Source organism: Aplidium turbinatum, chromosome 10 (genome assembly GCF_918807975.1).
Source record: "Aplidium turbinatum chromosome 10, kaAplTurb1.1, whole genome shotgun sequence".
Lineage (NCBI taxonomy): Eukaryota > Metazoa > Chordata > Ascidiacea > Aplousobranchia > Polyclinidae > Aplidium > Aplidium turbinatum.
Genome location: NC_137481.1, coordinates 6,669,104 through 6,741,192, shown reverse-complemented (window position 1 = coordinate 6,741,192; position 72,089 = coordinate 6,669,104). Strand labels below are relative to the sequence as shown.

The 72,089-nt window shown below is 37.4% G+C and overlaps 3 protein-coding genes and 1 long non-coding RNA gene across 5 annotated transcripts; 3 read left to right on the top strand and 1 right to left on the bottom strand.

Annotated features, from left to right (window-relative positions):
- The first annotated feature begins 1,936 nt into the window (after positions 1–1,936).
- LOC145778800 (uncharacterized) lies at positions 1,937–23,235 on the top strand. The gene is made up of 6 exons (XM_082590383.1): positions 1,937–2,055; positions 3,148–3,176; positions 4,247–4,330; positions 14,496–14,576; positions 20,026–20,100; positions 20,462–23,235. The coding sequence occupies exons 1-6, from the start codon at positions 2,027–2,029 to the stop codon at positions 21,298–21,300; spliced, it is 1,137 nt and encodes a 378-aa protein (XP_082446509.1). The 5' UTR covers positions 1,937–2,026; the 3' UTR covers positions 21,301–23,235.
- Positions 23,236–33,752: 10,517 nt separating this feature from the next.
- On the top strand, positions 33,753–41,071 carry LOC145778539 (uncharacterized). Its single transcript, XM_082590042.1, has 8 exons — positions 33,753–33,957; positions 35,532–35,613; positions 37,334–37,504; positions 37,689–37,820; positions 38,556–38,627; positions 39,052–39,533; positions 39,790–39,863; positions 40,058–41,071. The coding sequence occupies exons 1-8, from the start codon at positions 33,858–33,860 to the stop codon at positions 40,283–40,285; spliced, it is 1,341 nt and encodes a 446-aa protein (XP_082446168.1). The 5' UTR covers positions 33,753–33,857; the 3' UTR covers positions 40,286–41,071.
- A 3,661-nt stretch (positions 41,072–44,732) lies between these two features.
- LOC145778173 (uncharacterized) lies at positions 44,733–56,510 on the top strand. 2 transcript variants are annotated; one of them, XM_082589607.1, is made up of 16 exons: positions 44,733–44,913; positions 45,661–45,818; positions 46,188–46,380; positions 47,139–47,366; positions 47,517–47,680; positions 47,947–48,100; positions 48,338–48,670; positions 49,257–49,355; positions 50,084–50,160; positions 50,513–50,625; positions 50,709–50,755; positions 50,860–50,903; positions 51,709–51,934; positions 52,421–52,523; positions 52,875–53,011; positions 55,243–56,510. In XM_082589607.1, the coding sequence occupies exons 1-16, from the start codon at positions 44,818–44,820 to the stop codon at positions 55,360–55,362; spliced, it is 2,292 nt and encodes a 763-aa protein (XP_082445733.1). In that variant the 5' UTR covers positions 44,733–44,817; the 3' UTR covers positions 55,363–56,510. The 2 variants fall into 2 exon arrangements, with proteins under 2 accessions (XP_082445733.1, XP_082445732.1); XM_082589606.1 differs by having other exon boundaries at positions 51,700–51,934.
- Positions 56,511–56,836: 326 nt separating this feature from the next.
- On the bottom strand, positions 56,837–58,812 carry LOC145778897 (uncharacterized). The gene is made up of 3 exons (XR_014290490.1): positions 58,623–58,812; positions 57,874–57,993; positions 56,837–57,594 (listed from the first exon to the last, which is right to left on the bottom strand). It is a non-coding gene; the product is annotated as an uncharacterized LOC145778897 (long non-coding RNA).
- Between the last annotated feature and the right edge of the window lie 13,277 nt (positions 58,813–72,089).

Sequence of the window (72,089 nt, the reverse complement as noted above, 5' to 3'; positions counted from 1 at the left end):
TTAATAACTGTTAATAACCGGTACTGTTAATAAACTGAGTAGTTGTTTTAGACTTTATTTTACACTACATACCTAGTGTAAATATAGCCAAATAATAGCGTACCAGATAAGGAATTCTGTCCTATTTTGAGAAAAGTTTAAAACTGTTGAAAACAAAAACTTTCATTTTGGAATTTTTTTTTAGTTCTGGGTATAGATCAAACCCTAACCTTATTCCTAAGTCTAACCCTGGTCTAACCATTACCTTAACCCTTCCTAACTTTAATCCTAACTCTGGCAACACCTGATTGTAACCATGGCAACAAGTGGGTAAAAATAGCCACTTTGTTAATGTAAAAGTAAGTCGAAATACGGTTAAAATCGAGAAGAAAATCAAAGTAAAAAATGTGGTAATCTGAGGACAAATGTGGTAATACAAGTGGTAATCTAGCTTTGTGAAAGTGGAAGCACTGCAAACTTGGCCTATTGAGGAGGTAGCACCGGCGGTCATTCAAGCACTACTTAGCGGCCATGGCCGCAGGCTGCTTTAAGGCTTGACAGTAGGTTACATCATTATAACATAGCATGATGCCCTTCTTTGCATACCGAACGCTTGCAGGCTATCATTACTCAATAAATATTGAGCTGATAGATTAGCATTATCGCTATATCTTATCTTAAAACTTGAAAAAAAAATTGGCCTTTTAGTAAACAAAAGTGCCCTTTTTTCGTAATCTTGCCCCCCCAGTCAAAAATCGTTCCGGCGCCCCTGGTTACAAAATAAGATTATACGAGTAGGCCATATTACAGCAAGATGCAGCAAAATTTGTTAAGTTTTGGTATTACAGTAAGAAAGAAAACGCTCAAGGAAAATTCACTTTCGCTCACATGACACGCAAAAATAAACCTAAAGAAAAAAGCCTAATGAAACTTTGCACAGCAGAAAATAGTAGCGTTAGTGTACAAGTTTTCCGACTCGTGCCCAGAGCATAGTGACGTAAGAAGCCACACGACCTCGTTCGCTGAAAGTTAATCAGTTATGCGGCGTAAGCAGCTACACGGCGCTTTGACTCTTGAAGCGCATGTCGTTGGTCTGATGAAAGCCTTTCAGAGTGACTTCGATGAAATTTTAAAAAGCCTTCTAAGCCGTAGCTATAGTTCTCAAATGGCGAAGAATTATCAAGACAAAGTGATTAAGCATGGCAATCGACGCTAAAACTGGTGTGTCCACCGTGAGACTTAATTTGTCCGCCGAGATAGCTGCTCAGACCGGACACGTTTGTCCGCCGTCAACAAAAACGAATTTCGAGGCCTGTTATAGAGACAGTTAAGCTGAAAGCTAATAGCTGAAATTGTTATATCGTATTGCAGAATGTGCAGTAGCTTACATGACCTTAAAAGAGCACCATTGCCCCCCTGCCCCCGCATCCACAGAAAATTTGAGGGCAGGGGGGGGCATCCGCATCCGGCATCATCAAATGTTGCTAGCTCAGTTGTCACTTGCTCAACTGTCATTTGCTTAGTTTACAATTGCTGACTTGTAAGAGACTCTTTTTTCAATGCTTATAAAGATTTAGCTTAAAAGTTAGAAATTACGAAACGTATTAAGTTATTGGTATTATTAGCTTCTAAATAGGCTAATCTCAAAATTAACTCGACTAGGCTACACAAGCACACAAATGTGACATTATCCAGCCCAGGGGTCACCAACTGGCGGCAATAATGATAGCTTAAAATCATGGTCGCCAACTCTTATTTTGAAATGTCGCTAGATACACTTAGTTACAAAAATACGTTATGTTTGGTAATGCTACGGCTAGATCAGGGGCCACAGCTCTTCTTAGTGCCAAAGTGGCCCGCATGCAAAAAAGGTTGGTGACCCCTGATCTAGCCGTAGCATAATAAGCTAGCTATCATTATTTTACTATACTGTTATTTCATTGCACGTTTTCTGGTTATACTTTAAAATAAACAGGTGCAACTGGTTGATTGAGAGCTTTTGAAATAAATACAAAGACTTCGACAAAAGCATCATCGCGACTTTGAGATGGCGTCAAGGTTCAACCTAACTCCAAGGTATTTCAATGCAAACGTTTGGAAATTAATCATGGAAAATTGAAAGTACCGTATTGCTCAATCTTTGTTCAAAAGAGTCCCGGAAAAGAGCATTGTAGTTTAAATGACATAATTTTATATTGCTTTGGGAGAGAAGCGATTTTACAATATCATAAACAGATGACTGAGAATAACTTAAGGATTGAAAAGCGTTATTCAAAACAAATGCAATACACTAACAAACTAGCCTACTGTAGTAGTCCGCCCTGATAGCTCAGAAGAAGCTTCAAGATCGAGCAGCCCTGGTTCGAGTCTCAGGGTGTGCGCTTGGGCAACGCATTTCAGGACTGCTCTCCATTCAGCGGCTTCTAGTGAATGGAATAATTCCCCGGCACTAACACTTCAACAATCGGAAACTTTACTCTGTCAATGTCGGTAATTAACCGGCCTTGCGAGAAAAGCCTCTACAAGTATACGAAACTACCAGGAATAAGCTATCAATGCTTGGTCAGTTTGAGGATAAAGATTCAAAACCAACTAACAAACTACCGTATTTGTCCGCCCCGATACCTCAGAAGAGACTTCAAGATCGAGCAGCGCTGGTTTGAGTGTCAGGATGTGCGCTTGAGCAACGCATTTCAGGACTGTTCTCCATTCAGCGACACCTAATGGATGGAATCATTTTCCGGCAATAATACTTCAACAATCGAAAACTTCACTCTGCCAATCTCGGTAACCGGTCCTGCGCCAAAAGCCTCTACAAGTATGCGAAACTACCAGGAATAACCTATCAAGGCTTTGTCAGTCCTAGGATAAAGATTCAAAACCAAACTAACAATATACTGCCGAAAACGTTTGAATTTATTATATTATGTTGTATGTATATTATGTATTATATTATTTATTATGTTGTTAGTATGTTAATGTATTGTATTGTTTTGAATAATGCTACTCAATCATTTGATATCGTTTGAATGTCAATGTTCTCATTCAGTTGGTCCCAAAGAAATAGAGTGAAAGTCTGCAGGCAACTAAACAGTAATAATAATCAAAGCAAGTCTATTCAACCGATTTGTTACCAATCATTTTACAATTTTTATGTTTTTCTTTCAGTGCCATGGAAGCTCTTGCTCGTCATTATCGTAAGTGAAACTGATGTTGCTTACTTTAATTGGGTTGATGATTGTTGCAATTAAAATATGAGTTTGCATTAAGTTGTACATTGACAAGTGGCCTATAAGTGAAAACCCTTGCAACATGATAGTTTTGTTGAACAGTGTACTGTAATCCAGGCATTACCAATTTGCGTGTCTGATAGTAACCTGCAAGGTTTGTCCGTTTGGCCCACCACAGCATTGTGCAACAGTGAGTTAAAAATAAGCCTTGTTTTCAAAGCCGAAATGTGCAAATATGTTGAAAGCCTAAAATAAACGGAAAAAGTTAATTTTTCTGAATCAAAACAGTAATGAAAAACTGGCCTGTATAAAGAACTACAGAAATCAAGTGCCATTTTTTTTTCTAACACAAACGCTATCCCGGCTATTTTAAAGCTTTGATGCAAAAATAAGGTAAAGTGAAGTCATTGTTATTGGAACGACTAGGCGCTTCGGGTCAAGCATTTCAGGTGTTCAATTCCGAGAGCATCCCTTCGACGGAAGTGATTAATTTTCGCTGAAAATTTTTAAATACCAGTTTACCAGTTGTATTTTGGAATGTTAATTGTTTATAAAAGAATATTTTACGTTTTCTGGTGACTGCAAACTAGGCTACCACAAGGTATTGAGAATGACAAACAGCTACATTTCCAACGTTTCGTCGGTCAGAACGATTGATTTTATCAAGGGGCTAAAACAGGTAAAAACTACCTGTTCAACAACAAAATGGCACAACACAGAAACATCCTTAATAAAGTCAGTCGTTTTGACTGACGAAACGTCGGAAATAAAGCTGATAACAATTCTCAACGTCTTGTGAGCCTGTTTGCAATCACTAGAAGAACACAAGATATTATTTTATCATGAAATACCTGGTGAAGCCTTATACTGTTTTTATGTTAATTGTTTGTTTCCTTTAATTAAATATAATATTATTTTTCTCTCTACTTAAAATGTGTTGATTTGTGCTCAAAGGCAAAGGTATCAGACGTTGTACTTCTGTCCACCAGTTTAGTCATACAATTAGTAATTAATGAAATCTAATTATTGTGTTTCAGACGAAGTGACCAACGAGACCAGCAGTGCTAATAATAATAACCGACAATCTCCTTCACCTGTCATGCCTTTTGTGGGAACGAGGTGTAAGTTAGCAATTAAACTGCTTTTCATAATCTTCAACGTAAACATACTGATGAGTGATGAGTCCACGCAAACATGCTGATGAGTTCACGTAAACATGCTGATGAGTCCAGCCTCAGTCGTAAAAAATTAGGGTGTAAACTTTAGGGGGGACGGTCGCTCCCCTGCTACAAAATAAATATATTGCAAGTTTGCGCAAAAATGTTCACTTATTTAGGCAAATTGTAAAAAATCTTAAATTTTTGCGTTTTTAAAAATATATTTGCAAAAATAGAGTTTGGGAAAATTTTGATCGCACCCCTAATATATTTTATTCTCCTACAGCTGATAGGCTAAGTCCAGCATTGCGGTATGGTAGAGTTAGTAACTTAAATTAGTGACTTGCGTTGTTCGTTTGGACTAACGCTCCACTTTGCAATGGAAGACTCTAAGATTAAACAATGCTGATTCAACTTTCGGGGTGTGCGCTTATGGAGCAACGCAAAATAAAGGCAGCTCTTCATGTAGCGGCAACTAGTGGGTAAAATAATAATCCACAGGTAACAAGAAACTTTATTCTGCCCATCTGGGAGACTGGCTCTGTGTCTATTCTATGATTTTAAGCCTCTGCAAATATTCGAAACTGTACGAATTAAACTTCCAAATAGACTCTCAGTCCGAGGACAAAGATTCTCACAAGCATTCAATTTAAAAATGACTTCTCGCGCTTCCAGCGTTTAATTGTGGTATCACGTCGTAAAATATTCGCTGTCTTTCATGGGAATGCATTGATGTCTGAAGAGCTAGAATACCGAAGAACTCAGTCTGAGTTTCAAGCTGTCATTTCTCACACAGTTTAAGCTACCATAAATTGACTTAGGATAGTTTGTGACAAGAATGATAACTCGTTAAATTTTTATTTGAGATTATCAAATATTGGTTGATGTCCGAGTATTAGGCCTACAACTTATCTGTTATTTTTGAAATTCGTGATTTGTAATGTTTTATTGATGTCAACTTCGTGTTCAGCAAAATATAAACTTTGTAAGGATCAGGTTTGGAAGTTTACGCTTATCATTATAACCTATGCTTTCTCATTGAAAATTTCCGTCTTGTAGTTACGTTTGGGGGGGAGACTGGCAGGGGCGCCGGAACGATTTTTGACTGGGGGGGCAAGATTACGAAAAAAGGGCACTTTTGTTTACTAAAAGGCCAATTTTTTTTCAAGTTTTAAGATAAGATATAGCGACAATCCTAATCTATCAGCTCACTATGTATTCAGTAGACTAATGATAGCCTACAAGTGTCCGATATACAAAGAAGGGCATCATGCCATGTTATAATGATGTAACCTACTGTCAAGCCTTACAGCATCCTGCGGCCATGGCCGCTAAGTAGTGCTTGAATGACCGCCGGTGCTACCTCCTCAATCGGCCAAGTTTGGCCGCCGGTCTCTTCTAGCCAATTATTTAATTTCGCAATAGAATGATCGTAGATTAACTGTCGAAAATATGTAGTATCAAAGAGTGACGCAGAATTAGGTTAGCGCGTCATATTCACCACTGTTGCATTGTGCGGGAATATTTGTTATTGATGGAATATATCCATCTGCGATCACCAGCGCTATAAGTCTTGTTTGTAATTCGCGACGTTTATTTTAACATAGTCTTAATTCGAACTGCTAATTTACATCGGCTGGCAATATTGTCGTTTTTATGTCGATTCGATGTTGTCGGACATTAAAAAGGAGAACTAGGTCAGTTAGGAAGGAGAACTAAGTTAGTTGACATCCGAGGGGAAAACATTTTTTGATCAAATTTTGCAAAAATTATGCTCCTTTTAGTGATGTCCTTCACATCATTAAAATACTTATTTTATTACCTTGCCGTCATCGTCAACACATGTCGAACGTTATTTTTCGTTGCTAAACAGAATTCTAGGGGAGTGGCGTACTTCTTTAAAATCAGCCACATTGGAGACACTCGTGCGAGTGTCGTTAGATGGTCCCGCAGTACTGGATTACAATCCCGATAAAGCAGTTATTGCGTGGTGCAACGATTCTATTGTAGGACGTCGCCCAAGCCCAGACTTCAACAACGCTAAGTGATCATTTTTGTATTGTTTCAAGTTTAATTCTATTTACTTGTGCTATCGTTATTTTTATTTTGTATTTTGGCTTCCAAGCACGCAGATTTGGCCGCCGAGAAAGAGCTCCCGGTAGGCCACGATGGTTGCTTAAAAAAAAAACGAGTTTTAAGGCCTGTACTGTGTTGCAAAATTTTGTGCCGTAGGCCTAGCCGCCTATATCTTATTTTGAGGCAAAAACGAAAGATTATAATTAGGCTAAAAGCGAATAGCAGAAATTGTTGTATTGCAAAATGTGCAGTAGCTTACATGAATTTGAAAGGGCACCATTGCCCCCCCTGCCCCTCCATCTGCAGAAAATTGAGGGCAGGGGGGCGGCTGCCCCCCCCCCCGCTTCCGTCGCCCCTGAGACTGGGTTTAGTTAAAAGGCGGGGTTAGTTGAAAAATTATCATTTTTGTAACTCTCAATAACATTTTCAAATATCTACGGTACTGCCACCATGAGTGATGCAGTTTATGAAAACACATAATCCATGTTAGTTTCGATTTGTTGAGTCAAGGTAGGCCTGTTTGATTGATAATTTTGTGTTGCCTTAGCCTACATTCGAAGTAAATTTCTGGCACTTTGGGAAACATCTTATGCGTCAATGTCGTTAAAGATAGGCAGACGTTTGTTGGTGAGTGTCAGCTGTAGGTGTTTCACAACACTAAAAAATAAAAATAAAATTAGTCAAATGAACTATGCTAGAATATTTTAAGAAAATCGTTTGTTACAAATAATGGCGTTAGTTGGAAAAATGGTAGATCGTAAGATGGGGTTAGTTGGAAAAAGTTTTGAAAGTAGTTAGTATGATATGAGTATGTTATTGTGGTATGATAGTAAGGTGTGTCAATTTTAAGAGAAAAAATGATTTTTTTGAATTTCAGATGGGAACTTATTTAAAAATATGTGTGTGGCCGTGAATAAACCAAATCCAATTTTTTTTTTTGATTGAACAAAATTTTGCTTGGTAAATCTTTGTTTGTTTTAAATAGTGATAAAAAAACCACAAATATAAAAACATTTTATTTTTTTCCCCGATTATTGTTTCTAATGAGACACGTGTTCTTCAATTCCATAATACTACGGTGTTTATTAATTGCTAGGAAGTTTTTCTCCCTTTAAAGATCATTTTTCAGGTTCCACAAGCTATTTTTTTCCCAGATTCACATTTTTGAAAATTTTTACAGTAGTTTCTCAATATTTAACGTTATACGCGTTAGTGTTATAGCATGAAGATAAGCATGCTATTGCAATTTGTTAATGTAATTTTTTCCATGAACTAATGTAAAAACATGTAGACCAAAATTAAGTCGCCTAACAAAAACAAATCAACTAACATTAACGATTACCAACAGCAATAACCAACGATAAAATGACAATACAAAACACAAAATAATGGTATTTTCTTGACCAACAAGTTTCATCAATTCTTGTTTTGATTTATTCCTTGACATTATGCGCCGTCTTGCTACTTGGCCCCTGATGCAACCCTCACGTCTTTCATGCGTGTACACTTTTCCAGCTGCCTCAGTGACTTGCTTAACGCACCTTTCAATGGACTGACCATGACAAGGCCACTGTGGAACTTTCATAGGTTCGTTGATCAAGCACTTAACTTGCGCTATTGTAAGCTTGCAAGTTAAAGGTGGTTCGTACTGGGGGATCGTCCAAACAATCTGTCGGACCAGTCGATTAGCTCAATTAGAGATGAAGCCTGGGTTGTACTGAAACATCTCCGAGTGTGTCATCATCTCTTCCCCTCAGATCTACAATCTTTTGTACTCCAGCTTTTCTCTTCTCAATGTATTCTGAGCACAAAAAAGTCTGGATGATGTTTTCCCTGAATGCATACCATGCTGAACGTTTGATGGTTGGCATGACAGCACCCACTACTGTCTTGTTTTGCATCCGGAGTTGGCGCAGAGTGTGACGTGGCCCTTCGACCCAAGAGTGCTTAATTTTAATATTGAACCAACAGGGATAATATACCCCGACGATAAATTCTACCATCATTCTTAAATTATGAAGAGTATTGCCTTCAAGGCCATGATTTGAGATCCATATTCTGCAAACCCTATTTGCTGTTGCCAGCCACATGGAATGGCTCACAGGACTAATCTCAAGGAGAGTCAAATCATCAGGAAGCTTTCCTGTTTTAATGGCCTCGGTAATTTTATATCTGTGAGCTTGATTAGTAGACAGATCCGTTATAACATTTTGAGATAAAGCAATAAGGGGTTCTCCAATGGGAAGTTTAACAAATGAGGGTCTGCTACTATTCGGCTAGTCCGATTCGGCTGGTCCGATTCGGCTAGTCCGATTCGGCTGCAGTCTTTTTCGGCTGGTTTGTTGGATTTACGGAAGAATTTTGTTGGATTACAGAAAGATTATGGTTGGATTTTCAAAAATTTGACAAATAGGAAACTAGCTGAGAAAGACTGTACCCGAATAGGAACTAGCCGAATCGGACTAGCCGAATCGGACAGACGTATCGAACTAGCCGAATCGGACTAGCTGAAACGGGCCATTCCGAGCAAATGAAGTATCCACTTCAAGTGTTGTGGCAATGTCTAACATCTTCCCAATGTCACCTGTCCACTTGTTGTTAGACAAGGTCTTTCCATCGATTGTTTTCATTAAATGCCTTAAGGGTAACTCGTTGGTGTGAAGAGCACAAATCAACCATATCAGCTTGCGTCTGAGCTTCACTTCTACCCAATGGATAACACCACCCGCCCAGCCAGTATTAGCGTTCGTGGAATCGTTCCAATTGCCTGCAGACTTTTGTCAATCTCTTTATAAACGAAAAAATCCACGAGATTATCTGCAATCACTTCAGCTAGTTTTTGTTAGAAGATCCTTTCACAGGAGTGAAATGATAAAAATATCTTCCTCCTGGTTCACTGCATACTGCATAGTGCTCTTCTTTGATGATGCTCGGGAATTGTCTGTCTGAATTGTCTGCTTTTATTAGAACCTTTGTCATGTCTTGGCGGCCGTCAAAGAATATGCATTTAATGTTACCAACCATCCTTGCAAAACTCATCAAACTCTGCATCCAAAGCGTTCATGACTTTTAATTGGGCTTTTTTGACTTTACTATGATCAACTACAAGTCTCTTGTCTTCTTGTGTGATCAATCCAACATCCATAAAGGCAGCAGAGGTCATAACAGCCGCTGCATGTAGGCCAAGACCATATCTAATTCTCGTCATAGCCACATTAAGTATTTCTAATGTATTGTAATTTATTACAAGATTTGCTTGGCATTTCTGTGCTTGATGTCTCATATTGAACATCATCAATGTTTTCATCATTGGAGGACATGGTTTCGTTAGATGATATTGAAACCTCTTCCCTAATTGTTTCAAAATCCTCCACAATCAGTCATCTCTCATCTTCTTGTCGTTTCTGTCTTTCGACTTGCCTGTTGTGCTCAGGTATATCTGGCAAAGCAATCTGATGTGGCCCAATTGATCCGATCTTATTTCTCTGGCCGTTGATAAAAGCAAGCTCTTTCCCTGGAATCTTCTTTTCCTTTGGGCACGCACATATTATGTGAATTTGTATTTTGCAAATATCTGCTGAGCAACCAAACTAGGAACACGGAATAATGTTGTATTTACAATTTAGGATATCAAAAAGCCTGTCAAGCTTTGCAATAAATGCCTCCTTGACTTGAATCTTTCCTCTTCCAAGAGATATATTTTTTGCCTGTTCCCAGCTCAAACGAATCTTTTTTAAGATTGCGGGTCGGCATGTAATAATTAGGTATACAAAACAAAAATTTGCTCGGCCCCATCTTTTCAATAGTTCAGGGCAGGCCCGCAACCAGCAAATATTTTCGGGGGGGGGGCATTTAATTTTTTTTAATGATGCATTGTGACATTTTTATGTTAATGTCCACGCCCATTGATAGAGTGTGTGGCACTACCATGATACGGTTCAGTGGTCATAACTTATGTCAATCACGTTTTTGTTTAGTACCGTACAGCATTCAAGGAAACTAGCCTTTGTAACCTTTTCTCATTTAGCTATGACTACACAAGGAAGAAAATTACGATAATACAGTAATGTGTTCAGGTGATTACAAATAAAATACAACATCTGTAGGCTACGAACTGCATTGGCACGACTGGAGTCATAAATTAATCAATAACATATATTTACATCAACATAAACAAACAGATACATATGAATAAACTCAACACGGTAATTACAAATTACAATCCTGAAACATTTTGTTGGCTCAACAAGTTTTTATGTTTGTAGGCCCAAAGAAGTTGACTTTGCAAATGCAAAATGACATTTTAATTTAGAGCATAATGTCTAACTTTCTACTTGATTTGGCAAGTTCGTTTAACGCCAATTCCGCGCTTGGAATTTGAGTAGCCTACAATAGATTTGCATGAGAGCTAGTCCAGAAAGCCTGTCCTGCCCCATAGTGCTTCTAAGGTAACTTTTCAAGCGTCGTAGACAGGTAAATGTTCTTTCTGCAGAAGCAGTTGTGACTGGAAGTGTAGCCAAAATTATCAAGAATTTGTAAATGTTTGGATAAAACTCTTTTTGGAATTTTATTGTTGACACCGCATCAATCGCACTTGCTGGATTTTCATCACTTAAAATTTTTTCAAAAAATTTTGGGGGGGGCAAATGCCCCCAATGCCCCCCCCTGGTTGCGGGCTTGGTTCAGGGTATATGTCCATTGCCAGATCGGATAGAGGGTAGTTTCTCACATCCTCACAGCTTCGTTCTCTCAACAGTAGCCCATATCTCAGAAGACATCGCAGAGTGGGAAGCTCAGAAGGCAACATATCTTGACCTGTTCCAATAAGATTGCTCATATGCGTCAAAGTCCCTTGTCTTGTACTTTTCGTAGAAGCCATCGAAATATTTTAATCTTGAAAATAAAGTAAAATACAGCGTGATAACAACGTGATAATAGCGTGGTAACAGCAATACAAAACAACGATATGGATTTACAAAAATAGGCATCTGATAGGCGCGGATCTAGGAGTTTTTTTCGGGGGGAGGGGGGGCAGAAAATTTGAAAATCAGTTAAAAATAAACAAAAAGCTAAACAGATATGAACAATTATACTGCGACATATACGATATGCTATAAAATAGACATTAAAACAGCAATTTTCATCAATCATCATCATCGGCCATGCCTGAATAAAGCGTCGGCTACCGTCAGTCTCCACAACGATCGATTGTCCATAGCTCTTATTAGGTTTTCAAAATTTTGGTTTGTCCATGTTGAAAAGTTGTATGAAAGAAAATAACGGAGTCTGATCGATGGATAATTTCAACCATAATAATAACAAGAAATTATTCCCCCCGGGATAAGTTAAGTCCGCCGTGGGACTAATATCAGGTGTTTAGAAGCATATCAAACCATTTGAAGCTGAAACATACAATTTTTCACAAAATTTCGGGGGGTGGGTGAGCCCCCCGCCCCCCCCCATAAATCCGCGCCTGGCATATGATATAAAAAAATCTTGAAAGCTGAAAAAGTATCTTTAAATGAAGACTATAACAAATTAGAAACAATTTAAAGTCTTATTTATATGGAATTGAAGAACTTATGACGAAAAAATGACCAAAATCGAAGCAAATTTTTTTTATTTGTTGTATTTTAAATAAACCTGAATTTACCAAGCTAAATCTTGTTTAATCGAATAATAATTTTGGATTTCAATTATTGATATCTATACACATGTTTTTGTATACGTTCCCTAGCAAAGTTCCAAAATAATTTAAATCAACACGCCCTAGTATGATAGTAAGTAGTAGGCCTATATGCTCTAATCAAAGGTGGGCACCCGCTACTTTTAAAGTAGCGCGCTACCCGCTACCGTTACTTGGACCAAAATAGCGCGCGCTACCGCTACCCGCTACCAATTCACAAAAGTAGCGCGTTACCCTCTACCGCTACTCGGACCAATGTAGCGCGCGCTACCGCTACTTCTTCCGCTACTTTTGTCTAAAATGACACTAGGAAACACTCTTCATTCAAGTCCCTAGTGACACAAAAACGACCTTGAAAACGAATGTTATCATTCCTTTACACTGTCATTTAACGTCTTTATAGAAACACATTCTAAGGGAAATTTATTGTTACGTATCTTTCAAAAACACAAACATTTCAATATGAGAGTCACTTAGTCCTGCCCGCTTTGGCTTAAGCACATCTTTTTCACCAGAGAAAAGTCTCTCCACCTCAGCACTGGAAGGAATGGGGGTGTTGTATTTAATGAACAGATGTTTTAACTCGGTATTCGAAAAGCTCAAGCACTTGCTCATGTCCGAAAAAAAAGGCATCCACAATTGCTGTTTCCTTCTGCACCGACGCTTCACGAGATGGCGCCAAAAGCCGCCAACACATCAAAAAATTCATCCTTGGAGTCGTGATTGGTGTTGGTGTCACTTTTCTCGGTATCAACCTGGCTTGATGTCTCCCGCAACAGTCGAATTACATCTGTCTTGACTTTTCACGCAGTGCGTCAGCATCACCCGTGGAAACGTAGTGCAAAAATTGTAGCTAAGACGTCTTGGAGGAGGGATGAAGACATGATGTCATAACGCATTTCTTGTCGTTGAAGCACTTGTTGAATCGTTTCTTCACCCCTTCAAGGACTTTTACTCTCAACTCCTCACAGGTCACAAGATCACTGATCTCGGTCAACTTCTTAGCGCAAATTGTAATGGTTGAAAGCAAGACTCCGTAATACGCCTTGGACTCGCCCTGGAGAATGTCTAAAGCTTGACAGATAGGCTTCATCACACGAAGATATTCGTTGAAGAAGTTGACGTCAGCTAACTTTACTTCGGCTATTATTAAAATTAACACTATCGATTTCATACTTTGATCGCATGATCGCAGCTCCACACCAGAAAACGAGATTCCTAAAAGACCGAAACTTTGCAACCAAACCGACTATATAGGCTATATAATATAGCTGCTTGAGCTTGACCACGCCAGTGTTGCGAAAAAAACGAGTATTTTTTTCACTTTAAATTAAAAAGTAGCGGGTAGCGGGAGTGCGACTGAAAAAAAGTAGCGCCTCTCCCGCTACCGCTACTTTGGAAAAAAATAGCACCGCTCCTGCAGCCGCTACTCCAACTACAAAGTAGCGCCGCTATCGCTACTTTTACCAAAAAAGTAGCGCTCTACTGCCCACCTCTGGCTCTAATGTAGCCTAGCCTACTTGTTTTTAGCAGACATTCTGGTAAAATTTTAGTTTGAATACCTTGGAAAATGCTATGTGTTGCTACGGTAGGCTATCATTAGTTTTTACAATGAGCATATTAAAAAGTGCTATTTAGGTGATTAAGTGTAGAATTTATTGTGTTTTGATTTCAAAGCAATTAGGCTAAACGTATTTGCTTACAACCTGATGCAAATATTTGGTAGTTTAAAAAAAGTATCCAGTTAATTAGTGTGTCGTAAACTGACGTTTTTCACCTAACCCCAGGCATGGGATTAGTTGGAAAATATTAAAAGTTGAAATGACTAAATACTTAATTTTGCTTGTTTAAAATAGGACATCATAGGTGATAATTTAAGCCGCTTTAAGTGGTCAGGTTGTGCATCAATTGTTTTAAATTTCACTTTGAAAAAAAAAACTTTCCAACTAACCCCAGTCTCCCTATTATTATATCAGGTTGCTAGAGTGCTGGTAAAAGCCCTGTTTCTGCTGTGGTAATTTCCAAACGTTTTTTCGTTTTCTGAATTAGTGAACATAAATTCTATCGATTTTGGAATGTGGGAAATCAACAGTGAGCGATCAGTTTGGCAGCCCTTGTTTTTGATGTTTGTTGTGCATTTACTGGAAAACGCAGAACAACATCTTGCATCCAGTGACGTATCTGAAAACAGCCAGGTTCGGTAGCTAATGTTTGGAAACTAATAAGGTGTGGCAACTAATTTTTCAAAGATTGAAAAACGGCCAAGAGGTTGATATGCGTCAGCGTTGGTTTATCGTCCAACTTCTTGTAGCCTAGTATAAGCCTACCACTTTGAAAATAAACAATTTTAATTTAGATTTGTTGCAGCGCAAGCGAACAATAGTGACAGAAACGGAGGCCAGCAGTCATCATCATCATCGAATGTTGCGCCTTCAACTGCAATGAGGGGTGAATGCTTGTATTTTTAGAAACTATTTAATAATGGTAATCTATATCGTCGGACTAAAAAAGTCTTCTTTGAAAACTAATTGCAAAAACATGTTGAGGCATTTTCGTGTTCTATCATTGTCGTACTTGTTTCAAAGCTTGAAATCTAGTACGACAATGGAGGAAAGTAGAGGCATAGAACCATTACCGTATGCCTGGTAAATCGGATTGACAATTTAAAGTTTTCGCTAATATTGGGAGTGTTGTAAACTACTTGTAAATTATCTCATTCATCACATAGCCTACAAGCCAAAGAAAGAATTTTTTTTGAAGTTTGCTGCTGTTGTCAATCACTTTTTCCTATGTGGTCAAGCAAAAGCGTGATTTGCGGTTGTAACACCAGTTTATCTAACTTATGTTATTTTAAGAATCTATTTAGTCTGGGAGCCTACGACAGAAGATTTCACCCCATAAGGTACAAAAGGTTTGACCCCTTGAAGTTACTGGGGTCAACCATGTCACTCACAAAAAGTATGGAAGATTGACCGCACCGGGTGGATCTGGACCCTAGAGCCCCCTAAAAAGCCCAAAAAGGGGGTTAATTTCACCCCATAAGGTACATGGACCAAACTTGGTGAAAACGAAGTTCTATGTCAAGACATCACAAAAATATCAAATCTAACAGTATTTTCGAGTGGAAAGGTGATGTAAGACCCCCCCAAAAGTGACCCCCCAGGGGGTTAATTTCACCCCATAAGGTACATGGACCAAACTTGGTCAAAACGAAGTCTTATGTCAGGACATCACAAAAATATCAAATCTAACAATATTTTCGGGTGGAAAGGTGATGTAAGTTGCCTTCAAAGTGACTTCCCTTAATGTGACCCCCTCGGAAGGTTTATTTCACCCCATAAAGTACATGGACCAAACTTGGTCAAAATGAAGTCTTATGTCAGGACATCACAAAAATATCAAATCTAACAATATTTTCGGGTGGAAAGGTGATGTAAGATGACTTCAAAGTGACTTCCCTCAATGTGACCCCCTCAGAAGGTGTATTTCACCCCATAAAGTACATGGACCAAACTTGGTCAAAATGAAGTCTTATGTCAGGACATCACAAAAATATCAAATCTAACAATAGTTTTGGGAGGAAAAATGATGTAAGACTCCCCCAAAGTGACCCCCAGGGGATTAATTGCACTCCATAAGGTAGGCTACATGGACTAAAGTAGGTTAAATCGAAGTCTTATTTCACGGCATAACAAAAATATCAAATCTAACAATATTTTCGGGTGGAAAGGTGAATAGGTGATGTAAGATGCCTTCAAAGTGACTTCCCTTAATGTGACCCCTTCGCAAGGTTTATTTCACCCCATAAAGGGTGAAGGCAGCTTTTAGCCAATTATGGCAGCTTTTTACCCATTAGGCAGCTTTTAGCCAACTCGGACAAGACAAAAAAATTAGTGAAGACACTATCATCGCAATAGAGAACTTTGTGTGTAACATGTACAAAAACAAGAAAATTAATTATGTCAACGAAGTCCGTTTACAAATGGATTTAGACAGCTAGAAACCCAAAAAAGAAAATGAAAGAATGTCATGCATACCAGAAGCTACTGTAGATAGTATAGTACTCTACCACTTTGTTCACGAGTACTTCTCCAGAAGACAAGGCGCACACATCTCATCACAAGACGGTGGTTATCTTCAACTAGAAGTGAACAAGCAGCAACATCGCTGCTAGAGTACGGCTGGAAAGAAGAAGGAGGTTGTTATAAAGTGGTGTGGTTTGAAGGTAAAGCTTCACCTACATCTTTAGATGTATCTGCGTGGAATCTGATCTCATCCAGAAAAGTCAAGAAGAAAGTAAACAGCATTGGATTTCGCTTGGGTTACCCTTTATAAATATAAAACTTTCTCCTGGTCTATCCGTCATTTACTTTCTTACTGTAAACATTAGCCAATAACTGGCTGTAAAGTTTCGTTTTAGGAACCTGTAACCAATAATTTCTGCAATCTTGAGAAAAATGCCTGGGTGCACTAAATAACTAATAAATGTTGAACTTTTGCAGTTAATAATAAGTTGCAATGTTGCATTGTTCGAAGAAAAATAGACGTCTGTAAAAGATAATAAAATTATTATTGTATGTTACGCATACCTGTAGTGCCAGTGGCGTATTTAGAAAGTTTGTTAGGAGGGGGGCCAAGACATTGTGTCAGTCAGCCGCATAGCGGCTGGAGGCCAATAGGGGTAGTCTCAACGGAAGTACATGGAAAACTCAAATTTGGTGAAAATGGTTGTTAATTGTTTCAAATTTTTTCTACTTGGGTAAAAATTAGACTTGTTTGATCCTTTAAATAGGTGGAGTAGGCTATACCAAAATGTCATATGATGCGTCAGAATGGGGGGAGAGGGTTAGCTGAAGCCGTCAGATAGGAGGGGAGGGGGTCCAAAATCAAGAGCGAATCCGCAGAAGTAAGTTACTGTTCCAATCAATGAACCAAAAAAAGATATCAAACACTTCAGAACATAAACAATAAGTTAGTCCTTCCGACCTCGAACACCTTTTGAACATTCTCGGCGATTCGCAATGACAATTTACAGTTTAATGCGATGGCTGCGCTTGGCAAATATATCAATGACTGCATCATACTCGAGTATAATATCCTTGTTTAAATACATCTGAGCTAGTAGACCATCCAAACGTGGCTCGGTCATGGTCGTGCAGTAATAATTTTGCAGGTACTTTAGTGAACTGAAACATCGCTCATTGGAGGCAGTTGTAACTGGAAGCGTAGCGAAGATTCGAAGTAATTTATGGATAATTGCCGAGTTATTCAACAGCTTGACACGCATCCACAAGAGTCGCATGCCTTTTATCCACAGAAATTGCAAGCCGATTCGCTCTTCGTAATTTAATAGTAGCTGCAAAGCAATTGCTTGGTTCAACATCCAGCATTTCATGGTAGGCATGGTAGAAGTCGAAAATCTCGTCGATCGGGCAGTCCTCATCTTCATGAATCAATGAAGGCAGATATATCATGTGCTGACTTTAAAAGCTAACGAGCAGTGCTCATTAAATCTCTCGTGAATTTATGCCATGCAATTGTGAAGAAAAGGAAGAAAAACTGTTTGTTTGAAATAGATCTCAGCAGTTTCAGCTGGAATGTTCGGTTAATGTTGTTGTCTAGGTGCTCTCCGCGGCATTCGGATTTCTTTGCCAAAAACTGAGCAAGTCTTGCCAAAAAGTTGGTGAAAAAGCCTATTATCGCCCCTTAGGTCTTGTGACACAGTTGCGCGGGATGAATCATCCAAGCAATTATGTCTTGCGCTACAACTTTTTTTTGCAAAATTTATGATTTTTTTTTACCTGATCATTAGGGGGAGGCCATCGCCCCTTATCCTCCCCCCTAAATACGCTACTGTTAGTGCATAATAGCAAATGTTTCGTACAGTCTTTATTTCTCTGTATATAACAGGAGAATTGTATGAATCTGAAGAATAAGACGAAGAAAGTGAAAGCGACAGCAGTGACAGTGAAGAATAAAGAAACGACCGTTTACATTTACGCAAACAATCTCTGTTTATGAATGAACAGTTACAACAACTGATTGGAGACATGAAGCAAATGGCATTATACAAAAATTTACTACATTGGGTTTATTGGGTTATTTATTGTAGCAGCTGGAAAATGTTCATTACTGCCTGAATTGACGTTCCAAATGATTCATTTCGAAACGTTTTGATTTGGATAGTCAGTTGTTCGATTAAGTCAACATTTAGTGGTCGTATCAAGATCTTGGATCAATTTTCTGGCTACTGTAGCCTATATGCTTCTTATGTACTTTCTGTTTTTGGTGTTACAAAGCCATGTATTGTCATGTCCTGTTGCCTTTTTTCGATTGACTGAATATGATTTATACAAAAACTTATTGTAAAGTAGGCTATAGTTCCATTTCATGCATCATGGGACAGCTTGTGAATGTATTTCACCAAAACCTATATAAAAATATTTTTAGATTTAATCCATTCGTACTGTCCTGGCATAGCACTTCCGTTACACCAAGGTTGGTTCGAGTAAGGGATGAAGTAAATTAAACCAGAAGGAGATTCACTTTTGGGTAGGTCTATCACCTTCCCAACTGAGAGTATTGTTAGATTTGATATTTTGTGGTGTCCTATAAGACTTCGTTTTGACCACGTTTGGTCCATGTACTCTATGGTAAAATAAACCCTCTGGGGGTCACTTTGATGACATCTTACATCACCTTTCCACCCGAAAATATTGTTAGGATTGATATTTTTGTTATGCCGTGAAATAAGACTTCGATTTAACCTACTTTAGTCCATGTAGCCTACCTTATGGGGTGCAATTAATCCCCTGGGGGGTCACTTTGGGGGAGTCTTACATCATCTTTCCTAACAAAACTATTGTTAGATTTGATATTTTTGTGATGTCCTGACATAAGACTTCATTTTGACCAAGTTTGGTCCATGTACTTTATGGGGTGAAATACACCTTCTGAGGGGGTCACATTGAGGGAAGTCACTTTGAAGTCATCTTACATCACCTTTCCACCCGAAAATATTGTTAGATTTGATATTTTTGTGATGTCCTGACATAAGACTTCATTTTGACCAAGTTTGGTCCATGTACTTTATGGGGTGAAATAAACCTTCCGAGGGGGTCACATTAAGGGAAGTCACTTTGAAGGCATCTTACATCACCTTTCCACCCGAAAATATTGTTAGATTTGATATTTTTGTGATGTCTTGACATAAGACTTCGTTTTGACCGACTTTGGTCCATGTACCTTATGGGGTGAAATTAACCCCCTGGGGGGTCACTTTTGGGGAGGTCTTACATCACCTTTCCACTCGAAAATATTGTTAGATTTGATATTTTTGTGATGTCCTGACATAGAACTTCGTTTTCACCAAGTTTGGTCCATGTACCTTATGGGGTGAAATTAACCCCCTTTTTGGGCTTTTTAGGGGGCTCTAGGGTCCAGATCCACCCGGTGCGGTCAATCTTCCATACTTTTTGTGAGTGACATGATTGACCCCAGTAACTTCAAGGGGTCAAACCTTTTGTACCTTATGGGGTGAAATCTTCTGTCGTAGGCTCTCGGTCTAATTGTATTGTAGGCTATATGTAATCTATATTTGTAACTTGTATGTTCTATTTGTAATCTTATTTTTCTACGAGGTTACCCCTTTCGAGATTGTGTTTTATTGAAGAAGTTGTTTCGTGCTTGCTTTTTACTGTTTTCTCGGTAGTAGGCCTATCTGGTAAACAAGATCTGTTTTTCAAAATATTAGCGTCTGTAGACGTTGAATCAATTAAAAAAAGAACTGATTTACTAGCTAGTCTTTGATATGATTAACTTCATCCTCTTGTGGCTTATTTTTGATTGTGCAAACCTTTGCATATGGAAGTGAAACTACTATTTTTTATTCATACAGGCTTGAGCCTTCAGCAAGTGAAAGTGGACACTGATCTCGCAGAAACTCAAATCGAAAAAACTTTGGAGTTGCCAGGTATGGTTCTGATTAACCAAACCCAGATTTGAAAGTCTGGATTTGCTGAACAAGTAGGCTACAATGCAAAGAGAGAAAAATCGTTTCGAAAAGGTGTCGTCAAAAGTAATAAAAGTAAGTCTATGATAAAGGGTCAGTATGATTAAGTAAGAAGTCATTGTTATTATGCCCTATATGATATCCTGTTATAAAAATAACAAATGTTGACAACATATCACCTTCATAAAAAAGACGAAAAGCAAACATTTCAAACGCAAACACGATCGAATGATTTGTTAAAACACAACATATGATAAATAGCCAAATACAGAAGTTTGAGTTAGTTTCTATATTTTGATACGGTATGTGTTTATGTTTTTAGCAACAATTTCAAAGTATATCGACGAAGAAAAGTATGAAGAGGCTTATGGACTAGTCAAAAAGTTGTACAAGCTGGGTGCCGCAGTTAATTTTATTTCGGTGCTTGTTAATTTCTATGTGAGTTTAACACAAACTGATCGGCCGGAAAAAGCCTGTAAAGTCAAGAATGAAATTCTTGCCACGCTTCGCGACAATTTGGAGCCTGATCCGGTAGATATCCAAAACTACGGATTGCGACTACAAAGAAAGAAGCGTTACTCTGAGGCGATTTTATTTTTTCAACTTGCCGGCAATTTGCATTTGACTGATTCAGATAACGAAACCGAAGCTACGAATGGAATCGGTGTGTGTATTATGGGACAAAGACAAGCGACGATTGAATTATTGCAAACAAAAAGTGCGTCAAAGCTGCTGATTAAAAAGCATGTCATTCCGGAAATGCACAATCTGAAAAACAAAGCTACAAAATTGAGTAATGTTGACAAAAGGCAAACATGTGTAATGGAAGCACTTTGGCTTCATCATATCGAAGTCTGCGAAGGATTAGTTGGTAACATAGAAGGTCGGATAGCTACAATAAAAGAAGCGACACAGAAGATGCGCAAAGTGTTCAACAACGAAGCAGCCAAGTTTCAATTGTTCAGCATCCACCTTCACAACCTGGGTACAAGTTATTTACTCTCAAACCGTTTTGCTGAAGCAAAAGAAACTCTTTCTGAAGCTGTGTCTGCAATGAGGAAAGCCGAAGACTATGCAACCGAAAGTGAACGAAGAAAAGACCTTCTTAGAGCTGAAACGTGCCTAAAAAGCGCCTGTGATCAATTAAGATCGAACCAGTGACTCGACCAACATTGTTCTTTCATAAAATGAAGTATGATAGTCTCTGAATAGTTTATAGTTTCACATTGGTTTGGCTTTACTTATATTGTGATGTCGCACTATTCTGTCGATCTTGCAAGGCCGGTGCGCTGGGCAATATTCTTTTTTGATGTTTTAGTTCAGCGGTCGGCAACTTGCGGCTCTTTTATCTCTGCGCTCTGGCTCACGCGGATGCGCTATGCAATGAAGTTCAGGAGCAGAAATCGTATTAACTGCGTGAAATAAATCATTAAAAGAATATGTGTATGTTTATATCTGACGATGAACCGATTAGTCGTGTTTCCCAGTCATGTTAAAAGTTGAAAACTGTTGGAATGGTAAATACAAATCAGTTCTACACGGTGCGGCCGAATTACTCGAACAAAAGGCTTCCTGTAAGCGGTAGGTTTTTGCTGTAAGCAGTCAGTTAGGTCAGGGGTGGGCAAACTACCGCCCGCGGGCCGCATGCGGCCCGCAAGACCATTTTATGCGGCCCGCCGGCACTAGCAGAAACTCCTACTCATCACTTATTGTTTTGATTAAACAGGTTACATGACAAAATATTATTCCCTTTACGAATGTGTTTTTCTCTTCACTTTCAGTGCGTAAACACATACACGTCAGTCGCGCATGTATTGCAACATGCTCTCACGCATTGTTTGATTCGATTGTTTGATCATAAAATACGGTAACGGCTACCGTAGGCCTACCAGTACTTCTACTACTTTCCTCCTACGACCTACATACATATGCGAACAAGCATTTTCTTGTTTAAAAATAAACAAGTCGAAGAACAGGTCTTTGCTATGACAGACACCAACTTGCATGATGTTGTGAGGTATATTTACCCAGCAAACTTGCTCCCAATTTGCAGAAGATTGTGAAAAACTGTGAACAGTTGCACAAGTCTCATTAACTTTTGTGATGATGATTGCATAGCTTTAAACGTAACTGAGTGTGAAATACAAAAATTGTGTTTAATATGAATATGCGTTTATTTACACAGCGGATAAATTTTCCAACTTTGTAATGAGAGTGTGTGGCCCCCCGGCTGCAACATTTTTTCAAATGTGGCCCTCAGTACAAAAAGTTTGCCCACCCCTGAGTTAGATGGTACGGCTCCGGGCAGGTTTTAGTTTAATGGAGACGAGACCAAATGGCTCTTTCAATGCTAAAGGTTGCCGACCCGTGTTTAGTTACACACTGTGCTCTTTATCATTATGACCTAGACATGAAGTAGTGTTCTTCATCCCAGACACTGACTCTCTACAGAACCCACCGTGGAAAATCAACATTGGAACACAGAAATTTGTTTTATTTTATGTAATTTTGCTAACATGCATAATTATTTTATTACTGTTGTTCTCTTTACTGTTTAAATTGTTGTGAAGGTGTTGCGACCTTATTAATTATCCTATGACACCTTTTTGCTTAATCATGCAGGCTATCTTATTTCGGTCTCTGTCTAGTCTAAACGTTGACGTTTGGTCGTTTCTATATATTTATCTCTATAGGTACAACTGCTGTATTGGTCTTGTTCTTTGTTGGTCGAAAGTAAATTTCAACCGAAGCGATAGCCTACTGACCTCCTTTTTGTAACGTGGTCTATTGGTAACCTAATACTTTTTAATGCAAAGTTTATTTCGGCATGTCTATATTGACGATATTAGGCTATACCTTACCTCTACAGCCTGTTTCGACTTTTACTGGGTATCATCAAAAGATCCTTATTTTATGTCTGTAGCTTTGTAATTTCAAACCTTTGTATACTGCAATTTTAAAATTTGTTTTTCTTCCACTATTAGTTGTGGCCTTGTGGTCTTCTTTTGTGTGTGCATGGCATTATACTGTAACAGCTCATCGCCCTTGGGTCGATATTTGTATTTCTATTGTGGCAATAAAATTGGTTGTATTTTATTTGCTATGCGAATAGTAAAAACTGTGGCTATCGTTTTTAGTAAAAACATAACAGCTATCGATATGAAGAGAACGAAATTCTAGTTGTTCATAAAGTAACTGACAAACATTAATGTTGCCACTCCCTTGTCATGGAAAAGTACTAGATTTGACTGAAAAAACACTAGATTCACAAAAAAAACACTAGTATCATAAAAACACGATCATTTACATGCATAATAATCGTGTTTTTTTATTTACGCCTATTGCGATAACATACATAACACTGCGATCACAGATGCGATATAACAGACGACAGGAAGCAGCGAAGTGTCATATAGTCTTCGAGTCAGCTGCTCCCTAATGTACAAAAATGACAGCCAATGGCGTTAGTGAGTGTTAAAAGTCCTTAAAATTTCAAAATAGAACTGAATTTCCTTGAAAGTGAGAGCCCTCAAGTCATAGCCGTAGGAGAGTGAAACATTTTGGGGGGCGAACAAAAATTTTCCCCAAATTTGGCCTTTGCAAATATATTGTCAAAAGCGCCATATTACTCACAATCTCTGGGATAGTGTAGTCTAAGAATGCCACACTCATCAAATGTAAGCCGACGAAATGTAAGCCTACCATAAGGTAGGCTACGCTACCTACCTTAGTCTACTTTGAACACTTTTCACATTTATTTGTGTGTAGGCTACTCTTTAAAGTGTTTATGCTAAATATCTCAAATTTGGTAATCATCGGGTGTAACCAGACAAAAACTCACCGTCCACTTTGAAAAGCACTACAAACGCATTGATGCAGCCAAACAAAAAATAGGTAGGGCTACTTTGAACACTGTCCAAACTTATGCACACCAACATAGCGCTAAATTGCTAAAAAACACTAGATATAAAAAAAACACAAGAACACTATAGATGCAATCTAAAAACGCTAGGCTAAATCATGGACTTCTTGATAGTAGGATTTGGACTGGAAACCGAATTTTTGATGTGACCAAACAGAGGCCAAAGGTTTATCGCACACTAAGTTGAAATGCAGAGTCAAATATTCATATGCGATAGAAATAATGCAAAATAAGAAAAGTAAGATGGCGTTCTGTGGATTATCGTGCTGCTTGTTTCAAATTTAGTGAATTAGGTTCGATTCCCTGGCAAGTTAAATAGTACAATGTTATGTTAATGGTAACTGTAAGCTTAAATAATTCAATAAGTTTGGCATACAGATGGTTGCATTATAGTTTAAGACTTAAGAGGAAGAGAATTTTACATTAGCAGTAGCACTGGGTTCGATTTGAAGACAAGATGCATGAAAATATACATGGGCATGCAAATAGGGGAAAATATTTTACACGACAAATTGATAAATAACTTTCAAGTCTGCTGCAAAATAACACTTTTTGTTACGGATTGTCATTTTTTACTTAGCCGAAAGCTTTTTAATTTTCTTTTGGAAGCATTCGCATCTTCTTCAGTGATTATTTGACAAAAATTTTTGCACATGCAATTATAAAAGCGTGCGACGATTCCTTCAATAATGTTATGATTACTGTTGCACATAACTGGAACTGAAAAAGGTGGCACAAGAGTTTCTTCATAAAAAGTTAATAAAACAAGCTTTTTAAATATTTCTTGTTGGTTTTTAAACCGCAGAGAAACAAGTTCTTCATTTCAGACTGTGACACCTCAGCAACGATTTTCCAGAAAAGGACGCCAATGTTGTAGGCTATATTTCTTCAGTTGGTCGCCAGAGACCACCTCGACTAACTTCTTGAAAAAAGGAGTTGATATGTTCTGGAAGATCTTCTCTTAATTCTTCTACCATTTTAACAGTCACTTCTTTGCGGGAATTGCATTTGTATGACTTTACTATCCACTGACAGCAGTAGCCCGTAACGTAATGTATTGTGACTGCATCAGTTTCAGTTGGTGCGACATTGAAAAGAAGTTCAGCTTGCAGGGTAGCAGCCATAGATGTTACCTCATCTAGCGTTGTAGGCTACCACTGCTTGATTTGAAGGCTTCATCAAAGTCAGTGATTGAAATTCCAGAATATTTTAACAAAGAAATAGCTCGGAGTTTACAATCACTTTCAAAAATTTGTCGCATGGAAATGAAATAATTTGTTCCGCTAAGCTTTCGTATATGCCCAGGGGCGCTGGAGCGATTTTTGAGTTTTAAGATAAGATATAACGATAATGCTCGTCTATCAGCTCATTATCGAATAATGATATAATTAAGTGTCCGGCATAGCCTACAAAGAACAAGAGCACGAAAGGGCATCATTCTATGTTATAAGGACGTAACCTACTGTGATACAAACTTTTGTGTCGTGAATATTATTTTGAGGCAATAATGAAAGATTACAAATAGGCTAAAAGCGAATAGCAGAAATTATTAGCCTGTATTGCAAAATGTGCAGTATCTTATATGACCTTAAAAGGGCACCACTTCCCCCTCTGCTCCCCCATCCACAGAAAAATTGAGGGTGGGGGAGCATCCGCCCCCCTCCCCTTCACTTCCGGCGCCCCTTTATATGCCCAAATCGTGGTTCAATATTGTCCTACGTGATTTCGCTTTGTCTGGCGTTTGTCGTCTTAATCTTATGTCGAAACGAAAACTCGCTTTCGCGCAATACGATTTGACTGGCCTCTGTTTGGTCGGCAGTAATTGCACTTATCGCACTGTTTTCTGTCCAGATCCTACTATTAAGAAGTTCATGGCTAGATCTAGTGGAAAAACACTGGGAGTGGCACCACTGATGTTGCCAAATCATGTTTCGGCTTAGGTTTCTATCATTGCGTAAGCCTACTAGTGTTGAATGTGGGCACAAATGTTTGTATGCGTAGAGAAAGGGCATATCTAGTTAGTAGGCTATTTGTGCCGTAAACTAAAAATTGAGAATCACTTCATTTTATGACTGAAAGATCAGTTTAACTGGTGCTTTTCTAACTAACCTATTACGACTAGGGGAGATGTGCTATCGATGGGACACCATCACCAATGGGACAGCTCATTATTTCTGAATATGTGTGAACATAAAAACTGAGATTTTTATCATGAAATCGAGATTAACATTACATCATTACAGCGTGGTTTACTTACTGGTCAGCGCCGGTTTTAGGGTATTTCGGGCCCTGTGCGGAATATGCTTTGCGGCCCCCAATGACAACGAGCCAATTCAGTAGCGTAGCCAGGTATTTTGAAAGGGGAGGTGGGGGTGGTTTGATGGTCGGCAGGCGAAGCCTGACGGCGTAATCGCCGGAGACGACACCCAAAATTTTGAAACATTACTTTGAAGTTGGGGCATTCTGAGAGCATGTTCAACAAAAATTTGGGTATGAATATTACTGTAAAATGGTGCTGTCTAGTGGCATAGCAAAAGGATAAGATCATGCTTTCTTTGGCATTTTTCGGAAATAAAGCTATGTCTCCATGTTGAGTCTGGATGGAACCTATTTCGTCCCCTGAAAAAATCGTACCCTGATTTTGTACCCTGAAATCGGAGTAACAAAATCAAATTTCGACCTATTTCGTCCCCTGAAAAGATCGAGAGAAGATGTGAAATGTTTGCGGCAACTCCGATCAGCGACTTCGGCTTTGTTGTTTTTTTCTCAATCTTTTCAGGGTACAAAATGTTCAGGGGACGAAATAGGTTGCACCCGTTAAGTCTCTATGTTTTCTTGTTGCTAATTCCTTTGTTGAATTCACTTGTTGAATTTTTCCATTGGAAATGACAAAATTACTGCATTTTCTGAGAAAATTGTGGGCCCCCAAATTTGCGGGCCCTGTTCGATCGCACGGTTTGCACACCCCAAAGACCGGCACTGTACTGGTGTACTGTGTACTTAAGTGGTTAGATCAGTTAATTGTTTTTTTAGCTGTCAGAGTGAATTTGAATGGTTGACTGTTGATAATCGTTTCTGAGCAGGGTTATAACAACTGGAGCTTGGCAATAAAGTTTGAGTCATATGGTTAGCTTTAAAACTATAGCAACAGAAAACTACATATCCAACTGTGACAGATTTTCAAGCAAGTTGAACACAAAATGGTGGTTGGTTGAGCAATGGGACAATACAATCGATTACCTTTGGGACATGTCCCATCCTATACTCGACGAGTCAGTTTACACTATTTTCCAAAATTTCAAGCATCTCTTTCTTTTCACCATACCTTCAATAATCAGTTGTTGTAGGCTAGCCAGGGGGAAAAATTTTCAGAATTTGTCCTGCAAATTTCACCTTTTGTTTTGCTAAATATTTGTGCATTTGAATGTCTAATAAACATGTAATGTGACTTCCTTTATGTAGTGCTGTGTAGTACTGTTCCGTAAGCACTAGGTTAACAACATTGTTTCTCATTGAGATACGTCAGACATCGCGTTGCTATATCTAACTAAGTGTCCCAAAGGACGTACCCTCTTGTCCCATTGGTCAGTTATGCAACCAACCTATAGGACACTTGAGTGACATTTTTTAATGAGATAAAAAGCAATAAACTAATATTAAATTTGTTGCTGTTTTGACTTCATGTTATGAAACAATGACTAATCTTCACAACACAATTTTTTTATTTCATTATTTGAACTAAAAAAGCATTTTATCAGTAATAATGTTATTTTTGTCCCAAAGGTGGCAAATCTCCCCTACTCTTCTTAGTTCTTACTACCCTAAATTATTTATATTCCGTGTCATTGCCCTACTAGCAGTAATGGATTTAGGTGCTGGAGAATAGGATAGCCAAATTTTGATGGATTTAGGTTTGGGAGACTAACCCAGAGTTGGAACTTTTGCCGTGTATAGGCTGCGTTTCAAAATTAAATTCTACATTGACTCATTGCAGGTACATGCTCAGAGGCCGGCATCCACTGCTTTAAAGTAGCGCGCTACCCGCTTCTAGTACTTGGGCTTAAACTGACACAGGAAGCACGTAGCCTACTGTAGCGATCCATTATTTCAACATATAAGTTTTTCCTGCCTTTTACTAAAGTTTCTGTAATTTTCCATGCAACTGTTCCCGAAGTAAATAAGAAAAAGGGAACACAAAATAAAATGGTTTGTTCGTCCTTTGGCGAGAGCTCATATCAAACCAGCTCAATTAGACAAAGAGCACACATCGAACCAGCCCAGTTAGACCAGTTCAGCTCTCAGAAAACATTAAATTGATTGTTTAGTTAAAAATGTAATGATTTGTAATAATGTTTCCCTGTTCCGTAATTTCAATAATGTTTCCCTGTTCTGTAATTTTACTATTCTGTAATGTATAAATTCAAATTGTGTTAGAGACCTACAATATTATATGAACACCTTCTGATGACTTAAAATTATAATTCGAATAACAATTGTGTGGAAATTAGTTCATGGAATCAGATAGCTAAATTAGATAAATAGAACTTTCATCAGGTAGTCAGACAGCCGTAAAATTCAACTCAACTTATAAACAAACATTCTTATACGTTAAATATAACCTAAATAAAATATTACCACACTACTTTATGACGTTAAATGACCTTGAAAACAAATTACATCATTCGTTTCCACTTCCATTTAAACGTTATAGCCAGGGCCGTTGACAAGATTTCTCGGGCCCGGTACCCATTTGTTTTCGGGCCCCCTTCATCGACAATGTTATGAATATAATAATATCAGGTTGTGTAGAAACGTTTGTTGATGTGCTGTTAAAATGAGGATGACACATGCCGTTCAAAGTAGAAAATTAAGAGGAATATCATTTATATATTCTCAAAGATTTGTTGTATCCACGAATTTCCCCAACTGTGCAATTACGCATTAGGGATTTCTCCATAAACCGCAAAATCCTTGCTCTCAATCACGATCTTCGTCAGTATGTTTAAAATTGGAGTTTTCGGCTAAAATTAATTCTTTGTAAAGTAGCCCTAGGAGAGTAAAACATTTGGGCGGTGGCGAACTTAATTTGCCCAAATTTTGTCTTTGCTTATATATTTGCAAAAATACTAAATTTCTCACAACTTCTGAGAGTCATCAACTTGGCCGTGTACGAAATACAAGAAAAAAAAATGTTTATACAACAAGGCTGAACTTACTTTAATCTACTTTCATAGACCTGTCTGTGTCCCATTTAAATAAACCATCAAATTAAAACATTCTTGTGTATCATAAAAAAATATTCAGTATATTAAGCCTAACTGGATTCAAAAAAATTTGAACTGAGACTTCACCAATAACTGGATAACAACAATTGCTGAATATTCTTGTCACCAGATTATATGAAAATCTCCAGCCCAACTTCAATAAAAGGCTTGACCAAAAGTAGCTCAATCTTTTCAATTTAAAGATTCAATATTTGTACATTTGCATTGAAAAAAACTAAAATGACAATCCGTTTACTTATCAAACCAGTAACATTACTTAATCCATGCTGCTTCAAATCCTACAGCCTGAAAAGAATTGGACAGTTTACCATGCTATGTGCATCAAACTTCCACCTTTGAACAAAACTAATTTTGATACCAAAAATATTGATATTATATTACAATGAAATAGTCATAGTCAATATATTTTCAGAAGATCATTACAAAGATAATCTTACTTCACAATGAAGCAGCTAGGCCTACTCAAGTCACAAGCACTGAATAAAAATCACTCCCAGATAATAACTTCAAACTCAATCGTTGCCACAAAATACAGACATTACCAAAACATGACACAAAAATAGCACTGTTTACATTGCCTGATATATTAACTGCATGAATTGGATGACAAAATAACATAACATGTGTCTTTATATTTGATTGTTGTTGCTCTAATACTGTGTCATAGATAGTAAATAGCTGAGCATATCAACCTTGGGACTGGCAAAGACAAACAGCAGTTTATACAAAAAAATTCAATGCTGAACACAGTTAAACCATAGCTCACAAAAACATGAAATTAAAGACAGGTAAATTCACAAGTTGTTTTCATTTAATATACTTTTTTACTTTGTACATAACTATAGTTAGTGGCCGGGATCAATGCTCACAAAAGTGGTGTATATGTGGCCTCACAACTGTTGATTATTAAAGTTTATAACAAATGCTTATTTTATTTCACCATATCTAATAATAATAAGCTATCTTTGTAGTATTTAAGTCAAGTTTTGCAAGCATAGCATAACTCATGGTAAAATTGACTTATCCAATAATTGGATATTTTTACCCAAATATTTTTACAAACAACTAGGCTACATTAGTGGAATATAAAGAAAAAACAAAAACTTCATAAGCTCACCAGAACCCAGCAAGGTTTCAAAATTCTACCAATGAAGAAATGTAGGCTAGTGTGATGATATTCTAATGAACATCTGTAATAAGCTTATCTCAGCTTGTCGAAGCATTATTTTCTGCAAATACTGAATCAAAACTTAACATTCTGCCCAAATTTTAATACCAAATACAAAAGTTTTCAAAATTGTCGATACTCTGTTTTACATTCAAAGCAAAATGTTTTTATACAAAATGCAATACTATAAAGTTACTAAACTGGTAGAATGTTGAAAACTTATGGTAAGAATTGATTTGTCCAAATAACTAGACATTTTTGCCCAAATGATTTTTATAATCAACTACATTAGTAGGATATTGAGAAAAAACAAACAATTGTATAAAGTTACCAGTAGGCTTTTAATTCATACCCATGAAGAAATGCAGCCTACATGTTAGTGAATATCAGTAATAAGCTTACCTCTGTTTCCCAACTGTGCTTTTTTACAGTTTTATTTTGCAGTTGTCGAATCGAAACTTATCATTCTGCCCAGATTGCAATACCGCATGCAACAGTTTTCAAAGTCGGTGATAATACATTTACATTCATTGGAAAATATAAATGTATCTCATAAATTACAACAATTATGTAAAGTTTCTAAACAGGTGAGGCTTCGAAACATTGTGGTAAGATTGATTTGCCCAAATATTTGGACATTTTTGCCCAAATTTGCGCCATTTTTTTTTTAGCGGGGGAGCGATTGCCCCCCATCTCCTACGGCTATGAGATGTAGATGCAAGTAGCTAGAAGTGATTACCACCAAAAAATATATATGTTCAGAATTAAAGAGTGGGTGAAGAAAAATATTTTGTGTTTTTGAAAAAAAATCGTGGTTAGGGAAATGGGGCCCGGTACTTTACCATCTGAGGGCTGAAGTGGCTGTTTTAACCTCTGGTCGCAATTCCTTTAGATCTGATTATAGTAAGATCTTGATAATGTTTGAAGTCGCGGGGAATCTTTTAAATCCGGGCCCCCTAAATATTCCGGGCCCGGGTCCAAAAGTACCACCTAGACCCCCTGTCAACGCCCCTGGTTATAGCAAATACTATCTGGGTGAAATTTATTGTTACCGTAGCCTACGCTTATTTTAAGAGCACAAGCATTTCAAAATGAAACTCGCTGTCCTGCCCGCCTTGGCTTTCACATGCCTTTGCCAACGGAGAAAAATCTCTCCACTGCAGCACTGGAAGGAATAAAGGGAGTATTGTGGATTGTATTTAATAAAGAGACGTTATAAATTGGCACAAGAAAAGTTCAAGGACTTGCTTTAGCGTGAAAAAAGGCCTCTACAATTGACTTTTCTTTCCGTTCTGACGTTTTATGCGTTGGCAAAACGCACCAAAAATTTATCCTCGGGGTCGTAACTGGTGTTAGTGTAGGCTAACTCTTGTCGGTATCAAAGCGTGGCAATAGTCGAATGATTTCTTCTTTGATTTTTTCACTTACTGCTTCCATAAAGATTCTCCAAAAACAATTAATTTTTATCAATTTAAATTGGAAAGTAGCGAGTAGCGGCAGTGCGACTGAAAAAAATGTAGGCTAGCGCCTCTTCGCTACAACTACATTGAAAAAAAGTAGCGCCGCTTTTACAGCCGCTACTCCAACTAAAATTTAGCGGCGCTATCGCTACCAAAAAAGTAGCGCGCTATTTCCCACTTCTGCATGCATAATAGCTCCAAAACTTACTGATTTGCACTATGAAATATAAACAACTATAGTGCAAACAATTTTCGAACAAAATTTTTTTGTTTAGTCTTAAAAAAAACAATAAAGCATGATCGTAAAAGCAGAGCCACTATATACAGTCAGTGATGTACGCGCATACAAAAAATATTGACGCCGTCAGCGTAAACGCAAACGTTCGAAGAACCATACGCCGTATGCGTCAACGTAACTTCTAAAAAAAGTTGGCGGCGTCAGCGCATACACTAGCGTAAACTCATTTTGTTTGTTAGGCGCCAAACATTCACACGGTATAAACCACTCGAAACAAACAAGTTTTATTTTGAATTTCCACGAAGAAACACAAGCATCTGAAAGTGTTCATCTTACATTTTGCTGTGTTTTGGTTCCAATATGTCTTTACCCATTGAAAACATTCTTTCAACTGCAGCGCTGGAAGGTATTGGCGTGTTGTAACGAAAAAAATACTTAAAAAGTATGCGTTGACGCTATGCGCTAAAAAACCGCGAAAACTTTACGGCGTAGCCTCAAGCGCAAACTATCCAAAAAAATGTGGCCGCAAGCGTTAGCGTAAACAAAAAGTCTACGCCGCAAGTATGCGGCGGATACGTACATCTTTGTATACAGACACAGTGTATATAGTGGCTCTGGTAAAAGGATTGAAGATAACCCGGTTCTGTTACAACAGTGTTTTTCAACTGGTTTTTCGTAAAATATCAGTGCTTTGTTGAAAAGTGTCAAATATTTTAAAAATTGAATTTAATGCAATTCATTTAAATATGATGAAAGTTCTTTAAAGCTCCAAGAAATTGTTCCTGGTTAAGGAAGGACCAAAAAACAAACCTAGTCTGGAAAATTGAACACTAACGTTTGGATGGAAAAGTAACTTTTTCGAGTAGATTGGTCATACGTGCTGAGTCGCATGACTGAAATCAGCTGATTCGCAAGGAAAACTGTCCCATGTTAAAGTGCCTACCTTTTTTAAACTTCAGTCAGAAAAATCATTTAGAAGTATCTGGCAACACTATTTTATTATGATTTGTTTTTGCTTTGCTTGATTGCTTCTGAAGTTTGGGGAAGGGAGAAAAACTTTTATTTCGTCTGTTGCGAGATAGTAGTAGTACAGTACAATTATACACAATACGAAAAAAGCACCATGGAAATTTAGATACCATTGTAGACAGGAGTCTCCTTATTCGACCAAATAATGAAATTTGAGAGTTGAGATCTCAATAATTTGAAGGGTGTAGTTTACTTAGCAGACTTTTGAGTTAACAAAACTTGATTGAACTTTAACTATTCCTTCAAGTTGACTTGAGTAAATTTATTTATTCAAATTTACCATAGATGAATTATAGCTAAATGCGTACGGTAACGTCGGTACGGTACATTATATGCCAAAGCTACTGTTTAATTGTATTTTTATATTTTTATTGCTGCCGAACTGTGTTGTTGAAAGTAAATGTGCAGTGTTATAGTAATTTTGGAAAATGAATAACGTCTTAGTAGCCTAGTACATGCTGTTAGTGAACACAAGCAATATTGCAATTTATACTGTTGCAATTTAGATGCGTTGATAAAAGTTAGTTTAGGTAAAACCTGTAATAACTTTTTCTTTCCGAAAGTAGACCATTCCGAAAGTTAATGAGTTGTTGCTTCAAAGTTTTCAGTATTGATCATGAAATCCAAGCCTAATCTGTCTTCTCTTACTATTGAGGATTCATCATCACAGCCTCCTATGGATGAAATGATTCAAAGATTTGTTGAAGCAATCAACAGTAAGTTTAAATCTGTGTTTTTATGCATTTCATGTAACCTGCTTCTCCTTGTTCTTTGTTTAAACTCTTTTTTTCTTCACCACCTGCTAATACTGTATAAACAGTTTATTGCATTTACAAACAGAACAGTGTTAGTTTTGATTGTGTCACTACTTTCAAGTTTGTTTTTTTCAAAAAAATTTCTAGCTTGTACAGTTATCTCGTTATGTGCTGTGCTAAACATTGTGGACATGAGATATTGCAGTTGTTAGGCTATAACATGTATGGCATTACAATGGGAACTGGTTATATTTAGGGCACGTAGACGACGTAGACGTATTACACATGTGCTGTGTGCACACAATCTCTGTAATGACGTCACTGTGAAGTATAGACAGCTGTCATGCAACTAATTTGTTAGATTTTGTGAAGTGATAAATTATGTTTTGAATATGTTTTAAGCTGAATAATGACTGCCAAATTGGAAACTTTTTAATGATGAGCTTTGGGCATCTCAACTTAAAGTGTAGACCTTAATTACAGACTGTGTTGGCCTGGTGTCCTGCTATTTTGCCATATATGCAACATTTCAAATCAGGGTTGAGATAAATCTGTTTTTTTTAAAAAGCCCAACCCGTCTTTTTTAAAAAAAAAAACGGATTTGGTTTTTTGGATTTTATTTAAAAAAGACGCAAAAAAGATAGATTCATGCTTATTTCACCTAAAAAAAAACTACTTTTTACCAATGAAGTGCTTCTCGTTCACAGTGCATGCTGGCATAACTCAATAAGATAATGCACTGGGGCTGTTTAACAATGAGGCCTTTTTGCATAAATGAGTTTAAGTGTAGTACAAAGTGGCATTACTTGATTTTTGTGTACTGTACACTTGTACAGAAATATCCATGACTGTGTTTTCAATTTATCCTTAGAAATTTACTTTACAATCACATCTTTAATTCCTTAAGTTCTAATTTTTGTTTCCTTAAGTCCTAATGTTTGTTTTAAGTGCCTTGAAGTGTTTTTGTTCATTTTTTTTAATTTTTTAATAAAAACTGGACAAATCTGATGCTCTGGGTTTTTTATGTTTTTTTTTTAAATGTTATATATGTTAAAAGTATGTTTTTTTGGGTTGGGTAAAATACCGACAACTCTGTTTCAAATGCGGATGTTTTCAGGTTAGGTTTGCTCTCTGCCTAGGACTTCAGAATTTTCCAAATCACCAGTTTTAGTCTTTAGCAGCTTTGAGATTTTCTCAAGTTAATATAAAATTTCTTGTTTGGTAACAATGTTGCTTCAAATTATTTCTGATGTCAACCGATATAAAACCACCATAGAAGGTGTTTACACTTAAATATCAGATGACAATATCATTCAAAAGCTTATTAGTTATCGTCAATTTGTTTGGTAGCCTATATTTGCTATGAATAACTTGGTAGTGATTGCCATTTCAATGTTTACTCATATAGTTGATTAAACTGATGTAGAGAAATACTGTATCATAGATGATTTAAGGTTTGTTTTGTTGTAGTTTGACTTTTCCAATTTTTTTTTATTTGCTAAATTCTGATCAAAAACAATTTAATTCTTTTGCAGATTTTAAAGAAAGTGAAAGCAGTGATCTTACGGATAACTTAGAGCAGTTTCTGCTTCATGTTGCCAAAACAGGAGACATATTGTATGAAAACTTTTATATGTTTGAATGTTATAGTATTGAAACTTTGTATTGCTATATAGTATTTATATTGACATACTTGAAATTGTTGAAAAGGAGCGATCTTCCTGGTGTCAGCACTACCTGACTACTCACTATAGAACAGCGAGCATTGTGTTTCGCTAACCATACCGGTGTAGCCTCCACACTAGCCATCAAGACTTTTTCAAAAACATGTGTTTCTCGGCAGTCGAGTGTAGCAAGTTCCTGCTACACTTGACTAAAGAGAAACATACTTGAAATTGTTAGCATATGCTCATTGCACATATGTAAAGGTATTTTTGTATCATGATAAATGTCATGTTATTACAGTCGCACTCAAAAGTTTAAGACCACCAGTCAAAATTTTGGATTCTTACAATAATATATTGAAATCATCTTAAATGTTATCTCATATTGGGTTTTATGCCATTACTGCACTGTTATGTAACAGAGCCTTCTGTTTAAGCCATTATGAATGAGCTATTTCTTTCAGAAATAAAAAATTTAAACTCTTTTTCAAGATTTGTTGCTGAAAAAAATGGGCAAAAAAGGAGCTTTTCAGCTGTGGAGAGGTCAAAAATTGTTATATTAAAGGAAGAAGGGTACTCAGAAAGAAAAATATCCAAAAGACTAAAGTTCAGCAAGACAGCAGTCCATCAGGCAATAGTTAAATTAAAAAAATTTGGAAGTTTAGTGGACTTGAAAAAGGGTGGTAGACCCAAGGTCACCAGTCCAAGAGATGACCATGTGATGAGGAGGATGGTAGTGCGTTCACCCACATGCTCCAGTAAAAAAAAATAGATTGGCTTTGTTGTGTAAAGGTACAAATGTAAGTACATTACCATGAAAAGCCGTCTTAGCGATGAATTTGGCCTCAAAGCATGTGGGTGAACGCACTACCATCCTCCTCATCACATGGTCATCTCTTGGACTGGTAACCCTGGGTCTACCACCCTTTTTCAAGTCCACTAAACTTCCAAATTTTTTAAATTTAGCTATTGCCTGATGGACTGCTGTCTTGCTTAACTTTAGTCTTTTGGATATTTTTCTTTCTGAGTACCCTTCTTCCTTTAATATAACAATGTTTGACCTCTCCACAGCTGAAAAGCTCCTTTTTTTGCCCATTTCTTTCAGCAACAAATCTTGAAAAGGAGTTTAAATTTTTTATTTCTGAAAGAAATAGCTCATTCATAATGGCTTAAACAGAAGGCTCTGTTACATAACAGTGCAGTAATGGCATAAAACCTAATATGACATAACATTTAAGATGATTTCCATAGATTATTGTAAGAATCCAAAATTTTGACTGGTGGTCTTAAACTTTTGAGCGCGACTGTATTAGATTTTGCTTGCTTGAAAACGTAATAATTTCTGAAGTGTGATGTAAAGTATATATAGCCTATACACTATATGATATACAGCATATACTTATCAGAGATGTATATACTTATTTTGAATAGTAAATTGAAACTGAATTCCTAGCTTATTAATTATTAAAAGAATATTTCAAATGTTTATTTCCTATGTTTATTCAGTTTTATTTCATTGTTTATCATATAGTAAAAAACAATTTGCCTTTTTATTGCTTTCTTGGTTACGTAGTGTTGACAAACCAAATGTATTATTTGTAATGTAACTTATATATCATACTATCCAATCCATTGTCATAATCAAAATTGGTCTAGTTATGTTTGTTAAACAGAACATCTTGGGGAAAAGTGAAAAAAATTTTGGTGAAGAAGTTGAAAGATGTCTTGGACGAATTTTACAAAGACCACCCTTACAAATCAGGCCAAGTGCATACAAATTATGAAAATGATGAATTTGAAGACATGAAAGAAAGGCTTCTAAACTTGACAGATGAATTTGAAAAGTATGTTTGCAGTAAAACTGTTGTTTTAAACCAGCTAAGTGCATGTACACCCAAGTGTTATGTGGCCTTTAGCTCTTAAATATTTCAATAAAATTTCACCATCTTGACAATAGCTTTTAAGAAAATTCTTCCTGTATCAAACCACTTTTCTTGACGTCTTGCAAATAATTTTTTTTTTATTCAGCCCTCCTTTCACAATGCAACGGCTGTGTGAACTGATCACAAACCCACGAAAGAATTACACAAAATGTGAAAAGTTTATGAGGGCTGTAGAGAAGAACTTGATGGTGGTTAGTTCATGGAATTATTCAGCCAGGTATGGTAATTACTGTGTGGAAAGGTTTGTTGCCTCACATAGCCAACAATACACAACCTTTGTTTTTCGTATTGCGAGGGGGGACATATATATTCCTTTTTACTCTGTTTTTCAAAATCTCTTAATTGAGTTTAAAACATTAAATTTTTTCTCCTAGCTTGTCAAAAGTCTGATAGTCTTACAAATTTAGAATTTTGATATGTCTAAAACTATGATATAGTCTATATATGTGGTTCTTGTCATGATCTATTAAAATGTTAGTCTCGTAGTACAGTCCAGCTATGCTTAGTTGTTTATGGGTTGGTTTGGTTTTTGAATCTTTATCCTCGGACTGACAAAGCCTTGATAGGTTATTCCTGGTAGTTTCGCATGCTTGTAGAGGCTCTTGACGGAGTGCCGGTTACCGAGATTGGCAGAGTGAAGTTTTCCGATTGTTAAAGTCTTGTTGCCGGGGAATTATTCCATTCACTAGTTGCTGAATGGAGAGCAGTCCTTATAGAATGCGCTGCTCAAGCGCACACCCGTAGGGTCGAACCAACGCCGCGTGATCTTGAGCCAGGCGCGTAACCACTGAGCTAACGGGGCTGATCACGCAATTTACTAATTCTAGCGAATCACATCTGAACATAAATAGTTTGGTTACAGCGAACTGATTTCTTTTTTTAAAAAATTTGACATTCAAATACTTACGCTATGCTTCAAAAATATTTTTTCAACAATGTTGCATGTTTGTAGACGAAGCTCAGAGTCAACGGAACAAGCTAATGGTGGTTTTGATTCTCGGACTAGCTACAATTCTGTAGACAGGTGCACCAATACTACAACTTTTCCCATATACAGTTTTTTCACTTATGTTAGATTAATGTCAAGTATTTGCATTTCAAGTCTTTGATTAACTGCTTGTTTTTAGGTTTGATTGATATGTCTTATTCGATATGATCGACATAGCTTTTCCCTGCGCTTTTTAAGTTCAACTTGACGTTGACACAATGTACAATTACACTTCTAGCCTTTCATTGCTGTGACTTAAATGGTAGTAAGCTAACAATGGAAATTCTTCCAATACTTTATAAGATAAAATTGGCTTTTATCAGAAAATCAAAAATTTAAACGCGAGCTTGATTAGCGCCCAATAATACGAGGATGTTGATCTTATTCCTGCGCTACGGATTGTCTGTTTAGTGTTGTACATTTATGAACTTTGTCACCAAAACATTGTCTTCCTTGATAGGCCTTGGGCTTCCTTACCCCACTCTCCCATCACAACCTCCGCTCCAGTCGTCCGTTTTGTTCCGAACAACTCCGACCCTAGCAAAACTAGTGAGGTGAAAACTACAGACTCTGACCAAGAAACTGTTAATGAGGAAAGTCCCAAAAGTTCAAGTAATGATGCTGCCATGTCGGAAGATAAAAATAATTCTGAAAATAAGAAAGAAGATAGCAGCGCAATCGAAGAAGACAAAGGGCAACAAAATGTAGAAACTTCTCAGAAAACTCCACCAACTGAATGCAAAGAAAGCGACAAGGCTAAAACTGACGAAGAAGTTACAGCAAATGAAGCCGCGACACCGACGGATACATCTGGGTCGTGTCCAGAAAGTGGAAGCCAAGACGACGCAGCCACCACCAGGTCGGCCTTCAGCTCCGTCACTGAGGTGCGTGAAGGTATGATCCCGTGTAAAAAGAAGGATTCGCACGACGAGCCCCTCCCAGGTTAGGATTTGATTTATAATTTTAAACTTTATATACAATATATGCCCTAACCTCATCAATGTTTGGATTTGATCATTACAACACAATCAATTTCTAATTACTGATTTTTAGTTGCGATATATATGCACCCGTAACCAAAACAAGTGTATGGTCACATAACAATACCGAAAAGAAGATTTTTGCAAGTGACATTTTAGCTCTACCATTACTGTTTGAACAAAACTTTCTCATGCCGTTTGAATGTTGTCCTGTTTAGGAGTTGGGACTTTGGTGGAAAAGCATTCCGTGATCAAATGCACGGTCACCGATGCATCTGCCGACACTGATGATGTAAGTTTACTTGTGCGTTGTTACCATGCTTTGTGATTTTTTTCTCCTAAATTAAAGTCAAGGTGTCAATAATGTCAATGTCAATTTAATTAAAATCAAAATGTTAATACTTGTTGCAATAACCACACCACTATCTTATTTCAAACGTAGGCGCAAACAAACGTATCATCTGAAAGCGTGTTTTGCTTTGACAGCTTTCCGGCGTAGCACGTAGCTTTGGTTTTCCTTCCTCGCAAACGGATACTTCCCAAGATCCAACAGACTCATCCCCTGCCACCAATACACAGCCGTCTAAGCGTAAACATTCCGACAGGGATGATAGTGACGTGGACGTTGGAAGTCCAAGCAAACGTCCCAAACAAGACGAGGTTGAAGAAGAAATGGAGCCTGTACCACAAGCGGAGAAAGGCGATGACAATTAGTGTGTTTCTACCGAACATAAGGATCGGAAAAGCCTGAAGCTAATCGATATGCGGCGGACGTTCATCGTGGTTTTGTAAAAAATGAGAGAGCGTTGACAAATCTTTTTTGATGAAATTTTATTTGAAACAACATGTTCAAATTTTACGAAGCTGTCGAAAAGGATTGTCTTCGCTAATTTTTTCGTATGCTAAGCTATTGACACCTCGTGCTTAATCTCAAGTGGTGCAATTTTATATCTTAAAGTGTACCGTCATGCACTAAGATTTATGGAAAGCTTTAGATAATTTGAAGTGCTTTCGTCTTTAATCCAGAGTGGTAGGCTACCCAACGAAGAAGGCAATCCACCAAGTGAGTATAATGCTAAAACTGCATTGCACAATTGGGTTCCGTTATAACTTATAGTGAGTGTCAGAAATTCTTCAAAGAAACAAACAGTCGGTCACAAGCCGGCAAGCCGCCTAACCATTTTTGCGTTTACAACTTTCGCATAGCACACATAGAAACTGTCAGTGATAGCATTGTTGAATACATGATGAATTTACTCAGTCCACGCTACTTTTACAGTTTATTTCATACCCGCGTTTTTCATAGTGGAATTTTAGCTGTGCAGCTATTCTAGCAAGGGAATCAACAACTTAATGGCTGTTGCGTTGTTTGCCTACGAATCACGATAGCAATGTAGTAACTTGATTTTATACGCTGTTTATTTTGACAGCATCTTTTATTTTGTATTTGTTCCTTTATCAAAATATTAGAATTTGTGTTGTAAGCAGCAATCAGAGTACCGGTACACATTAGAAATTTAACATTGGTCGTTCTGTTGGCTACTTGCAATAACAATTTCCCAGTTAGTCAGTTACCGGTACATCTAAAGATGGGGAAACGAAGACTCATAGGTTTGCCCTATTACGACACTAGAAGGGCGGTAGTTGGTACCGCGCTAGACATGCGGTTAAAAAGTTTTGTATAGGTTTGTAGTGCAGCTGGTACAGTCAGCTACAAAAGACAGTTAACAAATTTTATGCAGAGCGTATATAAAGAATACTTGTTCGGAATTAAACAAAAGTTGCCGACATAGCAACCAACTTTTGTTTTGTTGGGGCCATAAGAAAGCTGATCAAAATATACGGAAAAAAGATAGGGGCTTAACATGACACCATTAGCGACACCCGTATGACACCCTTAGCAGGTTTTTAGGACTATGGAGCGTAAACAATGACTTTATATAATATATGAATGATTGTTTTCGCAACGGAATGTGCCATACTCATTTACTGTTGCGAGGCTAAGTTTTAGGCTTAGCCTACTAGAGATTATCAGGCTATCGCTAAGATTTTAAGTATTTTTGGTGGGCTAGGTCGGAGCCCTTACAAAGCAGCTAGTTGACAACTTCCATAATGAACTTTATTATTAGGACTTCGGAAATATCTTCACCCACATTGATTGGTTGGTTTTAAATCTTCATCCTCGGACTGAAAAAGTAGCGTAGCTTACTTGTGGCTCTTGACCCAGGGTCGGTTATTGAGATTGGCTGGGTGGAGTTTTTCGATAGTTGAAGTGTTGTTATTGTACCGGGAAATTATTTCATTCACTCGATGCCGCTGAATAGACAGTAGGCCCTAGTCCTGAAATGCTTCGCTCAAGCGCACACCCCGAGAGCCAATGCCCGAATCAGCGCCGCGTGATCTTGAGCCGGGCGCGTAACCACTGAGTTAACATAGCAGACTTGATGTATCCTATTTCTGCAAAAATTAGGCTACTGCTGAAATGAATAAGGTTTTTAGTGGGTTTGGTCAAACAAGCACTTCAGAAGCTTAATTGATAAACTTTTAGCCTTGATGTAGGCTATAGCCAATCGGTGCTGTTGACACTGCATCAGCATGTCTCAGTTGCTTCCTCTTTTTCTCGCCACTTATGTTTCTATTACTAACAGTAATTTATTTTGTTTTCTTTCTTTTTTTACCGTGAATGATCAAAATGAAAAGTTTTTTTTAAAAGCAGGCATTTAAATAACGCAGTAAGCGTGTTGATTGTAAGTGAACTTATTTTCCAACTGAAATTAGTTTCCGCTTTTCCGGAAATGAGAAAAAGCTCCATATTTTTGATTGATGTTTATCCTTTGTTTTCCGTTATGCGCTTTCCCTGTTGTCCAGGCCAATGCTATCCCAAGCTAGAAAGTCCACTTCAAGTGAAAAGTCCCTCGCCAAGTAGGCTGCTGAAAAGTAGTAGGATTTAGGAAAAGGACTAGGCTAGCTTGAAACATTAAACAATCAATTAATAAAGGTGGTCTTGGCTGAAAGGTGAGAGCATCTGTGTGATGCTTTGTCCACCTCATTTGCTCAGTGGCTGAGCACTTGACTCAAGTCAAGATCATGAGGTGCTGATTCGGCTCTCAGGGTCCAGGGTGTGTGCTTCAGTGCTTGAGAAATTCATTTCAGGACTGCTCAATTGAATGGCACCCAATGAATGGAATAATTCTCCAGCAGCAACCAGACATTTCAACAATCGGAAACTTCATTAACTGCCAATTTTGGTAACCAGCCCTGCGTCAAAAGCCTCAACATGCAAAACTACCAGGAATAACCTATCAAAGGTTTTGTCAGCCGTGAGTAAAGATACAAAACCAACAATCAAAAGAGTTTAGATTTGACATCATTCCAAAACCCAGAGCATGTGGCCAGTGGCATAGCATGTACCGGAATGGGCCGCCCGGGGCGGATTCAGATTTTGCTGCCCCTTCAAGAAAAAGCATGTGAAAATGAAATGCGTTTTTTTATCAGATTATAATCAAAATCAAAAATCGTAGTCTGAAAGAGCTGTCCCCAGACGCAGTCTTCGAAATTAGCCTCGGCAATTGCCGAGGTGATTGCCGAGGCAGATGCATGAATGGCACATTAGCCTCGGCAATAAAAATGCCGAGGCCACACGAGCGCTTGTAAGGACCACAAGATTACAAAAATAACCCTAATTTTCTTAGATCACACCAGACTAGGAGGTTGATTCAATCTTACTATTGCTTGATGTTTTTATTTGGGTTACTTTCTACTTCACCGCCGCTTAGACACGTGCCCAGCTGGGAGAATTGAATCTTTTATAGAAATATCACCCTATTTGCATTGATTCAACGCCAGTAGACGTCAAATTATTGTAAGCATTTACTCCTTATCGCGCTTCGCCTTCCGTTATCTCGTCCAGCTGTATCAGAAACGATTTCACAACAAACCACACAACATCAACAGACGTCGAATACATGTAATAGGTTAACGCATTAACCTTTGGAGTGAGCTTTGTTATTTGCGGTTTGTGATAGATGTCTGGTTGCGTAACAACAACAGGTGTAATTTTATGCGCTGACAATGCTCATGTGAACTATAAAAAAAGTTTGCAATCTTATAAATACTGGCTTAATTGTTACGCAAAAGTTATTCTTTCATCGAATGCTTGTTCTTTACCAGTGTCATTGCCAATATAAATCATGGTAAAGGAAGATACAGTTAAAAAGTGGAATTTACCTGCTATAGGTTATGAAACAGAGGGGACAGAACAAGGAAAAGTTAGTGTAGTATTTTGCAAAATTTGTAAAGAATTATATGACGGAAACAAATCGGAATTAGAAAAGCTACGGGGCCCAGTTAAAAAAGTAATACAAAATTGGATAAATGGTACTTCGGCAGTAAAGAAAAGTAATGCTTCCGATCATGTGACATCGCGCGTTCGTGAACGGGAAGTTTTGCGTCTTCAAGCTTAAGCTTCAAGACGTCGTCGTCGTCATCTCTTATTGGGCATTGTTGTTACCCAAAACAACCGGTCGGGAAAATTAAATCGATTTGTGCTGACTCGAAGGTTGAATCAACCCAAAATTAACATACTTCCCCCCCCCCCCCCGTGAGTTATTTAACATGAATTATCATAACAGCGTGCATATCGCGTTGCTCGCTTTATCGTTACTTTAGGTATTATTACATCACAACAAATCAAACAATGCGGTCTTGATAGACTACTCTATTATATTTTTCACTTTTCGTTATATATACATGTTGTGGCAGCCTACAATTTTTTCGTAATAAACGTTCACAGCAATTGCCGAGGCAATTTTAAGTTTTGCCGTTTGACCTCGGCAATGTTTTTGCCAAAGTAAAAATATGCTAATTTTGAAGACTGCAGACGTGCCGCCCGGGGCGGTCTGCCCCCCCCCCCCCCCTTTAGCTACGCCACTGCATGTGGCCATGTCTCAGCAAGACACTTCCTGTCATACTAAAACAATAGAGAAAAGCTGTTTTGATAATTATATAGTCTTGTGCTGCTTTCAGCTACCTATGGTATGTATATGAATTGCAGTGCAGGCTACTGTATGTTTTCACAATGGGCAAAAACCTGAGCGCAATACCTAGGATCCTAGCCTATATTAATTTAATTTTACATACCGTACTTACATTTCAAGAAATATAGGGTACCGTACATCTTATCTTGCGCTATAGGCTATATAAATACCATTCAAAGTACTTTTAAAGCTACTAGTTGTTTTGTAAAAATGGGAGGCTTAAGTGATTATGAGATTCTGAAAGTGATTGGAAAAGGAAGTTATGGAGAAGTACACTTGGTCCAACATAAAAAAGAACGGAAACAGGTACTTTCTTTTATGTTGTTGCAGCCTGCAAGTTGTAGCCTACTAAAATATTGCTTGTTGGAGGTTTTATTGTTATTTGTTTTTCTACACTTACCTCAGATAAACTACAAGTTTTAGCTTTATGTTTTGAAAAAACATTAAACGTAGATTAATATTTTCATTACATTTTTTGAGTTTGAAAGCAATTGTATTGAAGTAAGTAAGCATTGTTTTCAACACTCTTGGTGTAATTTATTTTCTACTTCTATATGAAGTTTCAAAAAATATTTTTTGATTCTTCGTTTATAAGCACTGCTTTTAAAACTGTCTTACAATAAAGTGCTTAAAATAGCTTTTCACTTCATATTTTATAAACTTATCAGTATGAACAGAAAATGGTATTTTAACATGTTCATATAAATGTTTCATGTGAGAAGGCTTTCTAAATGTGATAAGAGTTTTATATCGAACTCAGATATAGCCTACCTGGTACCCATATATGACAGATTATTTTATTTATTAAAATAAAACAATTACGCATATATATATATAAAAACTGTAATTTTATATCTATTGCTAGCATAAAACTTTCATCTATCAGAGGGTATTTTGTCAACTTTATACCATTTTTAGCCATTAGTTGAAAAGTGTAATGTGTTCGCTTGCAATGGTTTGTTTCTCAACTCTTTGTTGTTGACATAGATTGGGCTTGGAAGATTGTTTATTAATCCATTCATCATTTCTAATCTAATTTGTAATAATTTATAGTATGCTATAAAGAAAATGGCCTTGCATAAAGTGTCAAAACGAGAAAGAAAAGCTGCAGAATTAGAAGCGAAGTTATTGTCAAACCTAAAGCACCCTAACATTGTCTCTTATAAAGATTCATTTGAACATGATGACGGCTATTTGTATATTGTAATGGGGTGAGCTACTGAGCATGTGTAACTTTTTTCAATGATTTCTCATGTAGAAAAAGAATTTTTTATTGTGCTGTACTTCGACTAAATAAATTTGTTTGTGTTATATCATCATAAGATGACACTTTAAATGTCTTGCATACAATCTTGTGTTAGTGGAAGGAATACTTTTATGTAAAAAATGATATGTTGGATAGAACTTCCATTGTTTTCAAAAACGTTTTAGAATTTTATTGTAAAAACTCATTTTTATTTAACTGCTGTATTTTCCTGACAAGATTTTTTACCTTGGTATGCTGAAGATAGCCTAGTGACTTGTTTGTGTAATAGCTTTAAGTTGTATTAAGAACTTCTTGACAAAATATTTTTACCCAGGTATGCTGAAGGTGGTGACTTATATAATAGAATTCGTGAGCAACGAGAAAGAAATGAATATTTGTCAGAAGTACAAGTGGTTAGGTGGTTTATTCAAATTTGCATGGCTCTTCAGTATTTGCATCAGAAACATATTTTACATCGAGACTTGAAAACACAAAATATCTTCCTGACTAAGACAAAGATGGTGAAGGTAAGAGAACATCTAACTTATAATAAAAGTAGTTGACAATTGAATGTTCTGAGTAGTGCAGTGCTAATGATGCCCCATAGTTCAAACTAACACTTTTCAATTCAGTATTGGTACAAAACTTGTCAATTACATGTTTGTATTGTAAGATTGGCATTCTCCATATGGTATGTAAAGCAAAAGGGTGTAGGTGTATTTTTGTTAATTATGTTTGTATATTTTTGAATATTATTATTTTTCGATATTAGACTACATGATTTAATAAATATATTTTGAAAACTGTGGATTACACACTTATGCAGTTTGAAGAAAATAACTTATTCCAAATAGATATATTACATTACAATTCTCACACATAATTTGTTGACGCGTTCAGCCGTTCACTCTCCAGTAGTTTGTAATTGTAGAGCAGTTTGGAACGTCTGCAGACGTTAAATCAATGTAAAAAACGACTGATTTGCAGTCTGGGAAATTTGAAATTGGGCAATAACGTTTGTTGCTCTAATTTTTCTTTTGCATGAACCTATAGAGGGCAGAACAAGAAGGGTAGCTATTAGTAAATTTGATTAAAAATGTTCCTCCTATTTGGAGGTTAAAGATATGGTAACCCATAGAGGGCGGAAAAGAAAAACTTCTCAAGCAAATATCCTAAATTACCACGGAAACATGTTCCTTGGAACGCAATAAGTTGGGGATAAAAGAACATTATCCCCCTTTCAAAGAAAGAGTTTTCAAAAATTAATAACTTTTTTTCATGTCAGGTAGGAGATTTGTCAATCGCTCGTGTTCTTGAGGGGGCAAGTGATATGGCTACAACTTTGATTGGCACACCTTATTACATGAGTCCAGAGTTATTTTCAAACCGCCCTTATAACCACAAATCCGATGTTTGGGCGCTAGGTTGCTGTATTTATGAAATGACAACATTGAAGCACGCTTTCAATGCCAAAGATATGAATGCGTTGGTGTACAAAATACTTAAACAAAAGGTTAGTTTCTTATTACTTTTTGAAACGTAAACACTCTGGAATGTTATAGCATTCCACTTTGACATTTAAAAAAAAATGAATTGATGTCAAGTGGATTATAGAATTGAAACATAGACATTAACAAAAATTCAATATTGTTTGTTCTTGTAGATGCCAAAGATGCCTGAATTGTATAGTTCTGCCTTGTGTGACCTAATCAAAAGCATGCTACACCAAAATGCAGACAAGCGTCCTAGTGTTAACAGGATCCTGCGAAATTCATTCATCAAGAAACACATCCAACTCTTCCTAGATGAAAGTAGCAGCAGATCCAGGTAGTTCGTTGGTTTCTGCAATAGAAATGATGTTTCGAGACAGCAAACACTGATTTAACGTCTCTAGACGTTGATTTAGTGTAAAAATGATAAGTTTTGCTGTCAGGATTGCTTGACAAGTTACAGTATACTTACAAAACTCGTCAAAAATCGTTTTTCCATTTCATTTTGCATTTTCTGCTGTATGGGTTTTCCACCTTATCCTACGCTTCTTAGTTTTCTGAAAGGCGATGTTTTAAATTACCATTGTTGCTGTCAATACCTAGGCGTCCAACATCCGGGAAATCTCGACAGTCAGAGCCATCATCTCGGCGGACATCGACTTCCTCACAGCAAAGCCGATGCAGTTCAAGGGAATCTGTCAGCTCGGTAGTTGAGGTAAACACGCCTCAGCCGTCTCAAGCGAAACAAAAGCAAAAAGTGAGATTTAAGACTAAATCTTTAAAGTTATATTAAATAAGGGTAGAATGAAACCATCCTGGTTTTTGAATGGCAAAATCTGCCGTTACCATCAGCCGTGCAAAATGACAAATAACTTTGGTAGCAAAGAGACTCAATGGCTTCTGAATATTCCAATCAATTATAGTATTATTGTACTAAGATGTCAAAAAAAAAAGTTTAGAACTGCTGCAAGTTCAAGAATATTTACTTTCGTAGGTTCCCGCTAAACCAAAGTCACCTCAGAGTCCACTGGTGCAAGGCTCACCCAATAGAAAACCTCGTACAAAAGCTGAGGTTAAGAGTAAACCGCAATACGTAAATGTTCGTGACGTCAAGAGTGAACCGCATTACATGAACGTCGGCGAGGTCAAAGGTGAACCGCATTACGTAAACGTCGGCAAGGTCCAAGGTGAACCGCATTACGTAAACGTCAAAAATATGAGACGCCAATCTCCGGGCTCAGCCGAGGCTCGTAAAAACCAACCTGTCGGTGAACCTATTGAACGTCAAAAGCCAAAGTTAATTTCTAAAGAAAAGGACAAAACTACGGTAAGTTTGGCAGTGAAGGTAACAGCATAGAGCTCTTTCAGGCATCCAACCTGCTAGATTTTGTTGATAACAAATCACTTTGTCTTGTGGTTGAAAGCACTGGAGCTAAACCGCCTAATCCGCTGCAAAAGAGCTTTTCTGTTGCCACAAGTTAAAATAATTGTTTGCGTCTGCGATCATTCCATTTCTGACAAAGCAAACGTAAAAACAAATTAACCTGGCGACTGGCTAGGGGGAATAAACTGGATAGCGCAATGGATGCTGAACACCATCGAGCTCCGAACCTCCCCCACAGATGTATTCTCCCATACCACGACAGCTTCTTCAACAATACAGACATTTGTGGGACTCAGAATCTATTTTGTTGTTATCGTATAAAGGTTAATGTCCGGCAGTTTAACATTTAGATTACCAGTAAGCGAACAGGAAGGTAAGGAAGCCAAACCTACCTTTAAGTATGTCAACCAAGCTGTGTCCATCTTTAATTTGTTGACCACACTAGATATTATAATGTGATTCTAATCTCAAGTCTGTTTGCTGAAAGGTACCGTCTTATTAAGAATAAATTTTGGTACCGTACTTTCAGTCTTCCACAAAATCCCCCCGACCGCCGGAACGGAATGTCGGTAAAGAAGAGAAGCTTGCTAAACCTCCCCCGTCCAATGGACCCACGATGAGCAAGCAGGTATTTTTTTTTCAAACATTGCTTGATATGGTTGTACTCAGTATGCTAGAAGCTACCAAAATATACGGTAAAAGGTGTTGCTGAGCTTGAGTAGGATAATTGCTCCATAAGCCTCTCAATATCTTCGTAGCCTAATACTAGGCTACTAATAATACAGTTTAGAAAGATTTCAATGCTGTATTTTGATGAATCTGCACAGCTTATTTTTGACACAACTTAGTGGAGCATCTAGTTTAAATTTTAAGCTATGCTGAACCTTTTTAATTTTCCTACATCTAAGCGTTATGTATGCCGGAAAAATACAAAACTACTCTGGTATTATATAAACTAGCAATGCTGGTCTTATCAGTTTTTAACAAATTCTACTTTAACATGGCGTTCCGGAGGTATGGGATAAGAATAAACTACCGATCCGTCACCAAGAAATTTCTACTGTAGTCGCCGAACATTGCGATTAGCGAAATCAATCGTTAGTCAAAGCTTTCATTTAAATTGAAATGACTGTAAGCTCGATACGCTTGCACTTCACACGAAACATTCCTAACCAAGCCGAAACTCGTGTACTTTTGAATATTGAGAGTCTACCTATTCAGAACTGTATGATGAGCTCCGACTCCAGCACTTTTCTGAAGTGGCTTCCCAATCGTCATTCATTAGCAGCATAGCGAAATGAACTTGACTATAAGCTAGATAGGCTAGTCTTCCACTGCATTGCTTCTTTGTTGCAGAGTTCAAATCAAAAACCAGTGCCCGACTCAACGAGAGAACAATCAGTTGAAACTTCTGACGGAGCGGTTGAGAAGAGGTAAGGCGAAGATCTTCTTTGGCTTTCATTATATTAAGTAACTTTACATTCTTGTTATAACCACATCAGTGCCTTATCGTACACGTTATATAATAAATACTGTTCGAAAATCTTAGAACGACAATATGCTGTTTTCCCGTGCCAACTTTTGCGCAAAAACTTGCTGCAAGATTTTATGATTTTGGTAATTCCAAAAGTTTTCTTTTGTAAAACCGAGGTAATCCAACAACAGCTTAATCGTCTTTAAGTTCTAGTGTTGTTTTGTTTAAACTTAAATATATCAACTTAGCCTAGATGAGAGAGAAGGTTTAAACGAGGAAAACTTAATGCAATTTTGACCTCGTTGCTACAGCGATGCCTTGAGAGCTTCTGGAGACTCCTCAGCGTCACCCAGTGGCGGAAGAGTGAGTTCAGCAAGAGAAAGAAGAAGGCGAGAAAAACAAAAACGAGCAAACGAAATGAAAGGTAATTGTGAAACATAACTGGTGTTTATTACCTGTGTTTGAACTTTTAGTCTTAATTTGATCTTTTCAACAAAACTGTTGCAGAGGCCGCCAGCAAATCAACCGGATTAGTGGAAGTTCCAGTGTTAGCGGTGAGTGGCTAAACAAATTGGTTTCAAACCGCTGTTGAGTCGTATAAGATGGTCGAACTACAGTAGTACAGTAATTTTAACTCACTTTTTGAAAATTGTTTCAGGCAAGCAAAGAAAACGAAGGGATGACGGAAATAGACGGTGACAGGTGATGGTTGCTTTGTTCTTCACAAGAAAGTCAAACCGTTTCGTGACGTGTTACATTCAAATTAAACGTGCTGTTGCTATAGTAACCGACGGCCGGGAAATATGTATTGTACATGATCAAGATTTCATGATCAAGATTTCGGTTCAGAAGCAATTTCATGATCAAGACTCGGTTCAGAATCTTGATCAAGATTCTGAACAGATTATTTGCTCTTTTTAAACATTTGCTTAACATTGTTGATGTGTAACCTGATGTGTCTCCTGAATGAAAGCATCATTTGAATCATATCAAATGCACTTTCGGTTACTTGTGAAAAATGAAGTATAAATTTTGACATATCAAGAGGGTAAATTTACCAAAACAGGAGCGCTCGGCGAGCCCATATGAACAGCAACTCTGATTCAAAATTAGCTTGTGACAGCAACTTTATTTTTGGCAAATCGTCAAGAGGTAATCTAAAGTTAAGAACATGCTTTAAACACTATCTGCTTTGTAAAGCGCAGAGGAGCAACACATATCTGCAATGGATACAGCGCTATACAAAAACTCACATAATACCACTAGGTACTAGCAGGGTCGTTATGAGGATATGTTGGTACCAATGAGATCTGCCTGGTACCAAATCAAGACACTTAAGAAAAATGCACTATATTCAAAGAAACGCAGAAGTTTCTTCGGCCTCTTGGAAATGTTACGGGCCCCCAAAATTATCCCGGGTCCAAAATTACCTTTTGTCAACACTACTGACTACTACATATTATTAAACGATTTCTTTTCTTTTTATCATAAACTCAAGCTCTTTCAGCAAGAGGAAAGACAGTTCCACCGGAGAGGAAGTGAATCAATTTTACACTCTTCTTCACACCACGCTGAAGTTCAGCTCTCAAGATGAATCTCCTCCTCATACTCCTCCAGATGACGTTATGGAAGAAGCTCTTCCTTCTAAAGGAGAAAGAAACCAACTTTCTCCGGTAGAGGAGTTATCCGAGAGCGCAGCCTCTACTTTGACTGAACGCAAAGACATGCCTCAAGTAATGGCTTATTTTTTGAATGTTTTTAAACATCCAACTTATATCCGATCTTGGTTTCACGATTCTTATACAAGATTGACATTTTTCTCTAATTATTTTGTATTTGAGCAACGAAAAGCAGTATTTTCAAATGTTTGGGCTGTTTTCTGTGCAATAATGTGTGTTCTCTGACATTTAATATTTAATGTAAATTAGTTTTTTTCGAAGACAAAATGTATCGCCGAAAACGTTATTACCGCATTTTTGTTTCTTTTATCGTTAAACGTCGCATGGTTGAAAAAAAGTAACCTCTCTACCCAAATTGTGTCAATGCAAGAAATTTCTTTTAGTAGGGTGTAAATTTGATAAACAAGAAAACACATTCTAGTATGAGCTAATAAATTCCCCAAATATTATAAAAAAGCTATCAGGGGTAATTATATTTTTGACAGTAACTAGGGGTAAATAAAAGTGAACAAGTTGATAACCTATGCTACACAATTTAAGACCCCATCGAAGCAACCAACTTCACGAAACACTCCTCAGGCAACGGACGTTGGCGTTCGACTTCCTCCTAATGCTTATCCAGCCCCAAGAGGGATTTCACAAGGTAAATAAATAGGTTGAAGTTGTCACCGAAATAATAATTTTGCGCTCATTGCAAAAATATAAAGTGCACTGCGACTACAGATGTAACGCAACGAAGCTGCGCTTGTTTGTTTTTTTTGCAATCTGTGGCCATGCTGATTATTGCTGAATCTAACGTAAATTACGGCGACTTTAATCTTATTTCGGCCTAGAGTACATACATATTTTTATCTCTTTAGAGCTTTGTGGCTTTTACGTTTTCTAGACCTCTGAATGTTCTGCTGTCGATATGCAAGTGACTGTTTTTGTTGTGATATTTAGAAATAAACTGAACTTGTTCGACTCATACTGCATCTCTATGTTCATTGTTCAGCCACCCTGGGATCGACCGGTCGTCTGATGGATAGGATAGTAGCGTTGAGGAAAGACTGCATCCAAGGACTTGGTGTTCCGCTTCTGCATCGAGCGTACGAACTTCTTGACGGAGACTTTGACGAGGAGCAATTGCAGGTGAGTTTTCCACTCAGTCAACTTATTGAAACTTGATATTTTACAGTCGCACAACTTGATAATACAGTAAGGTTTAGTGACCGTCCGATTTTAATTATCTACCTGAGTGGAAAGAACTTCACAACAGGCATTATGTTTCACATTCGCCTGTCATAAAAAATCTATTTTGATGCAATAAAATGATTTTTCATTAATAACATGTAGGCTATCAGTGATTTCCATCTACCAAAGGTTATGCCCGGTAGCGTTGTGTGAATCTTCTTGTCCAATCTTCCAACATGCCTATGGTGTCTTGCCTAGGCGCAGTCACATACTTGGGTGGGTGTCGAACTGTTGTTTTTTCGAGCGTCGTGCAGCAGGCCTCGAAATTCACGGCGGACATGTCCGCCGTCACAGCATGTGATGTCCGCGGGAAGTACCCTCTAGATCGGTCATATTTGTCCGCCGAGAAATATCGCAGAAACTAGCGATACAAATCGTCATTACATAGCACGAACAACTGTTGCAAGAATATAATTTGCGCTGGGAATGCGAAATTATCGCATTCCAAGCGCGCATCTAGAAAAAGTTAATGCTGTATCTTTTAGCTTCCATTCAAGCAGAAAAACTTTCGAATTTTACGTTGCTTCAACAATTGATGACATTGAATCAGCGTAACAAAGGTGAATTCTTCGCTAAGAATCGATGGGAGTACCGGTACTTCTACACTAATCACGCGCAACTTAGTTCAAGTCTTATGTCACAATGTCTGGCTTTGATCTCCGAGTAATATTGATAAGGCAAGGTTGGTTACAAAGTTAGATTATAAGAGTAGGCTACTACAGCAAGATGCAGCAAAACTTAAGTTTTGGTATTACAGTTAGAAAGAAAAGGCCCAGGGAAAATTCTGAAAGTGAGAATGAGGGCGATAAACCTACTACTAGGAAATTTAGTGGTGATAAACGCATATATTAAAGGAACAACGAATGTAAGGATTAACTTTGTCAAAGATCACAACACATCGTTTACCCCAAGCCATCAATTTCCGCTCATCAAGGCCATCAACAATATGAGTGACAACGAAAAAAATCAAAAGAGGTTGTTTGAAATCGCATATTTCATCGCTAAAGAAGAGCTCGCATTTACGTTTTTCCCTCAACTAGCCGGTCTGGAGAAAAGACACGGAATAGATCTCGGTATCACGTATCTTAACGACAAGCACTGATCTCGTGGAGATTGGCGCACGTCTTTGAAGATCGATGCTATTGAAGCTCTCATCATGCGCATATGTTTGGATGGCCTTGATTGCGCTGATTATAACTGCGAGCCTGCCGTGGTCTCGTGGAATACTGATACTATTTTGAAAAGGCGACCGCATCATGGAGAGGGGAAAAATAATTGTGCTTTTTCTAATGTTTTGTTTATTCTTTTCGTCACTTTCGCTCACATGACACGTAAAAATAAACCTAAAGAAAAAAGCCTATAGTGAAACTTTGCACATCAGAAAATAGTAGCGTTACGCGTTAGAGTTTTCCGACTCGTGCCCAGAGCATTGTGACGCAAGAAACCACACGACCTTGTTCGGCGGAAGTTAATCAGTTATGCGGCGTATCAAGCAGCTACACGGCGCTTTGACTCTTCAAGCGCAGGTCGTTGGTCTGATGAAAGCCTTTCAGAGTGACTTCGCTGAAATTTTAAAAAGCCTTCTCAACCGTAGCCATAGTTCTCAAAAATAGAAAGTTTTCGGACTCGTACCCAGAGCATTGTGACGTAAGAAGCCACACGACCTCATTCGGTGGAAGTTAATCAGTTATGCGGCGTATTATTTTGTTATTATTTATTTGCATCAGACACAAAAAGTCCATAGAATTCAAATTTTTAACAATCATCATCATCATATTTAGTAGCTACACGGCGTCAAGCGCACGTTGTTGGTCTGATGAAAGCCTTTCAGAGTAACTTCGCTGAAATTTAAAAAAGCCTAAACCGTAGCTATGGTTCTCAAATGGCGAAGATTTATCAAGATAAAGGGATTAAGTATGACGATCGACGTTAAAACTGGTGTGTCCGCCGTGAGACTTAATTTGTCCGCCGAGATAGCTGCTCAGACCGGACACGTTTGTCCGCCGTCAACAAAAACGAATTTCGAGGCCTGTGCAGGATTTCTTATCCGAACCTGGCATTATCAACAATGGCTTCTGTTGCACTTTAGATACTACACTTCTAATATTTCTGTTTGCTTGATTGTACAGAAACGTCTCGTTGATTTATTGGGTGAGGTGAGGTTCAAACAGTGGGCCGGAAAGATATGGCAACTCAAGTTTTGTGAAGAATCGATTTTCAAGCATTGTGGGAGCATCACTGCATACTAGACGTCATTTTACAACTCATCTCAGTCAACTACTGCAAAGGCGCAACTTCCAGTCGACGCTCAACATATTTGCCACAAGCCAGTTTTAGATGACAGATTGCCACGTCATTTAATGACTTAACAGTTTCCTCGGAGAGTTATTTGTAGTTGACGAAAAGAGTTCATATCGAGACTTTTGGGTGGTCAACTCTCCACTAATGTATTAGCGCGTGATTGAGCGCCACCAAACATTCCATTCTAAGGTAATATTGTTTGTAGAATGAAATACCATGGTGCTTAGGTTGTTAGAAGTGCATTATTCTTCGTACTCTTCACTTACCCGTTTTTAGTATTCGACTTCGTTGCACTCAATTTACTGTGGTTCTACCAGTAGCTTTCATTTTACGTTTGGTAGAAGCGTTACCATGTCATATATCCACACCACATACACTGTACCACGTCGTCAGCTAACAGACATGTATTTTATAAGCATACTTTTGATAGTGTTTTGTATATTGGAGACAAATCTATTGTTTTTCCGCAAAACAACTCATAATGTTCCTTAGATATCGTTATTTATTGATAAGCAAAGTTTGGCGAATATTGTTTTTGTTAAACCAAAGACCATCGGTAAAACAATGTGTGGTAAGTCTACTTTATAAATTTCAGTTTAGCCCACCAACAATACACTGAAAGTTGTTAACCCACATTTAACCTGGTATCCGGATATTGATAATGATGCGGACGCACAGTATCATTGTCAACGACTTGCCGAAGAATATTTCATCGACCCCACTATTTGTTTTAGCGCTTTTTTTTATTAAACTTACAATGCATTATTTTGTATTTGACGTATGGCCTATAAAATGCACGCATCCTTTTTAGTAAGGCAGACTTGTAGGCCTAATCACTTATAATAGAATTTTATCCCGTCATGCCCGAACTGCTACCACTCTTCATCGATGGGCTACCAAAACTGTCCGCCCCGTTAGCTCAGTGGTTACGTACCTGTCTCAAGATCACGCGGCGCTGGTTCGGCTCTCGGGGTGTGCACTTAAGCAACGCATTTCAGGACTGCTCTCCATTCAGCGGCATCTAGTGAATGGAATAATTCTCAGGCAACAACACTTCAAAAATCGGAAAATTTCTCTGCCAATCTCGGTAACCGGCTCTGCGTCAAGAGCCTCTACATGTATGCGAAACTACCAGGAATAACCTATCAAGGCTTTGTCAGTCCGAGGATAAAGATTCAAAAACCAACCAAAACACTAAGTTGAAAAAAAAGCAGGCAAAGTGTTCATCATTTGGTTTTAGACTGTCCGTGGACTGCACTACCCGGCGGTTTCACTAGGTACCCGGTCATTTGGGCGACAGGACGTTTGGTCGACAAAACGATTCATTTTAGGGTTAACTAACTCTAACCCAGGGTTACCTAACCCAAATGTCTTGTTGATCGAGTGTCTGTCGATCAAACGACCGGCTACGGTTTACTAATGCTCAATCTGCAATGGTAAAGTGGCGCTACAACACGGGGCCAGTTACATGTATCTGTAGTACCAAGCCTCAAACAGAGGACCATCCGCTTGTGTGCCCCCAGCTCACCACCCAGTGCAGCAAGTGGGACCTTTCAATATACAACCCCGTCGCAAAAGAATGTGTCGATCTGTGGCGTATCATCCAATTTTAAAAGACTCGATAGAACCAATGCGGAAATACATTTAAAACCTGGCTAAAAGACGAGCTTCAAGTGTGAACACGAGGTAGAAATTCAAAAGCATTGGGGACAAAAAAATGTGATTGGAAAAATGTTGAGGTTTCGATGATAAGAGGCCTATAACTGAGAAAAAAGTGAGGGAGAGGTAGAAAACATGGTAGTTTAACACTGGCTTTTGAGACGGAAAAACAATATCAGTGTTCCAGATCATGTTTTGAATATTTTAGAAAAAAAAATGTACAAAAATTCCAGCCTACATAGTAGATACATCATACATAATTTTTTTTATAACAGTTTGCATATTTTTATCTTTGATGATCACTAAACTTTCTGCTATCCGCACATCATGTTGTTCATCTGGCATTGACACGACCCAATAGAAAATCAGTAAAGAGATTTGTGCTTGAAATCAGAAAAACTGCATTGTTACACTGATGGTAGAAAAAACAAACCAACACAATTGACATATTCAGTAATACCATTCTCACAAGTAGCTCAACACTTTCTCTTTCAGATGCTCCGAAAACACTTGTCTTGAAACTGAAAATAATAAATTTTCCATAAAATGACAAGTTTGATGAGAACATAACAACCGTTTACAGTGTTCACTGTTCAGACAGATTCTTTAAGTTTAGATCAACCTCATCAACACAATGCTGCAGTTAAAAAATATTGTTTGATGTCACATTGAAAAACTGATATATTTTTTATAAAAACAGTAACAAAAGAAACAATTGAAACTTGTTTATGCAGAAATAACATATGTATTACAGTACAACATAAATCAGTGATACCAGTACAAAAAACCCTACTACTCACATTTTGCATGGAGTTGTCGATGATTAAATTTGTGTAATGATTCCAATTACTTGTTGAATCTATTTTGATCAATAATTCGCATTTCTTTGTCACCACTATATTCATAAGCTTGATAAAAGCCTGCAATAGAAATAAACAGCCTAATGCAAAAGAACAATGAACAGTCCGCCCGATAGCTCAGTTGGTTAGTGAATGACTTCTGGTATGAAGATGCGGCGTTGGTTCGACTCTCAGGGTGTGCACGTGAGCAACGCACGTAAAGACTGCTTTCCATTCGGTGGTAATTAATGGATGGAATAATTCCCAGCAGCAAGAGTCTGCAAGACTTCAACGATCAAAAACTTCACTCTGTCAACCTTGGAGACCGGGCCGCGTCAGTGATTCAAAGCGTCTACAAGTATGCGAAACTACTAGGATTAAGTTCTCAAAGAAGCTTTCTCAGTCCGAGGATAAAGATTCAATCAATCAACAATATGAATATAACAAGGAGTTGTTTCCAGAGCTATCTAACATTTATATATCTAATTTGTTTGTAATTAGTAAATTAGTGGTTTAAAGTCTCGTAAGTTTAAAGTATGCAAAACTGCCAGGGTCTAAGAAAATATTTCTTAGTTAGAGAATAAAAATTTTCAGTCAATTACCATACTTTTCATTTTCAAAAGTTTTCATTGTTCCAGCAGTTACACAAGTTTACATTATATGGTATGGGTATTGCCATTGTTAGCATGCCTAGTTATACAATTTCATACCTTCCAAGATTTTACTGTTCTTGTTGTAAAGCTTCTCTCGATAAATTGGATCTTTTTCAATCTTTTTAAAATATGCATAGGCACCTATCAAACCCAAAGTTTCCAAAGCAACAATTACTTTTAAAAACTTCATTGTCTTGTAGTGTGCTACTTTGAAAATGGACCTTTCATACTAAACAAATTTAGTCAGTAAAGCTAACAAAACAAAGACAACAAATTTAATAATTGGCCTGTACCATGGCTTACTTAATATTAAGTAAGTCATGGCCTGTACCAAAGTAAAGTATAATAAATTAAATAAAAGAAGACACAGCAGCATAAGTTGTTGACACTTAGGTGTCCCTCTTCTTGTATTATTACCATAGCCTACTTCTTTTTTGTACTTTTCCCTCAACACATCCCACATGCACTTGTTCAAGGTTTCATATTCATCTCAAATGATGTCCTTTTCAATGCTCATAAATACTCTCAATGACAGTTTACTCTCTCAATATGTCATTGGTGATTTTATCACAGCAAAGTTTTGCCATAGAATTGATTGAATCTTTACCCTAGGACTGGGAAAGCTTTTTGCAGAGCTTAATCCTAGCGGTTTCACATACTTGTAGAGGCTTTGAATCACTGACGCCCAGTAAGGCGATGTGAAAATCAAAAAATTTTGAAAAATCAAAAATCGAATTACCCCACACAGGGTGACTATTGCTATGTAGAGTATTTCTGTAAAATTTCACGCAAAAATATTCAGTAACCTTAAACATGTAGTCGATTTTGTCCTTGGCATTTGTTGCCAGCACAGAGTTGCCAGGTACAAATTTTTTGAAGAAAAAACTTTGTTTATTTTTTTTAAATTGTAAAAATTTCCAACTTTAACAACCACAACAACAATTACATATGATGCGACTGCTAGTTGCCCTTTTAGGTAAAGGCTGGCGGTGTACGGTAAGATATTAAACAATCACCTGGCAACCCTATTTTTGCTTGGTCAGCAAAAACCGATGATATTAAAGCCTTTTTCACTTCTATGGCAAGAGTAGGAATGCACTGTGCATAAGATGACACTTTGGTTTTGTTGTAGTAATATGTATTACATAATCACACAACGCACTGCATTAATATTCGATTGTTTTCGCCGATTTACATTTGTTTTTTGACAGATATAGTAACTGCAACTCTCCAATGGTAGCTTACACATCAACCAACCAGCTTTATATGTGCTTGTAAAACGTGCACAAACGAATGAAGAATACAGCCAATGAACAAGAAACAATGGTGAATATCAAAACATTATACTGCAGCCAATGAAAGAAAGTCAGATTTCGTGTCTGCTTTCGGCAAGACCCTATGCGAAGCAATTCTCGCCCGAATGAAACCATCCTGTCGTTGAAGGCCAGCAACACTTCCACAGTCGTTAGTGACTTCCCAAATGAGACGCTGCACAGCCTGAGTATGGGCAGGAAAATGAGGGCATTCAAATTTTGTGTTTATCAAACCCTTTAGTTCATCTATGGTCGAGTGTGAAGCAAGGCTAGACTCAGTAAGGGTGGCATGGTCCCAATCAAAGAGCACAGTGAGTTGGCATCCAAATTTAATTTTGGTTGGGTAAAAATGCGGACAGAAACATCACAAGAGTTACTGCCTTTGCGAATATTTTCTAACATGTTCACAGAAAAAGATCGCAGAGCAGGATCATCACTGGATACCGGGGCATATTGTCACATTCAGATGTACCAAGTGCAGCTGGTTCGAAAGGAGAGTCAATTTCTTCATAAATTGCTGCAGAAAACTGCTGTTTTTCTCCAGTTCTTTTCCTCTATCACTTGTGACTTCTTTGCTGCAGCGAAATCATTTCCTCGCTGTTGTTTGAGGCTCTTGAAAAACAAGTTTTTTGTGTGAATGATAAATGTAAAGAACACAAAATAATCCATGTAAATCAGTTCAGTTTGTTTTTATTTCTGACTGTCACAACGAAAAACAATATATGCCAAACATAACAAATAATACTCTTTCGGACAAATGGCAGTAAAAAACAGTGATACGGTAGTCAAGAAAAATCTTCTCGCCATAGCACGACTAGCTTTAGTGAAAGCACAAGCCTGCCTTTACAGACATAGAAATCAGAACATCTGAATCACTTTCCCACGAGGAAATGCTTTAGGAAAATGAAAAATCCTTAAACCACCTACTATCTAGAGTTGGTTGCACTACATCTGCAATGGTGAAGTGGGGTTGTAGAATTGGCAGTAACCCATTCTCCTTCTCATATGGCTCCATTCAACAAATGTTGTTAGAAGAGCCATGTCAATGACAACAACTGACCAACCCCAGTACACAGCATGGGACATGTCTATGCATGACCCTGTTATCAAAGAATATACTTATAAAGCCTTAGCCTACATTTCATAGAAAATTACCAGCCAAAAAAGTTTGTAAAGATACCGTATGTAAGAACTTACCTTTTTGTTAACTCTCTTTTGAAGCGTTTTCGTTGTCCTTTTGTCAAGAAGCCCAATTTGGTATAACGGTGCTTCTACTCCACGATAACGTTGGGAGAAGAGAAACCTTAATTGTTTTAGGAATGCGATCTTCATTTGAAAAGAGAATAGTTAGCTTTTTTTCCAGATTCCTGAAAAATTAATTCCTTGTGAGTGCTCTGTCTCTGTAAACGTGCAATTTATTATTTCAACACATTAAAGTTTTGAAAAGTGTCTGCTAGTTGGTTATTGTAGCCTACGTGTACTGTTCATTCATGCAAGCTACGGTATATGTTAGTATTTTTAACAACTACCCTTCATCCATACAAAGATATACGAGTTGGTCTATGTTTTATGTCACTACCAAGCTTAGTTAAAACCTGTCAGAGAAAAAGTTGCAGTAATAAAGTACTTGAGTATCACCTTTAACAAAGTAGGCTGCAGAATGCAAGAACATATCGTAGTGTTGGACTGTTGGTAAATCAGCAGTGGGAAGCTCCTTGGAGGGTCCAATGACAGAAGAGCTTTCCAAGCTTCTTACTCTCTTTTTAGAACTTTTAGGCATGATTTAACAGTTAACAATGCTACTCACAACAAGGTTAGCTTTATGAACTAAAGATAATATGTGAAGAGATTATTGTATTTTTTGAAAAAAAACATAGCCTACTTACAGTACACAGAACTAAGAATTTAAGTGCTGAAAACTTAGTTGTCTGAGCCTTCCGTAATACTATGAACTTTATTAGTGTCATTCTCAAAGCTACATATAAAAAATGCAGAACCACAAACAGCAACTTCACCTGAATAAGCAGTTCTTATTCCAGAAGACCTGATAATTACAGACACTGCCTCTTAGGCCTACTTTACACAATTTGGAAAACCTAGCCTAAACTGACTTTGAACCGAAGCCTGAATGATTTAACAACCAAGCATAAAATCATAGCAAACATTTCGGCTGAACACAACTTCTTATCTGAATTTTGCAGCCTTATCTTCAATAATATATAATCAGCAATTCAGCATCTCAAGTTATAAATCTCTCAGCAGCAGACAGCAATCGCTCGCGCGCGCGTGTGTGCGCACACAACGCGTTTTCCCTAACTAGCCATTCAGAGCGCGCCATCTGGATCACGTGGATTGATGCGTTGTGATAGTATTTTTTGTGGAATCACCTTGCAAGAATTAGAAAATACTAACCTTAAAACGCTTACATGTTTACGGATACTGGATTTTATTGCATAAAACTTCACAAAAATACTCTACACAACAGTAGTCACCCTGTGTGATAATTCGATTTTGTCCATTCAAATTTCACATCGCCTTAACGCCCAGGCCAGATCACCGAGATTGACAGAGTGAAGTTTTCGATCGTTGAGGTCTTGCTGCCAGGGAATTATTCCATCCATTAGATACCGCTGAATGGAGAGCAGTCCTTAACGTGCGTCGCTCAAGCGCACACCCCGAGAGTTGAACCAGTGCCGTTTGATCTTGAAGCTTCTTCGTTCCAGAAGTCATGCGCTAACCAACTGAGCTATTTTGCTTGTTTTGTTTTTCATATCTTTATCCTGCATTGCGGGAAAGCAGACTTGAGCGCTATGCATCGGTGTACGCCTTTCGACGTACACCTGACCCATGCTGCAGCCGACGGCAATGTCTGTTTCCTGTTGTCTACTCTTCTTATGACTTAAATTTGGTACTACCCATTACTCAAAATCGATCACTGGGTAGAGGCAATTATCGTAAAGTTTCTTGCCCAGAGAAACAACAGCAAGTGCGGGTAGTTGGAGTCGAACATGCAGGCTCTCAACTGCGAGCCAAACGCGCTAACCACTCGACCACTGCTGCCGACATTTGCATTCGGCTTTTTGGTAAGTCCAGTAATTTTTACTTTGGAGTACAACAGAAGTCAAAGTTTAGTCTTAAAAAAAATCAAATCGGCTTTGAAGTCTGCTGATACACTGACTATATACCGGTACAGTATCTCTGGCTTACACACCAGAGGACATTGAAAATTGTCTCTGGATGATATTGAATTTTGCTGACAAGCAGGATTCAAAAGTTTTTGCAGCAGACCAAATGTTCAAAACAGCATTTGAATTTATTCACCAGATTTTCTTCTTTATCTTTGCATGAGTGCAATGAGCAACAGTTTCATATTCATGAAGTCTAGTGAGTGAAAACTGAAATTTTTGTTTAAAAAGGTCAGCTTGTACAGAGTTGCCAGGTTGCCGAAAATTCAGCTGGAAAACTTGTTCTTGTAAAACCATCGATCAGGACCAGATCGGATGTTATTTGTTGGATCAGGATCTTGACAAAGGTGGATCTGATCATCTCTGCTACACACAACTTCTCGTTAGCTCATTTTTTAAGCGCGCGATTGAGGATCAAGCGGCGTTGGTTCGGCTCTTGAGCAAGGCATTTCAGAACTGCTCTCCATTCAGCGGTACTTAGTGAGTAGCTCACAGTGGCACAGACATTTGTCCAGCGGCACTTAGTAAATAGCTCACAGTCACAGACAATAATCGGAAACTTCACCCTACTAATCTTAGTAGCCCAACCGGCCCTGCGCCAGGGGTAGTCTCTACCGTTACAAAAAAATCTAGAATTTGAGCCAAAGTGTTGAGTACGGTAATTTGAGTAAATAGTAGCCTAGCGTTTTTGAAAGTGTATTTGCAAAAACAAAATTGGTTTCACTCCGAGACTAAGTTTCATCTCCCAAAATGTTTTATTCTATTATACTGCTCTGTCTATAAATTTGCGAAACTGGCAGAAATAATCTACGAAAGGCTTTGTCAGTTCGAAGACAACGAAAACTTCAGTTGCCAAAATATTGATCCAAACAGCAAGTTAAAACAGGGGAAAAATTAAAAGTTTAAAATTGAACAAAACCATGTAGGTTAGCCTAGCCTACATAATTAAACTTTGAGAGAAAACTGTGGAATATGATTTTCAAGAAAACCTCTTTTCAATAAAGTTGTTCAGGGTCCGATGTAGCGGTTAAAAAACCTTCCAACCAAGAGATAAGCATTAAGCAGACATTGAAGAGGAGAGAGAGAGAGAGAGAAACCTTTTATTTTGACTGTTGCGAGAAAAGTATACGGTACAAAATATAGACAATGCAAATAAAATAGCACCATAACTAGAATCTACAACAGACAGGAAGCAGCGAAAGACTTATTAGTCATCGAGTCAGCTGCTTCCCATGTTTTTAATGTGACAAATGTCAAACATCGGCATTACGTTGAATCCAAGATATGCGTTAAAATAGGATAAGCTTAAGTTCCGTAAAAAATGAAAACAAAAAGTTGTTTACTGCTGCGACAGTCAAGTGAATTGCTGTGATTTTATTCAAATATCAAAAAAATATCATGCCCTACAAAAGTAGTCAGTTATGAGAAAAAAAACAAACAAAAAACTATGCATAAACAACAACTTCCAACTGCTAGCATAAAAGACGAAACAGAAACACTAAAAGTAGGCCTAATCATAGTATATAACTTTAAACCTTAACAAAATCAGTCAGTTTATAGGCCGACTTGAATACAGTTAATAAGATGACAGCCGTTAATAAATAGTACTTAGCACTAGTTCGTGAGTCGTAGACCTAGGTCTACGTAGTACGTAGTATCAACAATGTTCAATCCGAAAAATTTGCGATAACACTCGTCAATGTTGTAGCAATAAAAACAGTCACAGACAAAGTTTTTTCATATAATAAATTTTACATTTTTTTGTGAAAGTTTTTACACTCGTAGCCCCTACTACTTCAGAAGGTAAATCATTCCATATTTTTGGGCCTAAGAATTTCAAACTGCCTTGGCCTTTTCTTGAGCTGACACTACGTAAGTGAAAGTTATTTTTTTGAGAAGCTCTAGTGCCATGGCAATGTACTTCAGTAATTTCCTTAAAGTAAGGTTCAAAATAGCTTGGCAATAGCATATTTTTAAATTTAAAGACAAATTTAGAAATTTCTAATTGATGCAAGTTAGTGATGGGAAGTATGTCGAGATCTTGGTACAGTAGTGAAAGTTTTGCTCTTCTGTTGCTAAAGGTTATTGTGCGAATGATTCGATTTTGCATTGTCGAAATTTTCTTGAGCAGTTTTTGTGTGCTTGAACCCCAACATAAAATGCCATATTGTATTATTGATCGTGCAAGAGCATAGTACAGTGTTAACATGCTTTGTTTGTTTGTGTAGTTTCTAATTTTATAAAATATTCCAGATATTTTTGCCAATCTCCCAGATAGATCTTCAATGTGATAATTCCAACTTAGTTTGTCATCAAGAAATATGCCAAGATATTTGATGTTGTTTGTTTTTTGAATTTTTGTGTTGTTTAAGACTACATTTAGTTTTGAAGTTGACCCTCCTTTTCGTTCAAGTAACATGTAAAATGTCTTGGAGTAGTTGATACATAATTTGTTTGCATTGAACCAATCAGTGATACGCTGCATCTCAATTTCAGTGTTTTGCTGCAATTGCAAAATAGATGTTGCTGAAGTAAAAAAAACAGTGTCATCAGCAAATAGCTGAGAATCGAAAGTTGTTATAAGAGGCAAATCATTTATGTAAAGCAGAAAAAGCAATGGTCCAAGTATAGATCCTTGAGGAACACCACATGTGATATTTTCATGCTTTGATTTGAAGCCATCAGCAGAAACATATTGTTGGCGGTTGTGTAAGTAAGATTTTATAAGGCCTCCCATTAAACCTCTCAGGCCATAAAACTCCAGCTTTTTTAGAAGTATTTGGTGGTTAACGGTGTCAAACGCTTTTGCTAAATCAAGAAATAACAGGTAAACGTAATGATTTTTTTCTTTGAGTTCAATTAGTCTTTCATGAAGATTACTTAATGCTAACGTTGTAGAATGACCTTCCCTAAATCCAAATTGTTGATCATTAATCACGTTGAATTTGTCAAGAAAGCTCATCAAGCGTTTGTAAATAATTTTTTCTAAAAGTTTGCTGATATTTGAAAGCAAGGAAATAGGACGGTAATTAGTTGGATCTGCTTTTGCCTTTTTCTTGAAAATAGGAATAACTTTTGCAATTTTTAGAGCGTCAGGAAATATTCCTTGTTTCAAGCATGCATTAAAAAGTTTAGTTAAATGAGGTGCAATAATACTTTTTGATAACTTTAACATTCGAGAAGAGATGTCATCTGGTCCATCCGATTTTTTAACATCTAGTTTGTTTATTAGGCATTCGACTTCATTTTCATCAGTTTCATATACCGCACATGTTTGTTTTAAAGCAGGCCCCATGAATGAATCAAAGTTTGACTTTTGCTTTAAGTGTGAAGTTAATTTTTCGCCAATATGTGTAAAGTGGTAGTTAAGTTGGTTGCATATTTGTTCTTGTTTTTTGTATGAAATGTTTTCTGCAATAAGTTCATTGGGAAGAGTATTCGTTTTAGCTTTCTTTTTTTGAAAGGAGTCGAATTTTTGGTGGTTTTGGAAGAACGGGATCGGATCAAGAGTCCGAACTCTTGTGAAAACAGAAGCAGAATTCGACACTTTTTTCAAACAGCTTGATATGCAAAGTTACGTAAGGAAAACACCTTAATGCGTCATCAATATTTTTTACTTTTTTTAACTCGTGTATGAATAAAAGTTCTAATTTTAAATTGGCAACTCTATTTGAGCAATCCGCTAAATAACTTTTTATTATGATTCAACGTCTGGAGACGTTAAATCGAAGTAAAAACAAATTGATTTGAGTTTTTGAATCAAAGAAAGAATGCTAGAATCATCAAGTGATCAAAACAAGAGTCGACGTCCCCTTACATGCAAGATTTTTTTTTGACTTTTTTTATTTTTTTTTTTATTCTAATTGTGTTTGCTCAACGAAGGCAAGTTGACATTTGTGTTCTACCAGAAACAACTTAGGTTTGTGGTACGTAAATAGAGCAAAATCCCGAAAGCGGATCAAGCTGTTTCGTGCCACATAACACCCCACCAGTGTCTGAGGGCTTGGTTTGCCCGAGACACGCAAAAGTAGAGTGCCTTGCGTTGTTCTGAACTTCAGGGGTCACCAGTGCGGGGGAGGGTCGCTAGTCCTCACACCGGTTGGTCGACGTCGCCTTACATGCGAGCTCCCGATGTTGGGATGCCCAGCGAAGGCAAGTCGACCCTTGTGTTCTATCAGAAACAACTTAGGTATGTGGCACGAAACAGCTTAATCCGCTTTTGGGATTTCGTTCTATTTCGGTACCTACACAGGACGCAATAAAATAATATTTTACAAAAAAAAAAAATTCCATCAGATAAAGTAGATATAGGTTACACTGCATAGAACAACTAAATAATAACGGAAAGCAGCCAAATGATGACTGTCTTCGAGTAGCTAGCCACAATTTAAAAAAAAAATAGGCAATTCGCATGGGTTGATCACGATAGCTTAACTTAACCTTTATCCTGAAAGTGAGAAAGATTCTTGGAAGCTTGGTCTTGTTGTTCGCATAACTATAGAACCAAAGATGCAGACCCAGTCACTAAGGGTCTGAGATTGACAAACTGAAGTTTCTGTTTGTTGTTTAAGCGTGTTGCTTGTAAATTATTCCATCCACTAGGTGGCAATATGGACATACGAATACAAAATTTATACTTTTGCTTGCCATTTTATTATTAGGTTAAAACAAAAATAATAACTAATTCGGGGAGCTTATAAATAATTGCCAAGTTTCGATAAAAAGTAGCGACTGCTGGTAGTAAACAACAATCGCGAGATTCCAGAGTGTAACTGACAAAACATTAGGGAAAATTCGCTCTCTGGCAAATTAAATACAACAACCAAGTCATCTTTTGCATCAAAATTGTGAGCAATAGGTTCGCGTTAGTAGTCCTTTTTTTTTAACTTGACAAAAACCTTTAAAGGTTATTGATTAGATTATTTTCTGAAAACTAAAGATGATTCTGCAGCAGATCTTTTGTTTAAGTTTTTGCTCGTCTGGGATCACAATTTATTTGCTCCGTAGAAAGCACGTTTCATTCACAATTTATAGATAACTTTGGTAACAAAAGATTGGATTTTATTTCTTGCATACAGTAAATGCCAAGTCTTTGATTGATTGAATCTTTATCCTCGGACTGGGAAAGCTTCTTGCAGAGCTTAATCCTGGCAGTTTCGCATACGTGTAGAGGCTTTGAATCACTGACGCAGGCCCGGTCACCGAGATTGACAGAGTGAAGTTTCCGATTGTTGAAGTCTTGTTGCCGGGGAACTATTCCATCCATTAGATGCCGCTGAATGGAGAGCAATTCTTAACGTGCGTTGCTCAAGCGCACACCCCGAGAGTCGAACCAGCGCCGCTTGATCTTGAAGCTTCTTCGTTCCAGAAGTGACGCGCTAACCAATTGAGCTATCGGGGCGGACGTCTTCCTCATTGCTTTATTAGTAAAAACAAACATTTTCATGACTGTGTCGTGAAATCAAGCAAGTGACCTTGAGCTACACACTTTGCTGGAAATGAAGTTTTTATGTTCCTTAGTTTTATTCGCTTGTTAAAAAATTATATCAGCAATCAAATATCATTAATCACAATCTTATGCCTAATTTTTTTTTTTGCAGGTATGCCTACTGCAAGTTCGAAGTCTACTTTAACAAATGAAGGTTCGACGCCGCTCAAGGCCACGTGGCTGTATCTTTGGCAGGACAATTAATCGCATGCCTGAAAGTGGACACGAAGATTAGCTTCCTTGATTCCCGTCCACTTAATCTAAATCTTCAACTACCGGGGTAAGCCTAGATAGGCTACGACAAAAAAAACTACCGTGCGTCTCTGGCACTCGAAATGTCAAACACAAGTTCACCTAGTCGCCAAACGTTTAACAAACGTTTGTAGAATTTGCAAATGCAAAATTCAAATCAGAAGTTAACTGCTGATCTCGATAATTAAGATTGTTGTACAACACTCTTTTCAAGCAAATTGCATGTAGACATTTCTCTTAGGCTTTTCGAAATCCAAAAACTTACCCAATCTTGTATTTGTTTCACAGTCATAAGTTTTTGGATTTTGAGAAACCTGAGTCAAACATCATTAGTCAGTCAGCAAACATCTGTAAACTAAAATCAAATTCTACAGGAATGACAAACAAAAGGCGGTACCTTTTCTATATACAAAAGCTGTAAAATGCTAATGCACAAAAGATTTTTAGATGATGTGCAGACCGCAAAGCACAAACAATCCGATGACGGTCCCATTCAAAGAAGCTTAATGACTAAGACTAAGAAATAACTAGTTAGTTGATGTTGAAGTTCATTTATTGAACGTAGATAGCTAAACAGTAATTTATGTTATTGAACTCATCAGCCCAAAGAATGCTTCTTACATTTATCTTATTTATTTACACTTTTTCAAAGTAGTATTGTAAGTAGATGACTTTTAAGAAGAAAATTGTTCGGAAATCAACCCTATTTGATTCTTATTAAGTTAGATACAATAGCTGTGAGCTACACTAAACAACAATATTTTCATTGTTGAGTTATTGTGAAGTTTCTGTCTGCATCACATGATATAAATGTTTTGTTAATTTATGTAGTCTGTAGCTGTATTACATTGACTTTTTGCTTTGCAAATTCAATGTAATTTTTCACTCCTGTGCAGAAAGTGTCTTTTTTTGAACTTATAAAAAAACTGCATTGAATTTTCTGGCCAGGTTTGGTTGGTAAAATGATAGACAAAAGTTTCGAGGTTTTGCGTCCTATTCCGTACATTGACGTGCTGGTTGTTGCCTAGGCTACTGTAGCCTACTAGCCTTTTCGTTCCAAACACGTTAAAGGCATACTAAATGAAATTTTCAAACGGAAATTAAGCATTAAAATGCGTAAACTGAACATTCAAGAATACTTTAAAAAAAAAATTACCGAAAAAAATTTGTTTTCAATGGCGCTGGCAAGGCCCAAAGTCAAATGTTTCATTTATTTTCATTTTTTTTTTCAAAATGACCAAAAAGTGCAAACACAGCTCGAGAATACGTCACAAAAGACAGCAATAACAAAAGCCACGTTACAACATCTGATGTTTTAACATCAGATCTGAGGTTTTGAGCAAACTGTCTGATGTTTTGACGTTGAAATCTGATGTTTTGATGTACATACATACATACATACATACATACATACATACATACATACATACATACATACATACATACATACATACATACATACATACATACATACATACATACATACATACATACATACATACATACATACATACATACATACATACATACATACATACATACATACATACATACATACATACATACATACATACATACATACATACATACATACATACATACATACATACATAGCCTACAGTTAAATCGCCGGCAGTAACAACTGTTGCGTGATGAGCTGATTGCTCGTCTTTTATTACGTAGACTGTACAGTCGCACGCTTCGCTGCTCAGGCCCATTCTGGTTTTGAAAGCTCTGACAAAAGTACGCGCGGAATGTTGATCAGACCGCAATGGGGCAAAATTTTATTGAAAATCGTTTTATGGTAGTAGGCTAAGTCAAACACAAAGAACGTGGAAAATCGCCAAGTCAGGTTTTTCCTTTAGTATACCTTTAATGATGAAAACTGAACGGTGATGATATTTGTTAAAGCATTTTTTTCGATTAAAAATCATATTGTTTTCTTCGCAAAAAAATTCTTTTTCAAAACTTGCCGAAAGTCCATATTTTTGACTGTATCCCGTTGAAAGGATTGGTTGCATGTAAGCTACGCTACGAAGCAGCACACTGACTGAAGGACATAGCACAAAAAGATACAACTGAATCACCGATAATAAGCAATCGCTTGGTCATGGGTAAAATACAGTAGTAAAGTGACCACCACACGGTAATGAACCGACTTAAACCATCTTTTCAAAAAGAGGAAACACAATAACGATTAGATCTATTTTGATACGTTCTTAATATTACTCCAAGTAAACGGAAAATGTGCAAATAAAATATGTGGCGGAGATGAAAGGCAAGAGTACTGTATTAAAAACTTACCAAAAATGGTGAATGTATTCTTTGTCAAAATACCTGAATTCGCTTATTGGAAAACACATTTTAGACGCTAAAACGTTTAGTTTGAAATGTTTCAAGGTATCAACTGATGTGTGGTGTTTTCCTCGCAGTAGCACAGCCAACCCGGGTAGATCTAGCCTTATAGATGTTTACAACTATAAACTTAAGTTTACTATAATATGCAAATTGTTTTTACAATGAACGCATTTGACGACTTGGAGTTGCGAGAAACGTTTATTGACACAACAAAGTTGTTCAAGAATCTAGACTCTTAATTGTTTTTAAAGTATGTTTCCAGCCATTTTTGCTCTGAATATAATATATGACGTTGTATGTATAATTGTATATGACGTTTGAAACCAATTAAACGCCCGATAAATTTAGTTCATTGGCTAGTCCACTACATTGTGAATATTTATTTCAATGGTTAAAAACAGTAAACTACTCTAGAATGAAACAGAAAATCGAGAGCAAGGAAGATCAACACTTAGCCTAAACCACGGTTTCTTAACCGGTGAGCTATGGCCCAACAAAACAAATTTGCAAGAGAACCAAAGATAGATAAAGAATCTTTTGAAATACAGCAGAAAGTTTCACTACTTCAAACGGAAAAAATGTAACTGACTCGGCTAATTAAATCCAAGACAATTGCGACGGAAATTCTAATTGATGCAAAATTATATGCATTAATTAGTAATTCTATGTAAATTGTAAGCAAGTGATGAAACACGGTCAGACACGTTAAACCATGTGCTGCACGTACGGCTAACTTGAACTTGGTCATGAAACTGAAAATAAGCTAAAGCAATTCAATTCACAACCATTTAATTCACAACCATTACTTCAAAATTCTCAACCTAATCTCCACAAGAGGTTCATTTGTCAGCAACAAGGAGCAGCTACTCCACGGTTAGAATAAATTATTATTTTATGTTTTTATTGTGTTTTGTAGTCTCCTCTTTGC

Excerpts from the sequence above, each read along its gene's own strand:
- LOC145778173 (XM_082589606.1), top strand. The coding sequence starts at position 44,818 with ATGGGAGGCTTAAGTGATTATGAGATTCTGAAAGTGATTGGAAAAGGA. Across the intron at positions 45,819-46,187 it reads TATTTGTATATTGTAATGGG|GTATGCTGAAGGTGGTGACT; the intron begins GTGAGCTACTGA and ends ATTTTTACCCAG. Across the intron at positions 50,904-51,699 it reads ACGGAAATAGACGGTGACAG|CTCTTTCAGCAAGAGGAAAG; the intron begins GTGATGGTTGCT and ends CATAAACTCAAG.
- LOC145778539 (XM_082590042.1), top strand. The coding sequence starts at position 33,858 with ATGAAATCCAAGCCTAATCTGTCTTCTCTTACTATTGAGGATTCATCA. Across the intron at positions 33,958-35,531 it reads ATTTGTTGAAGCAATCAACA|ATTTTAAAGAAAGTGAAAGC; the intron begins GTAAGTTTAAAT and ends ATTCTTTTGCAG. Across the intron at positions 37,505-37,688 it reads TTGACAGATGAATTTGAAAA|CCCTCCTTTCACAATGCAAC; the intron begins GTATGTTTGCAG and ends TTTTTTATTCAG.
- LOC145778800 (XM_082590383.1), top strand. The coding sequence starts at position 2,027 with ATGGCGTCAAGGTTCAACCTAACTCCAAG. Across the intron at positions 14,577-20,025 it reads GCCTTCAACTGCAATGAGGG|GCTTGAGCCTTCAGCAAGTG; the intron begins GTGAATGCTTGT and ends TTATTCATACAG. Across the intron at positions 20,101-20,461 it reads AAAAACTTTGGAGTTGCCAG|CAACAATTTCAAAGTATATC; the intron begins GTATGGTTCTGA and ends TTATGTTTTTAG.